Consider the following 72,089-nt stretch of genomic DNA (forward strand, 5'->3'; position numbering starts at 1 on the left):
CTTTTAGGGATTGAAGGTTCTTTGGAATAAAAAATTTATGGATTTACACCATCGATACACAATTTGAGATAGATTTGTTATTATTTTCATTATTCTTGTTTTTGTCAATGGTCAATAGTTAGTATTATTGAGACAAACCTATTTCTAAACTTTTTTTTATGTGTAAATGGGGCAATTCTAACCAAACAAAACTAGGAATTAGATCAGTGGTTATAAATGAATTTGTTCAAAGCCTGAAGCCGTAGGGTACCTTCATATACATTGGTGGAATTAATGACCTTCTCATTAGTTAGGTCAGTCATAATCGTGTATTTAATATTTCAATTGTACTTCAACCTATAAATGTATATATAATTATGTGAATGATTGTCTAGGTTGACAAAGAAATCTCAAGTTTTTTTTTATTTGTTTAGGTGATGATCTCATTAGACTTTAGTCATGACCGATAGAGAGGTTAAGTAAGACATATGCTCCTTCTAGGAAGAATGAAATCAATGGATATAATAGTGGTAATTGTATATTTTTTTTTTATATTACATGTAATGCTATTACTATCTATTTATAGGAGTGAAATATGTTGGGATGCCATTAGACAAATTTTGTTTATTGTTGTTTGGTAATTTTCTTTATATTCTCTTTACTTATAGTGATTAACTCTATGACCAAAACTTGTGCATTTATTTAAATAATGATAAAAATTTATTTCTATAAGCAAACTTCTTGTTAACCAAATGTTCTTATTTCCTTTCTACCACATCATAATACTTTTGGTGTTTTTTTTTTTTTGGTAATTAAGGTAAAAACATTTATGGAGTAATGATAGGTCATTTTCTATTTGTTGTAGAGTAATGCATAACTTTTGGATATTGGTATCTCATTTTGGCATTAACTTCTTAGTCTTTGGCCACTTATTACTCTTATACATTATCATTCTAATTTTGCTTAACTTCTCACACAAAAAGATTAAATAAAAATAACTTGTTCATTCTTAATATATTATCTTTGACAGTTTCTTTTGGGAGAAGAAAGGATAGTGAGAAGAAAAAATAACACATGAATAAATATAATAATTACTCTAGTTTTATAACTTGTGCACAAGCAAATGTTATAATCCTCCCTTAAGATTTTTCTATCATTTACAACACCTTATTAATTTGTTCATAAAATATCATTATGTTTTTTCAATTTTTATGTTATAATTATAGGTTAACTCTTATTTATATTTAATTTCTTAATAGTTTATTCTTATTATGTAACTTTACTATTGATAATGATTAAATGTTGCAATAGCTTAGGGAAAAACGAGAGAAAAAAAAAGTTTGAAAAGGAAAAACCTTATCAAAAGATTTTGAAATAATTTTAAAAGTATTTCATTTTTAAAAAAATAAAACATTTAACACGAGTGATAAATATAAAAAAGAAACTATAAAATAATTGTTATAAAAATGTGTTTATCTTTTTAAGATAGAAAAATAAAAGTTTGAATAGAAAAATATTTGTGAGAAAAAACAAAAAAAAATTATACAAGCATTATTTTTTAAACTATACTACCATCATAATGCTAGACATAAGATGCAAGTTGAACTATTATATACACATAAAATGTTATGATTCTATTGCACTCATGTTATTTTTTTAATGACTATAAATATTTTAACAAAATTGTTTTACAATGATCTCCTATTGATTTTTATTGTCAATATTATCTTTAACTATTATTACTTTAAAATCTTACATCTTAAACCTTTTTTTATTATTAGTGCACTTTTGTTGATGAATAAAAAAATCATATTTTTCTTACTTTATTTGGAATATAAGGAAGAACTTTAACTATCTTATTAAATACATTTCAATTATGTAATAATAAAAATGTATCTCAATTTAACTTTACATCATTTCAAAGAATTATTTATACAAAGTTTTATTAATAACATCAAATATAAGGGTTTAATGTTAATGTAAAATATTTTACATTATAAACCAATAAAAAAATTACTATTAGCAAGACTGTCAAATTAATTATCATAAAAAATAATATAAAACTTTTTTTTTTATATTATTTATGTATAATATTTTTTTCTTCAAATCCAATATAATCAACATATGTTTAATTATAATGAAATGTTTGTTTAAACATTTATGTAAAAGCATTAAAAAAAATTTAAAATTCAAACGAAATTTTCTAAGCTTTATTAACTTAATTCAAATCACATTTCAACAAGCTTGTTCATAGAGATCAATTAAATTCTTATGAAATATTTTGATAATGGTTTAAGTACGAGACATCATTTTTTTTTCTTAATAAACTAATTCATTTCAATAATGTTACTTTCATGAATCACAAATAAATAAACAAAATTCTTACATTGTTAAAAAACTTGTTTAATCTTTTTTTAATGAATAAAAAGGTAAAATTATTTTGAATATTGTGTACATACGCCATTAATTAAAATGAAAAAAATATTTTTCTATCTATTTTAATAATCTTCATTGATTTTTTTTTTTTAATTTGAGAAAAAATATTTTTCTATATGTTTTTAATAATTTTCGTTGAATGTTTTTATTTGACGAGAATGTGTACTCATATCCACTAAAATTTTCATTGATTTACTATTACTTTTAATTTAAAAAATTACTATATGTAATTTCAATTTGTCAACTAATTAAAAATTAGAAAAATGATAGGAATGCACTATTTGATATACTCTTTTGAATAAACACTTTTTAATTAGTAAAAATTTATTAAAAAGATAAAATTTAGTGATATTATATTTTATTTAATGACCCACTCTTCTGATTTTTGAGGTATTGAATAAATTCTAATCAACAAGAAAGTAAAGAGTATTAAGATAAAAAGTATGTTACTAGCATTATCTTTTTTTAAAAATAATTTCAATATAATTTTAAAAATATTTATTATCAAATTTAATAAAATTATGCATTATAAATCTTTTTAAATATTCTATATTATTTTTTCTCTTACAACTTAACTTATCTATACTAATATATAAGAAAGATATCTATTTAGTAATCATTTTGATCTTCACATTTAATAGGTTTTATATCCTCTTATCATTAAAAAATAATATTTTTATTGAATAAAGAGTTAAATACAATATTTTGAGATCAAAAGATAAATCACACCAGTTAAACTAACATATATTATTTAATCTCATTTTTATTTTAATTTTAATACTTAGTTTATAATAATATTATTAATCCAGACTTTTTTCCTAAGTGAATTATTATTTTTTAAATCAGAAATTATAAATAATAAAAGATATTGTAAAAAAGCCCTAACTCCCTCACCTAAACGGTGGATTCTGTTTACCCCTAACCCTCTCTTCATTCTTCCGCCGCTGCTCGGCGGTTCGACGAACGGCGTCACCGTTCTCCGCCGCGCCAGATCTGGCTAGAACTTCTCGAAAGCAAAATAGTACCACATTGTTTAGCATGACCCACCTTCATTAAAATCCTATGCAACTGCACCATCCTCGTGTTCACTTCTAACCGCATATTTCTTCCCTCACTCACTCATCAATCTCTCTCTCACTTTCTCTTCTCTTTCATCCAAATGGCCACGTTCGGAGCTGCAAATACCAACCCCAACAAATCCCACGAGGTAATGAAAGTGTTACCATTCTCATTCTGATTCTGATTATGTGACGTGCTTTCTTCTCAAGAGTTAATGTTTCAGGTTGCACAACCTCCTTCTGATTCCATTTCGAGTCTTTCGTTCAGTTCCAAGGCCAATTTCCTCGTTGCTACTTCATGGGACAACCAGGTTCTCCATCTCGCTTAAAAAAAACTTTTTTTTTTTAATTATTTGTTTGCTGAATATCTAGATACGAGAAAAACCCTAAGTTCAAAATCTTCATTTTCATGTGTTTGTTCTTTTTGTGACGATTTCTACGTTGTTAGGTTCGGTGTTGGGAGATAACAAGGAATGGGACTGTTGTCAACAGTACTCCCAAGGCTTCGATTTCTCATGACCAGCCGGTAATGAATTTGAATTGGAATTTGATTTACGATACTACTTATTAGGAAATAAGGGGTTGTTGTTATTGTTGTTGATATTCTCCTTTGAGAATGAAGTGGCATTGGGTGCATTTTTTTGAAACTGGTTTTGTTTTTGTTGTTGAAGGTTTTGTGCTCCGCTTGGAAGGATGATGGAACCACAGTTTTTTCTGGGGGATGTGACAAGCAGGTGAAGATGTGGCCGCTTACGTCTGGTGGGCAACCAATGACTGTTGCGATGCACGATGCTCCTGTGAAAGATATTGCTTGGATACCGGAGATGAATCTTTTAGCCACGGGAAGCTGGGACAAGACCTTGAAGTATGAATTTTGATTCTTTTATTTATTTATTTATGTTTACAGTGTTAAAGGGATTTAGTAATGTTGTGTTACTGGCAAAAGTGTGAGTTCAGAGTATGATTGCGTTTGGTGTTGTGTCTTTTTCTGAGTTTTAAGGCCTGGTAGAACATGTGGTTCTGATGTTGATGTGTAAAGGGATTTATTGAAGGAAGAGGATCGGAAACTAAAAGGGCTGGCAATGTTGAATATTTATACTAGAAGAATGGCATGTTTGGGAATAGATTAATTTTGAAAAAAAAAAATTGGACGCTCTCTGAAAGTTGGTGAAAAAACTGATTGTTTTTCCAAAATAAGTTGAGCTAAAAACGTAAGCGGGGCCCTGAATTGAGTTAACTGAGGTGGCATGTTGTTCATTTTTTGGACCAATGATTCATGTTAGCAGGGAGGGTGAGGTGTGTCACATTGTCGTGTTGCAGTGATTTGTGTGGTGTAACTAGGTAGAAGATGATGCGGTGCAGCGAATAGGGTTTTGTGAGTCAATTGTGTTTATGTGGTTAGGGTATGTGGCAATGGGCCTCGCTGATTTTTGTTAAATCTTCATATTTTTAGGAGAGGATAGTTTTGAACATTGTTTTGTAATGTTAAGTCTATAAATGGGCAAACGAATATTTTCCCCTGAGGACTGTAGGCTTTGTTGGTCTTTTCTTTATTACTATTAAAGTGAAGTTTTTTTATTAATTAAATTTCTACAAAAATCATGATTTGATTCTGGGTTCCTATGGGGCCATGAGGGTCCAATTCAGATGAACATTATTTTAGACGGTAGACAACACTTCTTAAAATGTAAAAGCACACACCACTATGTTATGTGTATAAAGTACACAAACAAAATGTTACACATTCTATGATCTTGTGAAATTTTCTGTTTGTGTTGGGTCACAGAAACTACATCTGTTTGGGCCACACCTGTCTGTTAAAATGTTGGTAAGGTGGCCATTTGTTGCATGCTCAATTATGATATATTGTAGTGTGCTTAAGTTCGTTGTTTAGTTAGGAAGCATACAAATAATAGTGCTTTATTATATCTAGAAAGAATATATCAGGCTGGGTGGATTCATTTGGAACTGTTTATTCTCACTATCTGTCATTGCCAAAGATTTGGTAGATGTAATAAAACTATTTAATGTGTCATTGCCAAATATTTGGATTTTGGCAGGAAGCTTTCATGAACTAGCTGTTATCCTTCTTTTGGTTTTTATCTTTAAGTTTATGATTGTCTATTTGTGCAACACTGTGACACTTGCAATGAAAACTTCTAATAATTTAGTAAAAAGATGGCATATTTTGCACTAATTCCTTTTCTCGGTATCTGTGTGGTTGATTATGTTGATGTTTAACTACTTAAGAAATTATTTTATGCTTTATTTTCTTTATTTTTAGGTATTGGGATACTAGGCAGTCAAATCCAGTGCATACTCAACAACTTCCTGAACGCTGCTATGCACTAACAGTGAAACATCCTCTGATGGTAGTGGGAACTGCGGATAGAAATCTGATTGTCTTCAACTTGCAAAATCCTCAGGTGACATTTCATTCTTCCTTCTAAAATAATTTTTTATGGAGATGAAATTTCTGCTAGAAATTCTATTATCAGTATCTAATTTGAATAAAAATGTGTAATTTTGTTACATCATATGAAATGTGCATTCTCTTTTTGGCTTTTTGCTCCTTGCAAGTGTAATCAGAATTTTATTTTCCTATAAAATATAAAAACTTGGATAACAAACTATGGTTTTGTTATAATTCATTTGCTCTTCTAAGGTGTATGATGCGATTTACAGGAAATGGATCCTGATCATCTGAACTTTACTCAGTAGTATCACACCTTGGAAAAACCCTAAGATTAGTTACTTTGTTCAGTACCAGGAATGCAATGTGTTAAATTTTACTTAGTCTTAACCATCTTGATGCCAACTCCATGGGAGATGCATTTTATCTCCTTAAGGAGTCAGGAAATAAGAGAAAATATAGAATTTACCACATAGGCCATAGCTGATTATTGAAGAAAATATAAAATGAATTCATGGAACATGCAACCCAAAGTAAATATGATTGCCTGAATGCCCATATTTAACCACTTACACCCGCCTCCCTTTTATGATATATATATATACACACACACACACACACATATATATATATATATATATACATATATATATAAAGTTTCACATGATTTGTTTGTATTTACCTGTTCTGCACTTTCTGGTTTTCCATGGTTTTGACAAGGAGAAATTAAGCACTGATTTCATATTAAAATTTGTGGAGTTATTAATTTCAACAAACATCAATTTAATATGTTTTTCTTCTAATTTATATTGAAACCCCAACAGACTGAATACAAGAGAATCGTATCTCCCCTGAAATATCAGACAAGGTGTGTTGCTGCTTTTCCAGATCAACAAGGTTTTTTGGTATGTATTCAGCTCCCAATTACATTCAAATACACTAGAAATCTCAATTGTTGTGTTCATATTATTTAATCTTATTACGGCTATGATTTTGGGCAATTCTGCACATGGTTTGGGGCTTACACATCTATGTTGTGAAGATCCTCTACAGCTTGAGGATGCCTAACCTTGGTTGCCCGGTATGGGTACTGGGTACGGAACTTTTCAAATGTCTAGGATGAGTATTTTAATATAAAATTTAGAAAATATACATATATAAAAAATATAACTTTATATAAACATGAGAAAATTGTATGAATGATAAAAAAATACAAATGGGCATAACTTATTACATAGAAGGAGATTAAAGTCTTCAATATTAAATAAATATGTATCATAATAAAGAATTATAATAAATAAATTGTTTAATGTTAACATTGTGAAATCTAAACATGACTATGATATCATATTTTTAACAGTTTCGATCTCATCATTTCCTTGTCCATGACCATGGTCATTGAAAAGATTGATTCCTGCATCTCTGTTCTTTGTGAAATGTAGCACAGCAAGGATGCATACTTGGTAAACGGGTTCTAGTCAGATATTGATAATATTAATTATAATAAACTAAAAGTTCAAATATGTAGTCATTGAGACATGACAAAGACACAGGTTTGGGAGAAAATTGGAATGAGTCCTACTCACAGAATTGGGGGAGGGTAAGAATAGAGATGTAGGAGTGGGCAAAACAAAAGCAAAGTTGCTTAAACACTGACTTGAGCCACCGTCACCATCACCATCACAGCCATACATGAACATGAACACAACAATGTGAATGGAAGCAAGTAGGGACAAAGGGAAAACTTATTTTATTTTATTTTTTAATGTTTTCTATTTATTGGACTCAGGATGTGGTATCATACCTATCAAATAGTAGCCATGTGTATCCACATTGAATATCCTCTTTTTTTATTTTTTATTTTTAATTTCTTGTGTTATGCCCCTGTACAGACCCATGTGTACCACACATGTACTGGGTACGAGAACATACCCAATTTGTGTACAAGTTGACTTTAGGGGTACCCTTGCGTCAGAGGATCTAATTGGTACATCCATTGTGAATTTAGACTAATGGCTATTAGGACTGTGTTTAGGAACCTGTTTGTGTCAATACAACTGGGAAATCCCACTTTCCCAAGCACAAAAACACAAAGCAATTCTTTGGAGTTTTTGTTTCAACGTTTGTTTGGGTGACTCGGAACGCCACCCTAAAGCACCATTTGCTGAAGGATTTTGAACTGGACCCATAAGATGACTATTTTGGAGCCATAATTATTGAGACGTAACCATGTAGAGACTTCAAATTGAATTCTATGTTATTAGAATATACAGTAAATTCATATACTGACCTGTATACTGTAGAGCATATGTAGGGAACCCAGTACTACATACTAGTACTGTGATGATTAATGTGCTGTTCTGGTAGCACGTGCATTGTCTGGTGAACTAACTGATCTCCTAACTTCTTGATTCTGTTTTTGATACAACCCTGTTATAGCAATCTGTTAGAACTGATCGATTCTTTTGTAACAGTTTCTCCTATATAGTTCCTATATATTCCGAGGTGGTACTCATTATACAGATCATGATTCTGTCCTGTATCTTAGAAATTAGAACACTTCAAGACCTCTCTAAATTTTGTCTCTACTTTCCTTTTTTCCCCCACTTTCCCTCAGTTTGGCTCGCTTGAACTTCAAGATGTACTTGTTTTCCTTTACCATATTTGACATGTAGTACATATACAAACTCAAACATCAATTCTGTCTATTTCAATATAATGAGTCTCCTGTGTCACGTGTATGCTCTCTGCTGTTCTTATCACCATTGGACAAATCCTTGCTATGTATTCACTTAATAACATTATTTTTGACTCCAAAATGAATTGTTGGCATTATGGAGTATTCACTGTGTGGTTCCTCTGTAGGTTGGCTCAATAGAAGGAAGGGTTGGAGTACATCATCTGGATGATGCACAACAAAGCAAGAATTTTACATTTAAATGCCACAGAGAGAACAATGAGATATATTCAGTCAATGCCATAAATTTCCATCCGGTAGTGCACCTATGATTTCAAATTTAGTTAAATTTATTTTCAAGCTGTGTTTTTAATAACCTTTTATGTAAGATCTTATTTTGTGTTGTTGCATTCAGATACATCACACTTTTGCAACTGCTGGATCTGATGGTGCTTTTAATTTCTGGGATAAGGACAGTAAACAGAGACTCAAGGTTCCTGCTTTCTCTAATGCACTCTTTTCACCTGTTCTTTCTGAAACTGATCTTTGGAATTTTCAAAACATACTTGTGTTGTTTTTTCTGCATAGATTAAAGTTTTTGCTCCTTTGTTTCATGCTAGGACCCATCTATATTTATTGATTGAACACCTGGTAACCTAGATATTTTTGTTATTACATTCCTTTTTGGCCATAAATTTTTTTTTAATGATGGGGTCAGGGGGACACCTAGTCTCTAATTTGCCTATTATCACTTATAGGAAAATGGAAGAATGATCCCTTTCAATATTGGATCTGGATGTTTGTGTTTCTTTTTGGGTTCTTAAAGCCTCAATTATTGTTTTGATCATTATGAAGATCTTGAAAGTAATATGTTGTCTTCAATCCTCTTGAAGTATTTGTTGTTATTGTCATTTGCTTATAAGACTTTAATATGTATTGCAGGTTATGCAAAGGTGTAGTCAGCCCATACCTTGCAGTACATTCAATAATGATGGTTCCATATTTGCTTATGCGGTATTTGTCCCTTTGTAAACCACACTGATTTACTTGTGCAGTTTCATATTTTTTTGCTTCTTTCTTATGACATTCATTAATAAATAAGGAAACCTGAATTTGTTTGTGTAAGATCTACATGTTTTGCTTCGACAATTGAAGTCTTACCCTTCTCTTGCTCACTCTTGCACTATGGCACCCACACCCATGTGGTGCATGTATGGCAAATATTATACAAATATGTACTGTGATGTCCAATTTTAAGCTATTTCTGATGCCAAATATTATGGTGCAGGGTGGGGGCATTTTAAATGCTTTTCAAAATATTGACAATAAACATAGGAAGTTACATATTTACATTATAAGCAAATAACCAAGTAAAGAAAAAAATGCAAGCAACACACTTTTTCAATACACTATTCATTATTTGGTGAACATCATGTTGGTCCCACTAAATAGGGTGTAGGTCCCACATGAATTTATGTGTGTTGGTTCCAGATGAATTTAGTAGGTTCCACATTCCTCTATAAAGAAATTGTTTACTATGGGCTATCGGTTTCTAGTTATATAAAAATGGATTCTCAAAATATTGATTTATATATATCAATGTGGCCCCATTTTGTGAAAACATCATACTTGTTATCTTCATTACTTGAATGGATTTTCAATCCTTGTCCCTCTACCTCTTGTTCTGTGCTTTTCCTAGTCATTTTCTTAAAAAATTAATTAGAAGGGGTTGTGAGTTAGATAATATTCTGATCCATAGAAGGCATAGTCAAATCTTGAGTTTAAATTCTTTGAATGGAAAAAATAGGCACTAGGAGAACCTAGCCTCTCCTTAAATGAGTCCACCTAGTGCAACTCAGAATTTATCAATTCCCAAAGGCCAAAGTGGCTTTTGGATGCTACGGGTTTAGGACCCAGATTATTTTTGCTTAATTAAGTCCTTGAATTTAAATTGTTAAATTGAACGTTCAATACTTATAATTAATTTAAAATTATTCCCCCCTTTAGCTAACAGATTATGTATGCTACTAAAATTGGTTTTGGCAGTCGAATTAGGCATTTACATGTATTGAAAAATTAAAAGGTTAAATTGATGAATTTAAGGACTTTGTTGAGAATGCGTACATCTTCCCGTCCCTATTATGGCAAATAGCATACAATGCATGTGCCTTTAAAACAGTATGAAATGAATTGCCTAAATCTCATCTACCACACAATTTTTGATGGTAAATTGTCAGTTTTGTGCATGTGACGCAGCTTGTGATTAACTCTGTTCAAGTTTCGTTCTTCAACTTTATGAACTTAAAAATATGTATGAAGTTAACTTATTTTTGTGCACATATTGACTTGACCCGTAACTTTAATTACCTCCCGTTATTTGATTTTGCAATCATGTGCGTATCTGTAGGTTTGTTATGATTGGAGCAAGGGTGCAGAAAATCACAATCCAGCTACAGCAAAGAGCTGCATATATTTGCACTTACCACAGGTACGCTTGTGCATATGTACACTACATTCATGTTTAAGTTGTATAATCTTCCCATGAACATATTTAACAACCCATTGGATGGATGAGGCTGAATGAATATATAATAGGCTAAATTATATTTTTGATTCTTTATCGTATTTTTTAGATTCATTTTGGTTCTTTATTTTTTAAAATATTCACTTTGATTCTTTATCACCTAAATTTGAATCGATTTAGTCTTTTTGAAACAATGATTATGTTTAATTGAGACATTATTTTGAATCATTTTTTGACTAAATCAAGATTTGAAACTTATCTTATTAGATTCACTTATATAAAAGCTATTGAATGCAATGAAGTTTAAAACAAAGTGTTATAAAACAAACATGGTGAAAATTGCATAAAAATAAATTTAAAAAGGAACTAAAATTTAGAATATCTAATTTCATAATATTTTTTAGTTACACATTGGGATATATTTTTCACACTATTTTCATTATGTTATAGCCCGTTTAGATTTGAACTTAATTGAATTTTATTGGGAAAAACCCAAGTCCCACATCGTCTAGAGATTAGGCAATTGAATAGTATATAAGTGGAAAGCAACCCTTACCTTACAAGCCGGTTTTGTAGGGTTGAGTTAGGTTCAATCCACTATTCTAACATGGTATCTAAACCATTTAGATCCACTTTAAAAATGGGTCACCCACCATTGATGCATGCCTCATAGGCATGAGGGGGTGTATTGGAAAAAACCTAAGTCCCGCCAATCCTAGATCATTAAAAAGGGTCACCCACCATTTATCCACGTACCAAACCCAATAGTGCTGGACGTGAGGGGGTGTATTGGGAAAAATCCAAGTCCCACATCGACTAGAGATTAGGCAATTGAATAGTATATAAGTGGAAAGCAACCCTCACCTTACAAGCCGGTTTTGTAGGGTTGAGTTAGGCTTAATCCACTATTCTAAGAAATTTCATATTTTTCATATAAGTAAATCTAATGTTACAAATTTCATGTCTTAAATCAGTTGAAAATTGATTCAAAATTGTTTTAAAATTGAAAATGATCATTGTTTCAAAAGAACCAAATCAATCCAAATTTAAGAGGTAAAAGATCAAAATGAACATTTAAAGATAAAGGACTAAATATATAATTTAGTCTATAAAGTATTGAAACAGAATGGGAACAATTGTTATTCTTTCATTTGGAAATATGATTGGAAATTTGGAATATTAAATAATGAAATAGAATGGGAGCAATTGTTAAGTTGTAGTCTTTTTATCTCTTGATCTACCTGCTTTTAATGAGGGTACCCCAAATAAGAAAACAAAGTTGAGGGATGCTTCATTCATGTCATGTTCATATTACAAGCGTTTATTCCAGTTTTTTCCATTCAACAAGCATGAGTTTAGGAGTAACCTTTTCTCATGTGAGCAGGAGTCTGAGGTTAAAGGTAAGCCAAGAGCTGGAGCAACGGGTAGAAAGTGAAGTTTGGTGCTCAAGTTCCATTGTCTTGGTGCACTCATAGGGTCATTGAAACTGGAATCACCAGATTATAATTCATACATTGTTTTTGTTAATCTAAAATTTTCTTAGCTCCCCCCATTTTTCTACCCCACCAATGTACTAAATCATGATTTTTAGGGTTAGGCCTATGCTCTTTTATCACATGGACAGATTCAGATGAAGCTGACATCTTTTACGGTTTATGTGGATGGGTCGTGATGGATTATTCTTTCTACAGTACATAGAAAAGTAATGTAGGAGGATCATTTCTTGATCCCAATCTCACCATCCTTAATGATAACATATCTCTTATTATGATCATGTTTCTGGTCCATCCTGATTGCTAGAGGTACCGAGTTGTGACTACTCTAGTTGTGACTACTCTAACGTGACATGTATATGTTCATTTATTGCAAACATTGAAACTATTTTTTTGTTTGGCCAAATGAGAATGTAAAGTCGTAGCTTAGCATATATGATTCATGTCACCATCCCATTATAACTTGTTTCAAAGGAAAATCTAGCTAAAAGGAACTCCACTAATTCAAAATAAGTATTGAATATGGCCCACTATAAAGGGAATAAACTATAAATTCATGTTAACAAAACAAAGTTAAAAGTAAAAAACTACATGTGTAACATCCACAAAGCTAGCACACTCAAAACAATATTTAAGAGTGCTTTTTATTCAACTCAAATACTCAATAGAAAAACTTTTATTAATAGAACGCTTCTAACAATGAAAGCAATGCTTCATCCATGAGTCGTTAAAATGACTTGTAATAGCAGGATTTACAACTTATTGTTGATTGCAATATAATCCTTGTGATAAAATAATTTTTAAAAATTAAAAATTATCATTAATTTTGTAATACCAAATTTATCCATATGAATTTTTTTTTATTTGGGGTTGTTGCTCTCCCTTCCGCTGTCACTGCTACCTCTGTCGCACTCCACCACCTCCAACCTCACGTCATCCCCTTTCCCTTCATGCTTTTACCCCTCCACCACCAGTCCAGGGACGGAGCCAGGATTTCAATACTGGGGGGCCGAGAATTGGAATGATCAAATGAGGCGCTACATTTTTTTAAAAAAAAAAAAATTCCAAAGTGATACCACATAGCAGGCCGTACCAGAAGTCCAAAAGTTGAATAAAAAAATAAATTTGGGTTATTCATTTAATTATACATATGAGTTTATATTAAAAATAGGGGGTGCCATATAGTAATATATATGTATATAAAAAAAAATTAAAATTGTTGGGGGGGCCGTGGCACCCGTAGGTCCCCCCTTGGCTCCGTCCTTGACCACCACCGACCTCCACCTTCCTCCTTTGTTGCTGTCGCCACCCCTGTCGCACTCCACCACCTCTAACTTCATGTCATCCTTTTTTCCTTCATGCTTTTGCCCCTCCACCACCATCGACCTTTACCCTTCCCCCCGCTGCTGTCGCCACCCCTGTTGCACTCCACCACCTCCAACCTCACGTCATCCCCTTTCTTTTCATGCTTCTGCTCCTCCACCACCACCGACCTCCACCCTCCCCCTCTATTGCTGCTGCCACCCCCGTCGCACTCCACCACCTCTAACCTTACGTCATCCCCTTTCCCTTCATGCTTCTGCCCCTCCACTACCACCGACCTCCACCCTCCCCCTCCGCTGCCACCGCCACCCCCCGTCCCACTCCAAGTAAAAGAAAATCAATTTATTCATATGACAATAATAACCCTTACTAATCAAATTATATTTTTTAAGAAAGGGACTATTCTCCAAAATAAAAAAATAATTACCATAACAGAAGGGATTAATCTGCAAAATTCAAAAATTTCTATTTACAAGTTACAGGTAACAAATCTGAACCGTTAATTATTTTATTATTAAATTTAATGGTTAAAAATGGTGCTTCATCAATGTACCATTTTTTATACCTCTTCATGTTAGAATTTTCGTTATTAATAAGCCCAATATAAAAGTCGTGGACATGAGGATATGAAAAAGTAATCACAACATGCCCAAAATTAAGCAACAAAACAAAACCTTTATATGCTCACTCATTTCATATCAACATGAAAAAGTTGTAAGCTGGTATGCGCGTGTGTCATTTTGCTTCACTCTTATGCCTCAATCGGAATGTGAGGAGCTAAATGTTGGGTTTCCGTCTAAATGTTGATCAAGTGTCATCTCTCCATTGGCATATATGTCATTTGCAACATCAATATCATATCATCAAGTAAATGTCATGATAGTTGTAGGTTGGTAATTGGGAAACCTAACTATTTGTTAAAGTACTTGAATCAATTCCATTGCAATGCCAATCAGTTAGCCAAGAATGACATTGGAAGCCAAAGTGATGAAAAATTGATGGGTATGGGTTCATATTGGATTCATTATGCTATAAGTTGTCTTCACATGCTAGGGCTTCCTTCACCACTTTCAAGCTTCTCCTTGGCTCTCCATCTTCCATGAATCACCTTATTTTATTTTTTTGTGACAATGAGAAACTAATTTCATCCTTATTGGGATCAGATGTAACCAACCAATGTTAGTATTGTGTTTCTACTTTTAATGCTTGTTGTGGAGAGATCAACCAAAGCTTGATATTTGATTCATTAGATATTAAAAAATATCTTTTCTAATCTTGAACTAGAACAAAATACTTAGTGTAGCTTGTATCTAAGAATAGAACTAGCTTGACCCATTAGTTGCTTAAACCTTTTTATTAATGCAAGTTTGTTTATTAAGTATTTAAGGGATTGATGCTTAATAGTGGAACTTAGGCTCTTTCTTCTAAGTAATTAGAATTTGAATAATATAGTGGGTTAGCATTAACATTAAATGCAAAAAAAGATTTGAGTATTTTAAATGCATGATAGTGAAGTTTGGTGAAGTCTAATCCTAACATTAACATACCATATCATTTCTTATCTAAATTCTCTTCTATGTGTTTGAGAAAATACCAAAAAGAACTTTATCTTTCTTTTACATGAATTTTATTTCTTTTACCGATCAATATCAATTAATGAAATATTTTTAGTTTAAATTAGTTATTAAATTTATTTGTTGCCATGTATTACACAAGTCCTTTGGGAGACAATATTTACTTATCATTGACTACTTGTGCGATTGATACACTTGTCAAAATCATGTAATATTCATCATTTAACTCATGCATTAGTCTCAATGTATAATTGTGATCCTAGTAAACAATAATACTTGACTACATATACTTTAAGATTAATATTATTTGTTCACTAGAATTTCAAATGAAATCATACTTGATATATCTTTGAACAAACAAACCATTCTAATGGCATTATTATGTTTTGCAATAAAACCATAATATTTGAAATGCCTTTATAAAAATGATCAAATGTCAATACATCAAAATTATGATACAAATAAAAGATTGGCTAATCGAGATACACTTAATACCCATCAACCTCATGTGAGCAAGAAACTTCATTAGCAGGCCAAACATATTCTCTAATGTTGACACTTTACAAATCTTAACATCTCTTCTATAGATGATCTCTCAAATGAGATAGAAGTATATTAGTATGTGTTTGGATCACTGGTGAGGTCTAGGTTCCTTGACTTGAGCAATTACTTCATTGTTGTCACAATATAGGTTAATCATGTTCACAATGCTAAGAACAAAGCCAAGTTCAGTAATTAACTTCTTGATCCAAATAAACTTCTAAGTTACATTTTATTCAACTATATACTCAACTTTATAATATAATTGGTCATTGTCATTTGCTTTGGACTTTCCTAGCTCACAATGCCATTATTCACACTAAACACAAATCTTTAATGCAATAAGAAATTATCCCTATAAATTTGGAAGCTAATATTAGTGTAACCCTTTACAACGAGATCTTCTTTACCTCTATACACTAAGAAAACATCTTAAGACCTTCACAAGTACTTAAGAATATTCTTGATGACAACCTAGTGACCTTGATCGGGATCAAATTGGTATATGCTTGTCGTGCTTAAAGCATATGACACATATGGTCAATAACACATTACAATATACATGGTAAATCTAACTATAGATACATGGAATCTTACTCATGCTTTCCCTCTCATTTGATTAGGTGGGAGATTGTCCCTTGGACAAATATATGTCATGTGGCATAGGAAAGAAATCCTTCTTAGAATAATGCATATTAAAACGCTTGATTACTTTGTCAATATTTGTACTTTGACTAAGGTTGAATAACTTCAAAAATCTATCTCTATAGATCCCGATTTCTAATACATACCTCACCCAAGTTCTTTAGGGAAAAACAACTTTCCAACCATGTTTTCACATGTTGAAATGTTGGGATATTGTTACCAATGAGTAATATGTCATCCACATACAAAACTAGAAATGCAATTGTGGTCTCACTAACCTTTTTGTATACACAAGATTCATCTTCATTCTTGATGAATCCAAATTATCTAATCAGAACAAAGATTCTAGCTTCTAAGAGCTTACTTTAATCCATAAATGGATCTTTGCAATTTGCATACCTTTCTAGCTTATTTTAAATAATTCACAAAACCTTCAAGTTATATCATGTGCACATCCTTGATAAGATTCCTATTAATAAATGTTGTTATGTCCTCTATCCACTAGATTTCATAATCCTGGTATGCTTTTATAATAAGTTTTATTTAGAAAAATTTAACCATCGCAATTGGAGAAAAAATCTCATCATAATCTATACCATGAATTTGCTTGAAACCTTTTGCAACAAATTATGCCTTAAAGGTGTTTACTTTACCATCCATGTTAGTATTCTTTTTGAAGACCTACTTATCCCTTATATGTTTTTACCCATTCAAGTATATGGATCAATAAAGGTCCACACCTAGTTAGTGTACATGGATTCCATCTTAGATCTTATAGACTCAAGCCACTTCTTAGATTCAAGTCAAATAATGGTCTCCTAGTAAGTCACATGCATGCTTATCTTAATCCATGGGCATCACATCACCTTCCGTAATTAGGGGGAGTGCATATCTCTTAGGTTGATGATATGGACTATTAAACCTACAAAGTTCTTTTGTTACTTGAACTCGAGGTTGTGTGAATGTATTGTAAAGAGACGTTATCAAACTGACTCTAGGTTGCTAACTCTAGTTGTTGAGATGCCTTGAATTCATATTTTGTTTGTTACTATTTCATCCGTTATTTGGGTTGTAATGAGGTATTAAGGGGTTGTTATATTTTATCTTTGTTATAAGGCTAAAAGACATCTGTATCAGATATCTTTGCTAATTCAGAAATAAAAAACTCTTGAACTGCTTGTGGACATAGGTCACATTGACTAAACCACGTAATTTGTGTGTCGTCTTCTTTCTCTTGATCTCTTTCTTTTGCATATTGTCATAACAAGTGGTATTAGAGCCAGTAGTCTGATCAAGTGATCGGCTCGACAAGTATGATGGTTGGTAGGTAGATCCAAGTTTGCGATCCCTTGTGTCAAAAATCTTCTTTACGATGGGTCCATGTGGAAGAGACTCTTCCTGATAACATGGAGGGTTAGGAGGCGTGTCCCTTTGACGATGGAATGACAGTGCAAGTACTTAGAGCGTGACTGAGCTTTATGGGCTATCATCAAATATATACTTGTGAACTGATGGCTTTCGCTGGAAAAAGGGTAAAACCATGGTCCTTTGTTTGAGGGGAGGATTTTTGAGATGCAAGTAAGGTCCCACATCATTCAAACAAAAGGATGGACATGAGTTTATATACACATAATTGTCTCCATTGATAGAGAGGCCTTTTGGGTGGTATCCAAAAGCAAAATCGTGAAGGCTAGGTCCAAAGCAGACAATATCTTACCAATGTGGAGACATGTATATGTGTGTGGTAATCCCCAGACCACAACACTAGTTTACTAAACTGACTAAGGTTTAATTAGTTAGTGAGTACTCAACTTGTACTATATATATAGTGTTCTACTTATTATTAAAACAGAATACACACAATACAAATTCTGTTACATAATTTTTTATTTTCTCTTCTTCCCTTTTCTCTTACATGGTATTAAGAGCTTGACGATCAACAATGGCTAAAACGTGTTCATTGTAACCTTCATTTGCACTGATTAAGTTTGTGCACACAATTTCGTCGAAGTTAGATGAGATGAACTTTCTCATATGGCATCAACAACTTTCTCATATGGTATCAAGAACTTTCTCATATGGTGTCTTCTCTTTTGTAATGCTTGTTGTATGGGAAAAACACATTGTTTGCCTTCTAATTTGTCTGTTTCAGTGTATAGAAATCCCTTAGAATTAGTGTACAGTGACTTGTGGGGACCAACCCCTATACAATCTTCGAATACTTACAAATATTACTTAAGCTTTGTTGATGCTTATTCACGTTTACATGGATCTACCTACTGCAAAACAAATATGATACATTCACTGTGTTTAAACAATTCAAAATGATGGTTGAGTTACAATTTAATACTTCTCTTAAAAATCTTCAAATTGATTGGGGTGGTGAATTCAAACCTTTGTCTAAGTACTTAAAAGACCTAGGTGTTAATCATAGAGTCATATGCCCTTACACTCATCATCAAAATGGAGTAATTGAGAGAAAGCATAGACATATAGTAGAACTTGGCTTAACTTTTCTTAGCATTCATCTCTTCCTTTAAAATTTTGGGATTCAACTTTTTATACTACTATTTATCTTATCAATAGATTGCCAACTGCTTCACTCAAATATGTTGTTCCATATACTATTTTGTTTAAATAGTCTCCTGACTATACCCTTCTTAAAACCTTTGGATGTGCATGTTTTCCTCTTCTAAGATCATACACTAATCACAAGTTAGATTTCAGATCTCATGGGTATGTATTTTTAGGGTACTCTACTTCTCATAAAGGATATAAATGTTTTTCTCCTACAGGAAAAATCTTTGTCTCCAAAGATGTTGTGTTCAATGAGTATCAGTTCCCTTATCATGAGTTATTTCCCTCATCTATAACTCAATCATCACACACGTTATTGTCGCAACCCAAAAATTTCTGATCTCGCGACCTATGGTTTAGACATCCTTTTAAAAGTCTCATTAATTAAGGAATGCCTGAACACCAGACTAATTCTTAATTAATGGTTTTGAAAATAGGTTCATGGAGTCGCCACCAATATTTTACTCAAAATATTAGAAAAAGAAATTTTTTTTAAAGATCCAACAATGGCCTTGATAACTAGAATTGGGTTCGGGGGTCGGTTACGTGTAGGGAAGGTATTAAGCACCCCTACAGCGCCCTCAATCGGTACCCTATGATGAAGTTAACATGATAAGAATTAATAAATTAAATATTGAATTCCCTTTATTAATATTTATTTACATATTTAAAATTTAAATTATATGACTAACCCTAAAATATCTACATAATTGCGTTTGTTATAAATAAAAGATAGAGATAAAAATGAGAAATAAAAGATACAGAAGAAGATTAATTGAAATACCTCTTGAACAAGCTCTATTGAATCATCAAATATGGATAAGGTACTTTGTGGCGACCTTTCACACTATAGTATGCCTCACAAATCTCAAGAAATACAATAGGAGGGAGAGAGAAGATAGAGATGCGACACAAATCTCAAGAAATACAATAGAAGAGAGAGAGAAATTTTCGTGCTCAAAGGAGTCTTATTCAAAATTTCTCTGGCCGCCCTAAGCACTGTGCCCGAGGTGACATACTCAAAGATCCAAGAGGAGTTGGCTAGACATGAAGGTTTGGGCCTGTCAGGGCCCATCGGGCCCATTGGGCCTAGGAAGGCCCAAGTTGAACTTTTCATGGGCCATATTTTGTTATAGCTATTTTCATATGTTTTGTATACATCATGTTAGTATAGGTATCATATATTTTGGTCTTGTATTTTGGACCACATAGAGTAGCATTTTAGGTTTTAGGCTTGTTGGGCCTAGTTTTGGGCTTCATGGGCCTTTGGGCTTTTGGTACCCAATATTGGGCTCATTTTCATTCTTGTAATTTTTCCTTTCCATTGTATTTGTTTGACCATTGTATTTAGGTCATTAGATTAGGAAAATACAAGAAATACTAAAGTAGGTTAACTAGGTTAAATTAGGTTTAATTTGGAAGCCATTTAAGTTACATTTGAGTCACATGTTTTGCACCAATTGGTGGCTGAACATGTGACACTCAAATTAACCCTAAATGACTCTCAAATCAGACCTAGATGCACATTAGATACCTAAACTCACGGCCACACCCATGTGCACCAAAATTTGAATTCAAATTTCCAATTTGAATTCAAATTTTAGGCGCCAACTTGTGTAGTTTAGTCTAGGTGCCAAAACCGTCCCTACTTAAAGTGTTTCTCCTACACATTGTAATCACTTTTGAATATATGAATTTTCTGAACTTGTATTCAGCCAAATTCCCTCAAGAGTCACCGAAACCATCCAAGAGAGAAAACCTTAAGAGAGTGCCTTCAATCCCCTTAGGAAACCTAGCTTCCTACTCTTTGAAGTGTGCAATCCCTTGAGAAATGTGCTTGGATGCTTCCGTCAATGGATTAGAGCTTCTAATCCTCACGAATTCCTCTTCTAAAGGTGTTCAAGTTCTCGGTCCTAACTCCTTGATTGAAGATCCGTGCATAAGGAGAGCTAAGGAGAAGCTACATCTTCCACTTCTCCTAATCTCTTCCATCATTTGTCGTATACTGGATTGAGATGCGAGTACAGTCTCTCGAGACCTTTTCCTCACGACTTTGTCGTATACCGGATTGGGATGCGAGTACAGTCTCTCCAGACCTTTCCCTCACGGCTTTGTCGTATACTGGATTGAGATGCAAGTACAGTCTCTCCAGACCTTTCCCTTACGGTTTTGTCGTATACTGGATTGGGATTTGAGTACAATCTCTCCAGACCTTTCCCTCACGGCTTTGTCGTATACCAGATTGGAATGCGAGTACAGTCTCTCCAGACCTTTCCCTCACGGATTTGTCATATACCGAATTGGGATTTGAGTACAGTCTCTCCAGACCTTTCCCTCACGACTTTGTCGTATACCGGATTGGGATGCGAGTACAGTCTTTCCAGACCTTTCCTTCACGACTTTGTCGTATACCGAATTAGGAGGTGAGTACAGTCTCTCTAGACCTTTCCCTCACGGCTTTATCGTATACTGGATTGGGATGTGAGTATAGTCTCTCCAGACCTTTGTTGTATTTTGAGGAAACTGTCGATGCCCTCATTGGTTTGCTTGACTTATGGTAGATATTGCCCCAAGGATGTTGGGCAGGAGGTGTGTCATGATGCCTTTAATTTCCTTTTTGGCTTTTCTTGTTGGTGTTGTGGGATGAAAGACTGCCCCTAGGTAGATGGGCAGGAGATGTTTGATGTGCCCCTGTGTTGGTGGGCAAAGAAGTGGATGGCTAGCAGCCCCTGCCACATGAGCATTGTGATGCCTCTCAAGGCGCTTGTTGCGGAGTCCTTTTGATTCATTGATGATTGATTGTTTGATTGTTGATGGATGGTTGTGGATGCCCCATGGTGAGTATGGATGCACATGAAAATGCAAGACAGGAATGGATTGGATTTTTTTTTTATTATATTTATTTTATTATTTTTTTTATAAAGTGAAGTTATACCCTTTTGTGCACACTTGTGCCCTATGCATGCTATGCAATGCTGCATCTATGCTAATGCTTAAATGCAGATTGATTTTACTTTCAAGAAATTAATCTATGCGCATGGATCAATGTCATGGATTGTTAGCCTTTTAGTCGTGTCGAATTTAGTGTTGCATTTTTGAACCTGAGGTTTGTGTAGTTCGGCCCTCTCGCTTGTAGCGAATATGATATGTTAGCCTTTAGATCAGGTGTACCTAGACTCTGTTCTAGGACACCTCAATCTTTTTCTTGTGAGTGTTCACTGTGCATATTCCGTGTATCTCTCAAATTTATCTTAATGCCATGTAGGTCAAGAGGAATGAGAGAAATGGGATATATACATATATTTTTTGTAAAAGTTTTGTTAGAAAGGATTTTTTTCAAAAATGGTTTATAGAAGAATGGCTGGCCGAGGTAGGCTAGTGGTTTAGGCTGATGAACAAGCACATTCAAAGTGAGGAAATCATTTTCCGTGTTAGCTTATTATTTCCTTCAAAGTTAAGCAATGACTTGGGATTGCATATTGATTAAATGATCTTCTCGAGCCGCCTTTCAGTTTTCAGCTCGGGATGCTGCTTTGTCCTAACTTCTGCCTAGGTTACTTGAGATGTGTTCCCTAGCGGACATTTTCTTTTTTCTTTGATCCTCACTTTTACCTAGGCTACCCTTTTTGTTTGTGGGTCTCCTAGCGGACCTTGCCCTAATTTTTGCGCAGCCCCTTTAGTGGGTTTCCTGCCAGGCTTTTGTCTTTGCAGCATTTGTGATCATCTTTCATTCCTTCATTAAAGGGGGATGCCCCTTGCACTGATTCTATTTGGACTTTTATCCACAAGTCATGCCCAATTTGATTGATCTTTATGTGTTTTTTATTGCGTATTAAGCCATCGTTTCTAATGACGTCCTTATTTCAAATGTACTTGTTCATTTAAGGTTTGTTGACGAGGCTTAGAGTAGATAAAAGGGAGAAGAGAAATGAAGTAAAAAAATGTATGGCATTAAAATAGAATTTTTAATTTACACGTGCCCATTTAATGTAGCTTGAGGGCCCGGGCATGCCCCAAGTTCGTGATTCATACACAAAGAAAAAGAAAGAGGTTTCCCCTTAGAGAGGCCTAAGTCATCTAACCGTATAGCTAGTCCTCCACTTGCATGGATGTGGCGCTTCAGAAGATCTCGTGTAGAGGGAGGGCGCTTTAGAAGATCTCGTGTAGAGGAAGGTCATTTGGCTTCTTCTCTCGTAAAGGTATTTTCAACCCATATCCTGAGCTTTTCATAAGAAGTAGGAATGGGTAGAAGCGATAATAGAGCTTTCTATGGAGTCTTGCTTCTCAAGAGGAACATTCAAGCGGTCTCTTGATTTTCAGCTTGAACAAATATTGCTTCTCGATTTTTTTTTTGCCTAGAATGCCTTTTGCGAGTTTTCATTCTAGCATCTTCTTAACAAGCAATGCTTCTCTCTTGTTAAAATCATCTTTCAAGAAAGCTCTATTCATTTTGGCTCAGTGTTTGAGGGATTCGTCTCCTCAAGTTCTATTCCGCTTGGATTTCACGGTTGTACGACATGGCTTTATCCTTTTAGGGCAAGAGTTAGCATCTTGATGATTGTGAATTTCTTTGTCCTAAACTCTTTATACATGGCTCACTTTCCATTACTTCCGACTAACTTACATAGGTTGATTTCTTTTTTTATTCTCATTTACTCTTTTTTTCAAGAAGGATATGTTCTAAATGAATGCAATGTAGAATGAAGAGAAAGTTGAGAATAATAAATATCAGTCTCATTGATTTGTTTATTTGTGAATGCTCAAATATATTTTGATAGTATTAACATATCAAAGCAAAGGCCCAACCATAGTTTTTTTTTATAAAATCGATTTGGACTTTGTCGTATATTAGAGCATTCACTTTTCTTAACTTTCTCTATATGTTGCTAATACCTAATTTTAACCTAGAATGCATGCCATTTTTGTTTTTGCCTAAACTTTATTATGTTTTAATTAACTATGAGATATGATGCATGATATGAATATACATATATTTTTTTAAAGGTATTATACATATATTTTTTTTTGTAAAGGAAACTACTTATATGATGCTATGATATGATGACCTAAGAATGTACAAAAGGGGTATAAATTTCTCTATTTTTTATATTTTTATTATTAGTTTGCTTGTTTTAAAAAATTAATCCACTCTTATTAGAACAAATAATGCAAACAAATGCACACATACATGCTCAATCAAGATACACCCGCGAACAGTCACGTTTAAATCCTTGGTCTGTGGTCCCTGCAAGAAAAGTGCATTATATAGGACAGTTCTAATCTCACTGGTCTTAAGGCCCCCAAGGTGCCCCCATTATAGGGACCCAGTATCTCTGTCGCCGTCACCTAGCAAACTCTAAGGTCTTTCGCAGTATTTCGGGCTAGAGTAACCGGTTATCACCTTCAGTGTGATTTTCGACAAGGCTCGAAGGCTCCAAGGCCAAACTTGGGCCGGTCGTACGTCAACCACTCCCTATGTTTAATACCCTCATGCCCCAGGGTGTAGGGGGAACTGTTGTGTGCAAAGGATTGTGTACAGTTTTATTCAAACAGATGCAGAATTTAAACAAATAAACAAATATTAAAGCCAAACAAATAAAGCAAACAAAGTAAAGCGAATAAATATTTAAATTATTATTTTTATTTTATTAACTTCATTAATTAAATGGGCCTGGCCTTCTTAAAACTTTTCCAATGGAGTCGCCATCTGTCGCAACCCGAAAATTTCTGATCTCGCGACCTATGGTTTAGACATCCTTTTAAAAGTCTCATTAATTAAGGAATGCCCGAACACCAGACTAATTCTTAATTAATGGTTTTGAAAATAGGTTCACGGAGTCGCCACCAATATTTTACTCAAAACATTGGAAAAAGAAAAGGTTTTTAAAGATCCAACAATGGCCTTGATAACCAGAATTGGGTTCAGGGGTTGGTTATGTGTAGGGAATGTATTAAGCACTCTTACAGCACCCTCAATCGGTACCCTATGATGAAGTTAACATGATAAGAATTAATAAATTAAATATTGAATCCCCTCTATTAATATTTATTTACATATTTAAAATTTAAATTATACGAGTGACCCTAAAATATCTACATGATTGCGTTTGTTATAAATAAAAGATAGAGATAAAAATGAGAAACAAAAGATATAGAAGAAGATTAATTGAAATACCTCTTGAACAAGCTCTATTGAATCATCAAATATGGAGAAGGTACTTTGTGGTGACCTTTCACACTACAATATGCCTCACAAATCTCAAGAAATACAATAAGAGGGAGAGCGAAGATAGAGATGCGACACAAATCTCAAGAAATACAATAGAAGAGAGAGAGATAGAAAATTTTCGTGCTCAAAGGAGTCTTATTCAAAATTTCTTTGGCTGCCCTGAGAACTATGCCCGAGGCTTCTATTTATAGGAATCAGAAGGGGGCCAGAACGGTCTGTTCTAGATTTGGAATGGCCCGTTCTGGGTCAGTCGTTATGTGCAAATTACGCACCTTGGAATGGCCCGTTCTGAAAACGGAATGGCCCGTTCCAGAGTAGCAATTAACACAAAGTTGCCCTTTCCAGAACGGCCCGTTCTGTTATTAGAACGACCTGTTCTAGCCAAGACTCTTTAGGTGTTTTAGCCACGTTGGAACGACCCGTTCTGATATTGGAATGGCCCGTTCCGGGGTTCGGAACGGCCCGTTCCGATTTTGGAACAGCCTGTTCCAGGCTACTAAAACCACCTTATTTGGCCTTTAGGCCTTCTGATGTCCTATCTTGTTGTTTGCCTGCTTCGGAAGCTCCTTCCCTTCATAACGGAGGTCTATTTCCTTGTTTGTGTGCCCCCGGACGAAATTGGGTGTCTACAGTTATCTAGCTCTCAAACTGAGGTATCCACTTCCATTCCAATCATTCAACCTTTATCTCCACAAATCATTGTAAACAATTCTACTCCCTTCACTGGTCCTATCAATTCTACACCTAGCTTTGTGTCTACTAACTCAACTTCATCTTTGTCCATAACTAATACATAGTCTCTTTCCCCTGTCCAGTCATAACATGTTCACCTTATCCAAACTAGATCTAAATCTGGCATTCATAAGCCCAAATTGTATCCCTTTGTTCTTCTTGCTTAATTAGTCTGAACTAAAGAATGTTTAGCAAGCCTTAAAGGATCCTAAATGGCTTAAAGCCATGAAACAAGAATATTTTGCTTTTCTTAAAAACAATACGTGGACTCTTGTTCAGTTACCTCCTAACAGAAATGCCATTGGCTGTAAGTGGGTTTTTAGAATTAAAGAAAATCCTGATGGGTCTATAAATAGATATAAAGCCAGATTAGTGGCTAAGGGTTTTCTTCAGCAACCAGGTTTTGATTTTAATGAGACTTTTTCACCAGTCATCAAACCTGTTACAATCAGATTGATCCTCACTCTATCTATCTCAATCATTGGGTATTCATCAATTAGATGTAAACAATGTTTTTTTAAATGGCTCACTAAATGAAACTGTTTATATGAAATAGCCCCCTAGATTTGAAGATCATGATTCTACCCTTGTTTGCAAACTAAACAAGGCACTATATGGTCTAAAACAGGCTCCATGTAAATGGTTTGAGCGACTAAAATATACTTTACTACAATCTGGATTTAAGGCCAGCAAGTGTGATCCTTCTCTATTTACCTATCACATGCAATCTAATATTGTCTATCTTCTTGTATATGTTGATGACATTATAATTAATTACAGGGAATTCCTTTCAGTTTACTCAACAACTTATAAATCAGCTTAATTCTATTTTTTCCTTCAAACAACTTGGCAAGCTAGACTACCTCTTGGGAATAGAAGTCAGACACTTACAGAATGGATCTGTTCTCCTCACACAAAGCAAATACATTAGAGATCTGCTTCAAAGAACTAATATGCTTGAAGCTAACATGGTGTCATCTTGCAAGTTATCTAAACATGGTTCAGACATTCTAGTTGATTCTACATTCTACAGATCAGTTGTTGGAGCACTTCAATATGCAACCATAACCAGACCTGAACTTAGTTTTGCTGTAAATAACATTTGTCAGTTTATGGCTCATTCTCTTGAAAGCCACTAGAATGCAGTCAAGAGAATTTTAAGGTATGTTAAGGGTACAATGTCCTATGGTCTACATCTTCAACTAGGTCGTGTTCATCAACCTCTTTCCCTTTATGCATATTGTGATGCTGATTGGGCAGTTGACCCTGATGACAAAAGATCAAAATCTGGTGCAGCTATTTTTCTAGGTCCCAATTTGATTTCATGGTGTTCTAGGAAACAACCTGTCGTGGCTAGATCAAGTACAAAGGCTGAGTACAGAAGCTTGGCTCAAGCTACTTCTAAAGTTCTATGGATTGAAACTCTACTTCATGTATTAAGGGTTCCCTTTTCCACTCCTACATTAATTTATTGTGATAACCAAATCACAATTTCACTTGCTCACAAACCTGTTCTACATTCAAGATTAAAGCATATAAAGATTAATCTTTTCCTTGTTAAAGAAAAAGTTCTTGCAAATCAACTCACTGTCATCCCTACTCAAGATCAATGAGCTAATGCTCTCACCAAGCCTCTCTCCTTTACCAGATTTTTATTTTTGAGAGACAAACTTAAAGTTGTTGAGCTTCCTTTTGCTTCTCAACCAACTTAAGTTTGGGGGGTGTGAATGTATTGTAAAGAGAAGTTATCAAACTAACTCTAGGTTGCTAACTCTAGTTTACTAAACTGACTAAGGTTTAGTTAGTTAGTGAGTACTTAGCTTGTACTATATATATAGTGTTCTACTTATACACAACAGAATACACACAATACAAATTTAGCTATAGAATCTGTTATTTTCTCTTCTTCCTTCTTCTTGCTTCTCTCTCTTCTCTTACAAAGGTTGACTTACAATACTTTGTGATATCAATTCACAATATTTCTTTGTGTCTCTCAATACAATATTCACTACTAGAAAAATACTATTCTACGTCACCATATTTACATCGGTTCCTTATAAAACGATGTAAAAACAATGTGCGGTGGCAATTTCGTAAATAACTTGAATAAATAAGAATATTTACATCGGTTATTCTAAAAACCATGTAAATATAAACAATTCTACATCGGTTATATGAGTGACCGATGTAGAAATGAAAATAGTGATCTATTCTACATCAGGTTTTGTGTTCACCGATGTAGAAGAGGTGACTAAATTCTTCCCCTCCCCGCGACAACGATGCGCGCTCACTCCCAAACCTAAAACACTCTCAAAGCTAAAGCGCTCTTCTCCAAGCTCTCCTGCCGCGGCCGCCTCCTGGAGTCCCTTGCGCGCTGCTACTTCGTGCAGCTCATCTCCGCGCTTCGCTTCTGCCGTCGAGACGAAGGTGAAGGAGGTTGGCTTGAATTTGGAGTTTAGGGTTGAGGTTGGGAAGCTTCTCCAGACTCCCCTTCCGCGTTTCGCCTTTAGGGTTTTTCACGCGATCGCTCTCATCCGCGCCGGGGAAGAGGTTCGTCGCGCTGGAGGGTCCCGAAGAAGAGGACTTAATCATAAGCGAAAAGGAAGAGGCAAAAACGCCAAACAGCTCACATGGGTTCTCCTCCTCAAACCCTTTCAACACTCTCAAACCTAAAACGCCTACAGTCCAGGCTCGTTGATCTTCAACGACTCTCCAAGGAACCATTGAAGCCCTATGCGGGTGCTAATGTTTTAGGGTTTGGAGGCACTCTTGGAGGAAACCGCCACCTTACCATGCCTGAGCTGCGGCCCCGACCACGCAGAAACTGCCTCTTAAATAACGCAAATCCTAATTCGATCACTGAACCACACTCGCCGCCGCCCGCCAGAGCCCGTCAGAGGAGGACAGCCATTGTTGCTCCAACAAGGAGGCCAATACTGTGCGTGGAGCAAGAGGTAGGAGGTTGAAAGGCGAACAGGGAGCGGAGAGGGAGAAGGAGCATTCACTGGTTAGGGTTTTGGAAGAGGAAGACATGGATGAGTACGATAGTGGTGGCCGCAGTGCCGATAAGGCTCCGGGAGCTGCTGACGAAGGCACGACAGGTCCTATTCTGTACAGGTCATGGATATGCTTGGTCCTAGTTTGTGGGATGTTTGGAATAACAACTCACACATGTAGGTATCTCTGTGAAATTTATTGAAATGTAATGCATCTTATTTTTGTCAGCAATCTAGTAAATATTGAATAACTAACCTTTACTTCTTCCTTTTGGGTTTCAGGATGTCAACTGAAATGGTTGCATGTATTGCAATTGAGGCCATCTCCATATTAAAGAAGATGCATTCTAGAGGGTGATGCTCATTTCCTGATCATATTTATGATTTATTTATGGATTTTATTTTCTTTGACTGATTGGTTACAATTCAGAATGATTCTTGACTGTTGTCACAATATGTCATTGTTAATTTGTTTGGGTGTTCTCTGTTTATCACAAGACTGAAACATGGTCAATCATTTGTTATTGTCTTTCGGTAACATGATGAAGAAGAAACATATCTTATTTCTTTGCTTGAGCAACATTTTTTTTATTAAATTTTTTTATAAATGATTTGCGAACTATTAAATTTGAAGTCTGTTCTTGGTTTTGATTTATCATTCTGGATTATATTTTACCCATAATCAAGAAGATCCATGACAAGGATGACTGGGGTCACTGCACCCTCATAATTAATTCCTTTTATCTTAGCTAGACCTCCCCAAAAAATCCATGTTAGTTCTGACTACAAGTAGAGTAAGGAATAAATCCAAATTCCACTTATTATGGCCTATGGGACAAACCTGTGGGATTCCATCTATAATGTGCACACACACTTTTTTTGAAGTTGATTGATAATTGATTCAATGTTTTATATATATCTTCATGTTTTGTCCCTGCCCATAATTATTAATTGTTAAATAGTAAATACTTATTTGGTTCCACAGTTAATGTGCTAATAGCCATTGATTCAAAAATTAACTGTGAAGACTGTAACTAATTTCAGAGTTTGTTATACATGTGCTTATTTTTATCACAATCCTCAATTGTACATTAAAAACAATTGTTGTAACTGCACTTTAATCTATAAAGTGATCCCCGTCACTTTACTTAGAGGTGCTGAATCTATAGCAATTATTGCTCTATCATATTGTGCCAAGTTAGAATGCCTAATTTCATGGAATCTGGCTACTCACCTCATTCCCAATTTATCTACTCAGCAACTCGGTGGCATGATAGTTCGACTGGCCTTCATGTTGACTATGACCAATGACCAAATGTTTTTAGGTAAATTATTTGTTAAATATCTATAAACCTTAGCTAACGTCCAAGTTTTAAATTATTTTGTAACGTATATTCTTGCCACAGGGGCACAGTTCGTTATGCTAGTGTGCATGCTCATCTTGGTAGAACAGGTAGCAGGAGAGATGATTTGGAATCTCTTGCTTACACTCTTGTCTTCCTTATTCGTGGTCGGCTACCTTGGCAAGGATATCAGGTTATAATTTTTTTAATAGTCATTTTAGTACTAATGGTAAATGAAGATATGATTCTTATGAAAAAAAATTTTATAGGGAGAAAATAAAGGATTTATTGTCTGCATGAAAAAGATGGCCACTTCTCCAGAAACATTATGTTGCTTTTGTTCTCAAGCATTCCGGCATTTTGTTGAATATGTAGTGAATTTGAAGTTTCACGAAGAGCTAAACTATGCAAAATATATATCCCTTTTTGATGGAATTGTGGGCCCAAATCCAGACATCAGGCCAATAAACACTGACTAAAGGTATGTCAATTAACTATTAGTACATAAACTTCATTTTTAATTAGTGGTTTAACAATGGATTATAATTATTCTCTACATTTTTTGGGTCCTGACTATTTCGGTCAAGCAGGGAGAACCCACTCAGTGGTACATAAACTTCCATTATCTTCTGTTGCCAGACATAATGGAAGGTCTCATCAACTTACTTTTTCTTCCCAAACTTCAAATACGTATGAGGTATATATTTTGCATCATAGTTCCCTTGTGTATTTGATAATTCATTATAAATGCTGAAAAATGAAAATGAATAATTTTTAATCAAAGTTCTGAGCATGTGTGGTTTTCTTCTTTCACACTACAATTATTATGACTACTTTCGAGTTTCAATATGCATGCTATAATGCTATATCATCAACTTATACAATTATTAATTTCATGTGTCCAGGATGAAGTGGCAGATAAGTCTGACTTGGGTGAAGAACACTAGTATGAAATTACTGAAAGTATGCGTTTGGAGATGGAATATGATGCTGAAATAAGCATAATTTTTTTTATAAAAAAAAATGCAATCTACATCGGTTCTAAAGATAACCGATGTAGATTTAAGCATAAATCTACATCGGTTCTCTGGACAACCGATGTAGATTTATTCTTAAATCTACATCGGTTGTCCAGAGAACCGATGTAGATTTATGCTTAAATCTGCATCGGTTTTTCAGAACCGATGTAAAAATGTATATATTTTTTACATCGCTCTATTCTACATCGGTTTTAGAATCGATGTAGATGCCTTTAAAGAACCGATGTAAAATATGCATTTTGTAGTAGTGATTTAGAAGATTTTTAATGAGTCCTCTTGATACATCTCTTCTTAACTTCTTTATTTCTTTGTGAGTTATTGGGCTGTTCTCATAAAAAAAAAAACATATTAGTTTTATTACCCCAATCACTATTTAAAAAAATATTATATTTTAAGAAAGCTACCTATTACATATATAAGTTCTTGATGACAATACCATCGCACGCCTAAGACTAAAATGTTTGTAATTATAAATTAGAGATTAATGATGAACAACAAGTACACCGTTGATAAAAAAATCTAATCTAATTACTCCCACTATGTAGATTCATTATACATGGTTACCAGTTTCAATTCATAAAATTATGAGTAAATTACACAGACACCTCCTGATCCTTGATTTTAGCGTATACAGTAACATCCCTTACAGTGTAATACTTTTCAAACAATTAAGAGAGGACAATGTAATGCCAAAGGGAGTGTCGGTGTAATGTTTTTCATACAATTAGGGGGGATAGAATAGAGGTAGAAAAACTAGGAGTCTGGGTACAATTTTACGAAACTTAGTAGAAAAAGATTTCTCACAGCTTTCCATCAATACTAACCTCTTTCTCCATAGAAACTTCTGCATCTGCAGAATCATCTCCCTCTATATTTCTGCAAGAGATAGCATTTTTTGTTCAAATAAAAAAAAACTATTAACAATTACAGAGCTAAAAGTAAATGACACTTAAGCACAATTCATTAAAAAAAAAATCAACCAGTAAATACATCCTAGAACTAATAAACATTCCATTTCTTAAAGTGGACAAAATCTATCCTCAAAAGTACCACCACTAAATTGGCATGTAATCACTGCATGTATAATACAAATCCATTGTGTAACACTTCTTGAGTTAGAAAACTCAATCCTAAAAGAATTAAAATATTGGTATCAGGTAACATGAGACAAAACTGATTCATTTTTCAGTGGCGATTTTCGTAAAGAAATCTTTGACCCATGGTTTCTTCCACTTGGAAAAAGAAAAATACATTTTGGTTAGTCCTTCATTTCTTTCACTGGATTCCAGAAACTAGCGTTTAGGTTACACTGTATAGTGCACATCTTTGTTTTTTTTTCTTCTTCTCCTTTTGGTAAGCAACATATATATGCTACACGTTCTCTCACTTCTCTAAATAAAAAAAGAGTTAATCACCTCCCGTGTAAAGTTTTTTTACACTGCCAATCAATTATATCTTTTAATTATATTATATTACTGTTAAAAGTAAATGTATTTACAGTAACATGACATAATTAAAAGATATAATTAGTTGCCCATGTAAAAAAACTTTACACTGACAATATATATAAGTGATTAACTCATAAAAAAAACTTAGTTTTTTCTCAACTTATTGCAACACATTTTGGCAGAGGTACTTTATTAAAAACTAATTTAAAATATGTACAAGAAGGGCTAATCGCATAAACTCCAAATAAAACAAAATTATTTAAAATTAAACGTGACTTTACAGATTTAATTATGTAAATGTAAATTATTGTAATCATATATAAAGATAAGCTACTAAAATTATGTAGAATGGCTTTACATCTTTCCTGGGAGATACCTGAACAACAAAATAAAATCTGTATATAATAGAGTGAAGAAAATGTAAGATAGGTAGAACAATATATCTTTTTAAGAACAAGTTAGCATGTTTGTTAACTTTGAAGTTATCGGGTGTACTTTTTATTTTAATTACTGCACCTATATAACCATTACTAGCTCTTAAGTTTAATTGAATCAAGGAACGTAGGATTATAATTTTTGGTGAAGGCAAAGTAGGATCATAATAAGAGTAATTAATATCCTTTCTCTCAACTTACATTAATTCAAATAAAATTTCCTGTTTTTATTTTATTTAAATAAAATTAAAGTAACAACCAAACATGATCCATTTTAAACACAAGTGACGCGAAATACTTTTACTTTTTTAAGAATTTGACGTTAAAAATTTTAATTTTTTTATATTTAATTTATCATTTAAAAGAATCATATTTCTAAAAAACACGATTTTTTGATAAAATTTTTTATATAGATTTTTCATTAAATTATTCTCATAAAGTAAATAAAAATCTAACATTTTAAGTTATAAAGAATATTTTACTGCAATTACCTTAACTTAATTATTTATTGTAGTGAAAAATATTTAATTTTTAAGTAACATTATAAATATTTATAAAAATATTTATGATTAATCAAACATATTTAATCATTTGTAAAAATCATAATTTTTAAAATTTATGATCGTGAGCTACTATATTTTGGGGCATAACTTTTTTTTTTTTTTTTTTTTTCCTTTTACCAAAGGCTCTGGAGGTCATTCCTAGATATAGGTAGCCAAAGGACTTTACTGTGCAGACTTCTCTTATGTTAGAATTTAATTATTGTAATTTAAACCATATATTCACAGATTCCATGGATTACTCAAATTCATAGAAAACTATTTGATAGTGACAGGGTGGCCATGGCGGCAAGCAACAAGGGTAAACGTTTTATTTTATCTATCTAAAACGAAATCACACAGATCATTGACCAAATTTTATCTAAAACGAAAAACTACGTACTACATGTAAATCTTATCTGTATTATCGACATCCTCGATCATAAGCTGTTATTGTTGTGAGACTTTAATAATTTACAAATTATTTGGCTTCAATTATAAAGTTTCTGATGCATTAAATAATTTTTAATTATTGATTTTTGTGTTCAATATTTAACCATGATTGAAATAGTTTGAAATTGAACAACTATTTTTTAAAAATTAATTATATCTTAATGTTATTTCATAGACACCAAATTACTTTACCAAATAATTTAAATAGTATTATATATTACAAATTTGTTGAAAATGTTAACTAGGAAACCACAATTCGGACTATAAACAGGTCAAATCACCGTTTTAGTTTTTTTAAAAAATATTTTCATTTACTAATGATACTTTTTAAATATATATATATATATATATATATATATATATATATATATATATATATATATATATATGGAGAGAGATATATAGAGAGTGTTATATACTGGTATAACTTTTATCAAGTATATCTTTATATTAAATGTGAATTTTATAAATCCAACCGTTAAACTGAAAGTTCATATCATTTTATATGTTTATATCAAATTTTGTTAAAATTGAGCAACAACTTGAAGGTAATCAAAGTGTTCAAATTTTAGTATATTTTGAAATGAATATATTACGTCAATTTTATTTTATAAGAATGAAGCATCAAATCATCTTGAATTAATATAAAAAATTTGTATATATGATCTAAGAGTAAAAAACTTTCAATCTGACGATTGAATTTACAAAATTCACATTTAATGTAAAATTATTGAGTGATAATATTTGGTAAAAGTTACATCGGTATTATTAATTATAACTCTCATCATATATATATATATATATGAGTTAATCACCTATACACTACCAATGTAGAGGTTTTTTACACTGGCAACCAATTATATCTCTTAATTGTACCATGTCACTGTTAAAAGTAAATGTGTTTACAGTGACATGACACAATTAAGAGATATAATTGATTGCCAGTGTAAAAAAAACTTTACACTAGCAGTGTATAGGTGATTAATATATATATATATATATATATATATATATATATATATATATATATATATATATATATATATATATATATATATATAGAGAGAGAGAGAGAGAGAGAGAGAGAGAGAGAGAGAGAGAGAGAGAGAGAGAGAGAGAGAGAATGGTTCAAACGACACCGGTGTAACTTTTACTAAGTATTATACTACCTAATAACTTTATATTAAATGTGGATTTTGTAAATCCAACCATTGAATTATAACATCATATCATTTTATATGTTTATATTAAATTTTGTTAAAATTAAACAACAACTTGAAGGTAATCAAAATTTTCATATTTTATTATATTTTGAAATGTATAGATTACGTCAATTTTGTTTTATAAAAATGAAATATCAAATCATCTTGGATTAATATGACAAAAAAATACGTATTATATTTATTATATTTTATTTCATCATTGTTATGTAAGTAAATTAATTTTAAATTCTTTTAAACAAAATTTCAAAAAATATTTCATTGTTGTCATTTCATCATATTCTTCACACACATCCTATTAGGGCTATAGAACATGGTGTTTTAGTTGTTGTTGGTGATAATGCTTTTTAAATTTTTGACTAAAACATATTAAAGTTAATTTATCTATGTGAAAATAATAAATTAAAATATAATAAATATAATATGTATTTCGATACTCACATATGATTTTTTTTTTAACAATTTGTCAATAAAATTTATTTTTAAAACATTATACAATGTTAAAGATAAAATAACAATAAAAAAATTTATAAAGACTAAAATTTAAAAATAGATAAAATTATATGAGCGAAAATTATATTTAAACCAAGTATCAATTATGTGTAAATATTGTTGTTGATCAACATGATTCTTTTCATTTTTTTTATCTGTCTCATTTAATTTGTTCATTTTCTCCACTGATTAATGTTATAACATGGTTCTTTCCATTCTCAATCATTGTCAATATTCTCTCTTTTCTTATCTGTCCCACCACAATCCCTTCACTTATTTAATTTGTTTAACTTAGCCATCATATAATGTGGTCCATTTGGCCATTTGGTCTCCTCAAGGACGTCTAATATCTTGTCTCGACATTGTATATTGAATATTAAGTATGTATGCTTTTATTGACCAAACTATATAACTAATTTTTTCAAAAGCGAAAGTGTATCGATCAGAATCAGTGGTAGCCCAACTTATAAAACACAGGATAAAATTTAACTCCTTATGTGTTGGAATATTTCATAATTCTTATCCCCTTTAATCTTCTATAAAATGTTGAGTCTAGAGTATTGGGGTTTTTAATTTTTTTTATTTTATTTTAAGAAGTGTATAGTAATAGCATTACACTTTGTCTCACACACGCACACACACTTTTATACACTTATATGAATCCTACACAAGATACTTAGATACATTGATACCAATGTAAAAGAGACAAGCTCCTAATTACAGATACAAATAAATATATGTTCAAGTTCTATCTTTAGAAAATTAAAATAAAATGTTATTTTATAAAAAATGTATTCATGAAATTTGTTTTAAACTTATAAATTAGACCGCGACTAACCATAATACATAATATAAAATAAAACGAAAACATTGTATCCGGAGGAAAATTGCATGATAGCCATGTAAATTAATAAACAACAAAAGTGTCGGATTAGGTTCTTTGTCATCTATTTCAAAAAACTTACAATTTAGCCATTCTTGTTGCCTTGAAAAATGACAAGCATGTCCCATTTGACTTTCAACTTATTATAGTGTTATTCGAGTAATTTTCTATCACTAACAATATTTACGCAGAAAAGTTGACAATTGTTTTCTCACAAAAGTACAAAACCAAATTTATTTTTATACTTGAGTCTTGTTACCTTAACATTTTTTTCCCTTCATGTTTAACGTGCTACTCGACTGTTTTTTGTTTCTTTCTTGATCAACTGTCCTTAATTTGCATCACTTCTTTATCTCAATTATAATGTTTCAATAATATTATTTTATTTTGTCAAAAAATATTATTTTATTATATTATTTGTTATAACGTACCACACGAATAAGATCAATTGTCCTGTTAACACAAATACATTAGGCAACGACTTTGATTAGTAAGATTGGGTGTGATTAGTATAAGAAAAGTTATGTCAATCTCTTGTAAGAAAAGAATAGTATAATCCACCTGCTCAATAGAAAACACATCATTATAGCCTTTGTTTCCATTGGTTGAAGCCATGTTGCACATATTACTTAGTAAGTACGTACTATATTTCTTAATCATTCGAGTAAAAGTCAATTGCCTCAACCTGCTAATTTTTTTGTCTTTTACGATAAAAATTAATTATACCTTGACAATTATAGCACCTTTTAGGTAAAAAAGAAACCCCGAGTGATGCTTTATTTTCAGGGTTCAAAGTGTTTTCAAGTTTCAATCCAAATACAACGTTAAAATAAAACACTAAAATAATACTATGTTAATTTAAATATACTTAAGAGGGTAAATTGTTAATTTGATCAGCTCGAATAACTTTTTATAACGTGAGTTACACCATCCAAGCAACTTTGACGTTGGTGTAGTTGGAAATCCTAACTACTGGGTCCCTCTCCCATTATTGGAATCCTCTTCCGTCACTTACAAAATTTATCTGATATAATTTGTTTAGATAAATTTCTTTGGATATACTTTTGAGAGAGAAAAATAAAAAGTAAACATAAAATAACTTTTTTTAAAAAAATTAAAGTTAGTTAATTTGTATATTTTTTTTATTAATTTTTTAAAATTTGTATTTTTAAGTCATATATAAGATAATTTTGAATTTTTTAAAAAAATATTTTAATTTATTTTCTATTTTTCTTTTTCTTTTTAAAAAGTGTTTCTGGGGAAACTTTATTATCCAAACAAACACATATACTACCCAGTCCACAACTATCAAAGTTAGGTTGGAAACAGAAAAAAAGATGATATATATATATAACAAAGAAAAAACTGAGTTTTGTAATAATTTCTTCTTGCTGTTATTTAACTGTAGCCTAAAATGATTGAAAATTTTATAACTTTAGTAGGTGGGACTATAGATTTAAATCGTGATGAAAAGATATGCATGAGAAACCATGCAAATTAATTAGTGTACAAATAGATTGGCGCACTTAATTTTTGAAGGTCCTTAATAATTTCATTTTTCATCATTTTTGTTTCTGCATCGCATGAAGTGAGCACTTCGTTCCTTCTCTTTAAGACTCATTGAAACGATAGTTACGATACCATAAAGGCAAAGCCACCAAAGCCATTTCATGCATTCATGAAAAACAAATACAGTTTTTTTTTAAGAGTATCATGCATCTGCTCATAACAATGAACATTGTATACAATTACAAACAAACACATAACATAGGAATTAATAAACATTGTAAGATTATAGGACTAGCTAGTATATAACTAAAATACATGTCACGTTACACAAATTAATCTCAAACTAGGAAATCATTTTGAACAAAGGGTCCTCTAGCATGAGTTCAGGCCAAACAGTGCAATTATCTTCCATGTTAGTCAATGAAGCCTCCATCACAGGTGGAACCACATGGGAAGGAGAAGAAGGGGTAGTACTTGAACATGAAAGAAGCCATGGAGAATTGGGATTATAACTTTCTCCTTGATAAAATTGAGCCATGCCCTTGCTTAATGGTGCTTCATAGGAACAAGAAGGTGGTGTTGTCAACTTAGGCATGTGAGAGAAAGGGATGGAATCATTAACAAATTGAACACTGCCAATTCCATCACATGACACAATAATGTTCTCAAACTGATCATCATATGAAACACCATTTGAAACATTGATGGTGCCGTTGTTCATGAAGGTACTGTTTATACTATTAACTGTGTTAGGACCTGCCTCAGTTGAAGCTTGTGGATGCATGAGGTGTTGTTGCTGCAAGTGTTGGAGCCTGGCCAATTGGATTGTCTCTTCTTGTAGCCTTGCAAGGTTTTGAAATTCCCATGGTTGGTGATTGTGAAGATCTAAGAGTTCTTTCATGTTAGCTAGAGCTATGAGATGAGAAAAGCATGAGAGGATATCATCAGTTCGAGGCTGGTGAGTCATTGGATCATAACCCATTTGAATTAGCTTTTTCTTGAGATGGGTGTTCCAAAAATTCTTGATTTCATTATCTGTCCTACCCGGTAAGTGACTTGCTATTGCGGACCATCTAGCAAAAAGGAGAATTTTTTTTTTGAGTATATAAACCTCAGAATGATCAAATTAATGCGATTCATTTGTATACATATGGAATAAATCCATTCCAGCGCATAATACATAAAATGGTTCTTTCCAAGAAAAAAAACTATAAAAAAGCTCAAGGATTAATCTTCCCACTATATCTCCTAGCCCATTACTTCAAAGAAGAAATTATTAAGTATATTCATGATCATATTATGATCTCAACCAATTATATATAATATATATTTAAGTTTTTCAATCTATAAAAAATCTTGATAACACTTGATTAATTACATGTTATATAGGGGTTAAATAAGGATCATGTAGTTCAAAACAACTTGATAGTTTTTTAAATTAAAGATTAATTATCTCATTCGCAAAACTATGACTATTGGTTCGAAGGTTTATTTTTTTTATTTTTGTACATTCAACCCATATATAAATGAATATTACAAAAAAAAAAATTATTGATGAGCAACTCTCTAACAAAAAACTCATGAAAAATGGTACTAATGTTGAATATTTACTTGTTTCCAAGGATGGCATGGAGATCCAGAATTGTTTTTTCTTCTTCTTGAGAAAACTTGCCTCTTTTAATGTCAGGCCTCAAGTAGTTCGTCCACCTTAATCTGCAACTTTTGCCACACCTGTTGAGTCCTGTTACCAAATACAAATGATGATCACCCCTATTATATATAGCTGAGACCTAGAGAAGAAACTAATTAATTACGAGTTTTGTTTTCTGACACTATAATAAATATCCATGAAGTAGTACATACCTGCAAGTTTTGGAAGAGCCCTCCAGCTTGCATGACCATATTTTTTAACGTGGTTAATAAGCTTTTGATCTTCTTCAGGTGTCCAAGGTCCTTTCTTCAAACCAATTTCATCACAACATGGAGATCTCCCCATTTCTATTATTTTATGGTATCCTAGTTATTGTGTTTAATTTCTTTGAAGAAGAAAGCTGAGTCACTTCCTTCAATTTCAAATGTGGGATGAGGATATGGATGCTTCCTACACAAAAAGCCTAAAAGGGTAGCTATCTATTTATAAGGTGAGAATATATGTGTACGTGGCCCACAACAAGGTTCATTTAGTAGAAGTTGAAACTCATCACGTGTTACGACTAAAACAAGCGTACACATTTTTTTCTTATGGCAAATGACATAAAACTTTTGTCAACCCTTATTAGTGGTTGGTTACTGTAGAAGTAAACTTTGATTTTTAAACCAACTTGTGATATAATGTTATGAATTGTATTCCGAGGTTTTCAATACAGAATATTTTACTTGAGGAAATTATCAATCCACCTGCATGATCCGTATATTTAAATCGTATGAAGAGATTAAAGGGAAGAGAGAAGGTAGGTATGGTAGAAGATACGATGTAATGAAAGAGAAAAGATAGAAAATATGACAAGTGTCATAATATATAAAAGTGTTCAGATATAAGCACTCTTTATTTAATCACTATTTCAACTTTTTATTTATCTATGAGAATCAAACATGAGTACCAAGAAAATTTACAATACTTATATGCTATAATCAAGCAATTAAGCGATCTCCTTGATCACTACTTTGATTCTTTTAACTGTCTTTCGACAGGATTGTAAGTGTACCACAACCTACCAATTTTTTTTTTAATTTTAATTGTGGTCATCAACTACATTTATATATGATTTTTAAGGAGAGAAATACTAAAAACACTCTCTATAATACATTCATGTGAACATAACTCTTACCTAATGGTTGGATTTTTTTATTGAAATCATAATCATTGAAAGTTTCACATCTTATTCAATGAACCTTCGATACGAATTTATAATTTTTTAATAAATTTTAATTAATGAAAAGTCATAATATAGATTAAACTTGTGCCAAAGTCGAATAGATAGCAGGTATATAGAAATTACATAGATTTTTTTTTTCATCAACCATAGGTGTCCTATCCTTCACTTGAAGCAATTCTACTTGAGTAAGATGAAACTATACTTTGAGTGACAAAACTCCCCATTTGAGTATACTTAAGATTGAATTCAAACCATTAATATCAAGAGTAAAGAGAGATGACAAAATTTCTTATCATGATCTTTTCACTAGCTTATGCATGTGAAATTTCCAACACACTTTTATTACATCGATAATTAAACATATTAAGTGTGAAGTTTAGGCTGAACAAGCACAAATGGTCCGATAGTGACCCAATAGTGGGTGACCTGATAAATCTATTATCAATTAAAAATTTCTAAAATAGACTCTAATATCATGTTAAGAATAAAGAGAAATGAACAAAATATTTTATCACGTCTTATCATTAGTTAGTATGGAATCTATGATAATTAGTTAATTTTGAAATAATTTCATGTGAGTTGAATGCACTTTGTAATATTACATACACTACAAAAAAAATTATCTTGTAGTGACACACATTTTATGTGACAAAATGTTTGTTACTAAAATGTACCTTAACTTTATATTATCATAATATATGTTGTTGAATCTTATTTAAAATTAACATTAAAATTGTGTATGAGTATATGCCAAATGAATTTATACATACATACACATATACATACACATATACATACATACATATATCGTGTATAATAACACTTTTTGTATGTAAGTGACATTGCTAGTAGGGATAGATATATTATTATTAGGTTTAAATATATTTTTAGTCCCTCAAATTTAAGGTAATTTTTTTTAGTTTATCAATTTTAAAATTAGTCCTTTTAATTTCTATAATTTTAAAAAATCTTGTTTTAGTCCTTATATTCAAATTTGGTTAATACTATCACATAAAATTTACCTACTGATGTCCTTGTTAGTAAAAACATCACATTAAACTCAATTGATACAGTATAACTGTCTCAATTTACCACTTTTAAATATGTTATTGGTGACTTGATGTATTAAAATAAATTTTTAAAAATTATACAAACTAAAAATAATAATTTTGAATTTAAGAAATAAAAAATAATTTACCCTAATTAAATTTAAAAGATTAAAAATATATTTAAGTATTATTATCATGATTATTATTACTCCCCCTCCCTCACCGGTTTCATTTTCAACGAATATAGATGTTGATCATGAAAATCATATAGTAACAACAAACGTACGAAAATCTTGACGATTGTGGCATAAGAAAAGAAAAAGAAGGATTATAACCATCGTGGAGCTAGTTAGACGAGAAGTTGGTGCGGCAAGCTCTCTAAATTTCTAACCCTCTCTAAAACTCACTTTCCTTTCATATACGGAGGAAGCCATTAATGGGTTCTTTAATGCATGCCTTCGTCGTTTTTTCTTTGTATTTGTCTTCTATTCATATGAGCAAGAGCTGACTTATTCGTTCATTCCTATGATCATGAATGATAGCGCGTTTCTTGCAAGAATATGCATCTTAATTACCATCATAGTTTACAAATGACTCCACCTCAATAACATTTTGTAAATAAACTTTATGGTGCCAAAAAAGTGGGATGACGACACTGCTTCTTTAATTAGCATGTGTAATGTTTTTTTAAATCTGTTAAATTATTGGGTCTATTTGTTTAAATTTTAAAAAAAAAAGTGTTTATGCGAAACTACGATTTAAAAAGTAATATATTCTTTAATAAATAGATAAGGGTTACTTCTTAAAGAAAATAGAAAACTTTTTATTTATTAAAAAAACTACATAAACACATTTAAAAAAGTAGAAAACTGTTTGTTTATTAAATTTTTTTAAAGGAAAAATTTAAATAAACAGACTCATTGTATTTATAATCTATACTTAAATATGTTTAAATATCTTTAGTTAAAAAAATAATATTTTTTTGAAATTTCGTTATATTTAAACTTTAAGAATATTGTTTAGAAAATGATAAAAAAAAAATTATACTTATCATCTAGATTTAAGATATCATTAGTTTGACTTTAATACTAAGACAACATTAGTATTTAATTTTTGTATTCTACTTTTGCTTTACATAAAGTTCATATGAATAAAAGTATAACAAATTTTTCTTAAAAATATTTCTCAACAAAATAAAAAAGGATCAAGTTGGCCTTACAAAATTAAAAGTTATTTTAATGGTTTTCCGGTGCGTAATGTATATTGAAAAGTGTTATTATACAACCTTTGTTATAATGTAATTATTTTGTCCAAAACTAAAAGCTCTTCTTCGTAATAACAAAAAATGAAGAGGTTAATTTTAATGTATTGCTAATTAATGTAAAAAAAAGGTTATACGTTGGTATGTATCTTGATATATTATTTGACCATATAATCAAGTTATACATGTATTAATGTATGGAAAGTTCATTTCGAATTTCTTGTAAAAAAATTGAACGGGTTGGATGAAAAAGGCAGCTAGTGTTGGATTAAATCCTTAAGAGGTGAAGCCAAAAAAGGAGTTATAATTGCTTCTTCGTCAGAAGCATGATTGAGATGGATAAAGGAAGGTGATGCCAATACAACTTCCTTTCATTCTTGTGTTCTAGCGGTAGACAAAAATCAGATTTCAACCCTTTTGATTGCAAATGGTTGGATAGTGGGACTGAACTTACAATTAAATGAGATAAATTATTATTAGCTAGTTTTCTAAGATTCAGTGAATTTTTGACCCAAGATAATTATCTAAAGCTCATAAGTACTTCTTCACTTCTCCCATTATAATATGAGAGAAATATTACGTAATTAAGTTAATTGTTTATAGTTGTGATTAGGGATGTCAATAAATTAGGGCAAACTTTAAATATATAAATTATGTCTGTTTTGGAATATGACATTTTTAAAAGTTAGATATGACCTATTAGTTCATTTTACATTTTTTTGTTATAAGAGAAAACAAACTAAAATAAAAAGATCACTACAAGAAAAATGTAAATTTCCGACGGATATGAATCTGTCGGAAATTTTCGTCGAAAATTTCCGACGGAAAAATAAATTTGTCGAAAATTTTTGACAAAATATTTCCGACAGAATATTCTGTCAGAAATTTCCGACAGATTTATATTTCCGTCAGAAATTTTCGACGGAAATATAAATCCGTCAGAAATTTTTTATTTTTAATTATTATTTTTAAATCTTATTTTTAATTTTTTATTTTAATTTTTTATTTTTAATTTTTAATTTTTAATTTTTTATATATATTTGTAGTATTAAAAATTTTATATATCTTTTAAAGGTATAAATATATATTATAATTATTTATTACAAGTTTTTTATATCTACGATTAGTATTAAAGATGAAAATAAATTAGGTCACACTATATTTTATTATAATTTAGTTAGTTTGAACCTAACTTTTTTTAAAAATATATATTTTAAGTATAACTTATCTATCTATCATAGACATTTTTTAAATATTTGGATAGAACTACAATCATAAAGACTTATTTTATAATAATTTAACACTATTAAAAATATAAAAATAAATATGTTAAATTTTATAAAAATAAAGTTTAATTTATTTATGATATAATATGTTTTTAATATCTAATATATATTTTGAGATGATAATTTATTTTAAAATATATCTTATAATAATATTTCTAAATGGAACATAAATCTTCTGATTTTTCTTATTTTGATTTTTTTAATCAATGTATACAATTTTACTATTTTGATTTTTTTAATCAACGTATACAATAAATAAAAATCACAAAAGATAAACATGCATACTACAAATTTTATTTTATCAAAAAATTATTTATTTTAATATATTACATTATATATGTGAATATTAAGACATATATATGTATTATATATATATATATATATATACATATATATTATAGTTAAAAATTTTTAAAAAATTAATTCATTATTAAGAATTTTTTTTTATCACATGAGAATTAATTTCCTTCAAAAATTTGACAAATATCAAATAAATAAACATTTTTTATGAATCTATATATTTATGTTATTAGAATATAATTTTTATTTTTTAAAATATATTATTTTTTTAGATAAAAAATTATGTATATGTCAAATAGTAGTGGGGGCAAGTGCCCCACTATTCCAAACGTGCATCCGTCCCTGTATATATATGTATATATATATATAATATATATATATATAATATAGGGGGTTATAATTATACTGGTGTAACTTTTACTAAGTATTATGTCGCTCAATAACTTTATATTAAATGTGAATTTTGTAAATTCAACCGTTAAATTGAATGCTCATATCACTTTATACGTGTATATCAAATTTTGTTATAATTGAACAACAACTGGAAGGTAATCAAAAGTGTTCATATTTTAGTTTATTTTGAAATGAATATATTACATCAATTTTGTTTTATAAAAATGAAGTATCAAATCATCTTGTATTAATATAAAGTTTTGTATATACAATCTATAAGAGATATGAACTTTCAATCTAACAGTTAGATTTACCAAATTTACATTTAATATAAAGTTATTGAGCAGTGTAATACTTAATAAAAGTTACATTTAATATATATATATATATATATGAGGGGGTTATATTTTTGTATAACTAATATCTGGTTTTAAATTTGATATGAGAATATTATATATAATTAGATAAGATTTTAAGTTAGTATTTTATTAATAGTTGATAATTAGAAAAAAAAAAAAAAGGATAAATATATTTTTTGAATTTTATATGTTTGATTTAAGGTAAATAAATATATTAAATTAATTAATAATTTATTTAAAGTATTAAAATTTAATTTATAAGTATGTAATAAATAAATATTTATAATTTTATAAATTATATTATCATTATAAATTATAAAATTAAATAATTTAAATTATAATTTTAAATAAAAATAAGTAGATGTTAATTATAAAAGTAAATACATATAAATAAAGAATAATTAAATATATTATTATTATTATTTGTAATATAAAATTATTATATATTATTATTATAGTACAAATATGAAATTGTATATTTGAAGATGACTTAAATGAATTAATTTGTATAAGTTATACTGACAACATACATATACATTTCGGTAGCTTACTCATCAGAACTTCAGAGTTAAGCGTGCTTGACCTGGAGTAGTACTGGGATGGGTGACCTTCACGCTAAACAGTGAAATATTGTGAAATAGAACTCTTGAGAGACCAAATATGAAGGTTGTTATATTAATAAATTTATTAAAATTAAAAAAAAATTATAATTTCAGACGGGAATTTCTGATGGATTTTTTCGTCGAAAATTTTTGACAGATTTTTCCGTCAAAAATTTCCGACGGAATTTTTTGACGGATATTTCCGTCAGAAATTTCTGACAGAAAAATCTGTCGAAAATTTCCGTCGAAAAAATTATTTCTGATGGATTTTTTTTTCGACGCCACTTTTTTCGACGGATTGAAATCCTTCGGAAAAAGAAAAATCCGTAAAAAATTTAGCTGTTTCCGTTGGAAATTTTTGTCGGAAATCAGCATTTTTCTTGTAGTGGATTACAAACACAAGAAACTAGTTTATGTAGCATCAACTAGGAGAATAAATCTAAGCTGCTCTGATGATGATGCACTAGTTGAAGGAGTTACCTAAAGTCAGGGCCAAGCTTTGCAAAATGATCACATTGGTTGCCTTTCCTTAACAAATGACGAAACTCAACATGATAAGGCCACTACTTCATTTCCCAAATGGAAGCCACGATGCTACCTTCCTTGAGGAAATGACTCTCTTCCTGATCCGAGATGAGAGATAGAACATATGACGAGTTTGAAATACACAACACCTCCTTGTACTCATGGTCCCAACCTATTCGCAGTCCATTCCAAATGACCAATAATTCTACTTTAAGGTTATCACCCAACCCAATATTATCAAAGAAATCCAATAACCACCTACCATGTTCATCATGTAACACTCCACCAAAACCAACCATGAAAGCGAGCCTAACTCACTATAATCAACATGGACAAAAGCTTGATTATTTTGGACCAAAATGCAAGTGACCCAACGCTCTTCACACTTTGCATGTTGAGAGGGGAAAGCCTTCATATCATAAACAAAATTAACAAGATGAATCAGGGAATGAATCCTATGAAGAATGATAGTGACATTGGGCCTAACATTTTGAAATAACTCCTCATTTCGAGCCCTTCACAAGAACCATAACCCAATGAAAGTAATCAAACCATAAGTATGGAAAGCCACTAGGAAAGCTAATTGCCAATCTTCAGTATCTCGTAATGAATTGCCCTAGCTAATACCTTGTGTTTGCCAAGTAATCCTAGTGGAGCGAGATTAATTGAAGATATACATCATGTCTTCTAGTTCCTCCCTACACCAATTACACATAATGTATCTTGCACCACATGGCGAGAGTGTAGAAACGTTTGTGTTGGAAAAGCACATAAAAAACTTGTTAAACGAAATGCCTGATGTTCTCTAGGATAGCAATCTTCCACACCTAGCTCTCGGTCATGTTCTCCTCCGAAAAAGACATATCAAAAAGCCATTTGTAGCCCTTCCTGGCCATGTATTTTCTTATTATACTTCTGGACCACACTAACACGTCCAAGAGAGAAGTGTGAAGGCAAACATGTGAAGCTTCCACCTTTAAACACTCTTCCTCCTAAATCCATTGATATGCCTTTTAAAGGAAAAAACTTTGATGACTCAATGAGTGCTAAAACAGACAATAATCTAGACACATTAACCTTGATGATGTCAAGGACTTATGGTCGGAACATTGGCGTTAAAAGGAGGGAGGGCCCAGGCCATTCTTGCCCCTTAGTCTCAACTGGGGGTTTGTTTCAATATTTCTTAAAAGTCCTACATTGCTTAGGAGTCGAGGTTAAGAGTAGTTTATAAATGCCCTCATTCCTTAACCTATCAAGGTATCTTTTTTGATTTACATGATAAAAAATAGTTTATTGTATTATATATAAAATTTAGAATTTAAAATAAAAATAAAACTAAAGTAAGAGGGATAACTCATGTCATGTACGTTAATGTACACTTATGCACAAGCTGTGATTAAAGAAGATAGTTTTATCCAAAAAATCTAAATATTTCCTATATCTCATTCAAAATATTCTAAATAACCAATCTCGATGAAGGAAAACAATAGGCAAATATGCAGTTGTTAGAGTTTTTATTTTTGATTTCTTGATTTTATATGGTCAAAGAATTAAAATGTTTAAGTGTAATAGAAATGTAAAAAGTATTGATAATTTTTTTTTGTATTACAAATTTATTTATTAGATTATATTATTAATAATGTAATATACATGTGTTATTTTTCATTATATCATATAGATAAATAAGTTGACCTACTAAGCCTAACAAATTGTTTTTATAAGCCTCAGTTAAATCTTTTTAAATAAATATTTTTTTTAAAAAGTATAAATATAGTTTTGTTATTAAATATGTTAGGTCAGATTTTAAACAAGTCAAAATACATACCCCTATTTAAGGCATAAATATTCCTATTCCTAGTTGTGATGGAGTAAAAAGCTCAGTAAATGGCTTTCAATTTCTTTAAGAATGGTTGGGATTTAAGTTAAAGTTATGTGATGCAATCATGAGTCTTTTGATGGTCCTAAATTATCAAAGGGATTCTTCTTCTTTCTTTTTTATATTTTGGCCAAAAAAGAAATATATATATTTACTAGGGGTATTCCAATCCTCATTCATAGTATACAAAAATGAATCCTAGATGTATCCTTTTTTATGACTAGAAAATAAAATATCTAACTTCATAGCTAGAATTCACTTCAATATATAATTATAGCCACTTTAAACACATAATGGGTTTTATCATCCACCCATAAACTGAGAAGGAAAAACCATTCATCCTATTAGACAACTATTATGACCAAGATCTAAATGTAATCAAATCAAATACATGTTCAACATTAGAATGCACATTATTGAAAATAAAATTATTCCTATGTAGCCACAAAGGCCAAATAGTTATGCAAACCAAACAAAGTATCATGCCTTTTTATAGTTTCTTTTAATAAAATCCACAAGAATGTCGTAAGAAATGACTCTTGGTCTCCATAGGTAGCACTATTTGTACCCCAAACCACTTATAGCATTGCCTCAAAAAAAATATGAGAATGTGAAGGTGTGGAGAATATAACATGAACAATAGTTTCTTCCCCCAAATTGCAAAATAGGCATAAGTAGTGATGGTTTTGTAGCATGATGTTTCTCCTTAAGTTAGCTTTGACTTATATCATATCAAAAATTCATCCCACATGAAGGATGTGACATAGAGAGAGTTGTTTAGTTGGTCCATCTTTTGTTTATTTTAAGATCTTTTATTTCTTTTCGGGATTGATGTTTAATGAAGACTTGGAAGAGTGAGGGTTTCAACTTTCCATGAAGAGATGAGACCAAATCTGATGGAATCATACTTTGGAATGCAAGAGGTGACACACTCAAAGATCCAAGAGGAGTGGGTTAGACATGGAAGATTGGTTTGAACATTCTTATTATATTTTGTTAGAATAGTTTGAATATATTTTGGTCTTGTATTTTGGACCACATAGAGTAGCAATTTAGGTTTTAGGCTTGTTGGGCCTAGTTTTGGGCTTCATGGGCCTTTGGGCTTTTGGTACCCAATATTGGGCTCATTTTCATTCTTGTAATTTTTCCTTTCCATTGTATTTGTTTGACCATTGTATTTAGGTCATTAGATTAGGATTATACAAGAATTACTTAAATAGGTAAATTAGGTTAAACTAGGTTTAATTTGGAAGTCATTTAAGTTACATTTGAGTCACATGTTTAGCACCATGGGTGGCTGAACATGTGCCACTCAAATTAACCCTAAATAACTCTCAAATCAAACCTAAATGCATCTAGGCACCTAAATTTTCGGACTAGCACATGGGAGCCAAAATTTGAATTCAAATTTCAAGTTTGAATTCAAATTTTGGGCTTCACATGTAGCCTTGAATTTAGGCGCCGAAAGTTGCACATTTGGAACCCTACTTAAGTGATTCTTCTACTCATTGTATACACTTTTGAGATTAATAAAATTGGAGAGCTTATTCAGCCCAATTTTCCTTGAAAGTCACCGTGAGAGAGAGCTACACTTTTAGGAATCCATTAGGTTTTCCTCCTCTTTGAAGTGAGCTTTCCCTTGAACCTTAAGCTTGGATGCTTCCATCCAAGGCTTAAGCCTTCTTCCAATCCGTGAATCATCCTCCATCTAGTGTTCATCATTGTGGTTTCCATCTCCTTGAAGAAGATCCGAGCAAAGGTGAAGCTAAGGAGAAGCACTACTTCCACTTCTCCTACCTTCTCCATCAATTTTATCCTTCTCATTAGGAACTCTCCAAAAGAACCAGAAAAAACATTCTTGCCACTAGGATAATATGATTCTTGTATTACAGTATAGGGAAATATAATTTTATAGGTTGTTATATAATCACACTTCCATGTCCACATATTTTTTGATTACTGTTTTGATTAATTCATATTTATGACTTGCAAAAAGTCTTTCCCCAAAAGTTTTTCTCATTCAAACCACCCCTTTCTCCAACTAACCCATGATATTTTACTCTCTTCTTTTAGTCCATGCCATAAAAATTTCTCTAAATATTTTTTAGTGTTTTAGCAACACATAGGCTTTTTGAAAAATGACATAAAAAATAAAGGTAAAAAAGATAAGATATATTTAATGAGACAAACATGTCCACTAAAAGATAACTATTTTTAATCACATAGCCACAATTTTCTACTAATTTTTTGTACCATTGATTTCCAAGTTACTTCCTTTCTAGGATTTGCTCCAAATGGGACCTCTAAGTACACAAATTGAATAAACATTGTTCTATTGTTCAACAATGATGCATATCCTTCTATAATCCTATCATCCATATTTATATTGATTAACTTACTTTAATAGAAGTATATCTTTAGTCTAGACGTTAACTCAAAGCACCTCAACATGTTCTTAATAGAAACCACATTTTACACTAAAGGCTCTAAAAAATATTGTGTCATCTATAATTATAATAGAGAGATATGCATTTGCTTCATATCCATTTTAAGTCCAATAAGTAGATTGTATCTTACAACTTGCTTCATTCATTCAACTAAGCCTTCTACCACAATAACAAATAGGAAAGGGGAAATAAGGTCGCGCTTTCTCAATCCTTTTAGGATCTTAAACTCCATTATTGGATTCCAATCTACTAGCATAAACACTATTCGTGATTGAATGCACTCTTTTATCCAAACAATTCATTTCTTGCAAAAGCCCAATTGACTCATATAATACGAAAATTCCCAACACATCAAGTCATATGTCTTTTCAAAATCAATATTAAAGATAAGTCATGGCTTGTTCTTACTTTTAGTCTTATCCACCACTACCTTATTGGCTATGAGTACTCCATCCAACAAATTCCTCCCCCAAATAAACACACATTGTCTCTCATCAACTACTTTCTCTAACACTTTTCTTAATCTTTTAGACAACACTTTAGCAATCCAATTAGAGATATTTGATGAAACTCTCTTAATTCTTGTGGATTCCCAATTTTAGAAATTAATGTGCTAAATGACAAATCACCTCATTTAGGTAATACCTTCATTAACATGAAATTCATGCATAACTTTCAAAATGTCGTCTTTTAATATATGCCAAAAAGATTTGATGAACCTAAAATTATACCAATTTGGTTTAGAACTCTTGTACCATCACACTCCCAAATTGCTTTTATTATTTCCTACTCATCAATTCTTGTAATCAATATTGTACTTTCCTCTTCCCCAATTATTATAAGAGGTATAGTATGTATCAATAACCTTTTCCATGGATTTTTATCGAATCTATTTTCAAAAAATTATTTTACTCCCTCTTTAACTTTTTATGAGTCCTCCTCCCATTTACCCTTCGTCGACAATCCCCTTAATGCATTAGTTCTTATTCTTCAATTTACAATTGAGTTGAAAAAATTCATGTTAGAATCGCCTTCCTGGATCCACATGTTCCTTGAGTTTTGATGCATCAAGGATTCATATTTTGTGGACATCTAGCCAAATTTAGCCATCAAGCCTTTCCTCTATGCATCTTCTCTAAAATTAACCCTAATTCCTCATCCTTATTATTTAACTTGTTGATCTTGTCTATCAATCATTTTCTTTATTCCATTTTCATGCCAACCTTTTAGTATCTTAATATTTTCTTTGAATGAATATGTTTCCCACCCATGCACCTCAATATGTTCTTCCATTTTTTCCTCACTAATTTTTAAAAACATATCCAAAAACCTACAATTTAGCACTCTAAATGGATTTGTCCCCAATTAAACTTTGAATCTTTTTGTAAGAAGGAAAAATGGTTAGAGACATCCTTATTCAACACATATTGAGTATAACTTGGTGACAACTTTATCCATGTCATAGGTACTAGAATTTTATCTAATGATCTAAGGTTGAGCAAAATTAACAGACTTGATCGCAGCCCGCCCAAATTGGTCAAAATGAATGTAATTCAAGTGGGTATGTTTTGAGCTCAGGTTGAAAAAAGAATTTTGATTTAATATGGGTAAATTCTAGCAAGTGCAAGTTTGAAATAACAATTCTTGTTAATACTTGCACCCGATCGAACAAGAAAAAAGATTTGAAGGATGAATGAAAAAATCTCATACGACTGCCTTACTTTTCTTTCCTTGTAGAAACTTACATTAGTAAACCTAATATAATTACAAAAAATTAAAATTAATGCTTTGAGTAGTGGGCCCATGTCATAGTTATACCACTTTCTTTTCTCATGTATAGAGGGGGTTAGGGGTAGGAATTGCTTTTTGCGAAAAAAAAAAGTCTATTGTGATCTACTTCTACATGGTGGTTGGAAGTGGAATATATATTTTGTGAATAGGTAAAGAAACATTAAGGTCTTATTTTCCACCATTGTTGATCATAGTCTTAACCTAGCTTTTCGTCATCACACCTTAGCCTTTCAAGTGGTAGTTAGTGTTGTTCTTCACCACGGACATGGATAACATGAGTAGTGATTGTTGTTGACCAAAATGTTTGGTCTAATAATTGGTTTTCATCGCATCATTTGAACGATTCTTCTTACGAATGTCATTGTTTGCAATGTATCATCCATGTCACATGGTAATGTATCTATGTGTAAATGTCATTAACCCATTTGTACCCACTTGTATAACCGTGAATTTGTTGAATCCGATACCTTCCAAAATCGAAAGTTCCTATGATTGGATTCGATAAAAGTATTGTTCCGATTGGGTTGATTTGGATTAGCATTTTTTGGCCAGAAGCCACTCGAACCCACCTGATATTCCTTTATCTAATCTACTCTTGGCATGTCCATTTGAAATGTATTGTGTATACCATCTACCTATCATTGATATGTTTTCTACTTTCGTATTATTTACAAATTGAGTGAAGTCAACAATTGCTCTACCTATTGGATATACTTTAGCTGCTTCAACCATTCTCTCCATTTTCCTAATAGAGTTAATGTCACTAGCTAAGCACCAAGCTTTTTTATCACTATTATTTTTTTATTACCTGTAATTCTTGTCACATATATTTCTTCTCCTCAAGAGAGAATGACCCTTATGTATATATGCATGTATAAACAATTACACATGACTTATTTCACTTTTTCCACACTTCTTTTAACCCAAAAACCTAATGATAGTGAAAGAAATAGTTAAAAGAACACTCCCTTCCCCCCACAAACAAAGCAATCCCATGTGACATTTGTAGCAAAAACGACCTCCCATTCCACTTCATTGATACCCTATATTGGTTGACAATTTTTCCTATCCACATTTTGTAATTTAGTTTCTTGGCTGCATACCAAATCTACATGTTTTGAGACAACCAAGTTACGAATTTTCGTCCACTTTATCTCCCCCAATCCTTTTATATTGTAGCTTCTTCATATATTGTGAAACCAACTCCCTCTTATTTTTGGTTGGTTTCCCCTATTAATTTTATCATTGTTTCTCTTTTCCATCTCCACTAAATTTTCTATTATCATTTCATTATTTTGAAAAATGAAAACCCAAATTCTTTCCTATTACCCACAAGTTTTAGCCTCTAACGTGTTATCCCAAACAATTTATTGCAATTCAAATTATTTTCATTAGACAAAGTTACTAAGGGAATGACACAAGCTTATAATATTTTTAAATATGTTTTGCATCCCCTATTTCTTTCTTAATCATGAATGATCTCCCAAATTTCCCTTTATAGTTTTGCTTGAAGTTCCTAAGAGATATCACCCTCTTTCTATGCTTGATTATAGACCTATCTCTTTTATTGGGAGCACTTATAATATTAACTCAAAGGTGTTGACAATAGGATTACAAAGGTACTTGGCTTTGTTATTTTTCCTCACTAGATGACTTTTCTTTCCAATAAACATACATAGGCCCTAATTGTTAAAAAGGTGATAGATTTAATTAAAATATTCCCATTCTAAGATAAGTATTGTGTTAGAAAAACAAAATTGTCACAAAATAAGTATTTCTTTAGCATTTAAATGTATATATATATATATATATATATATATATATATATATATATTTCAATTTATCCTTAATATTATTTCTAAATAGTTGTTGTATTACATGTTTTGAAGAACTGAACTAGTCATTAAATCGATCTAAACACTTGTTTAAGATTTAATGGTTGAACCATGATCAAATCCTTATTAATAAAATAATAATAATAATAATAATAATAATAATAATAATTATCAATACACAAATAATATTAAATAAATATAATATTTTAATTTTACAACACTACATATTAAAATAAAATACTATTTATAGATTTTTAACATTTAAGATACACATAAAGTTCTAAATTATATATAATATAATATTATTAAGTTTTGATTTTAATAAAATATAACAATGTTCACTAATAATAACAAGTTTATATTGAGAATAAAAAGTATTAAATTAATATAATATAAACCATACAAATAAAGATATTAAAAACTATAAATTAACATAAATTATTAAATTATATTTATGAGATAAGTATTAAAAATAAGTTATTCTAATTTATAATTTTTTTTAATTAAATATGATTTTTTATAAAAATATTTTAAATTAAATTTGAAAAAAATAAAAAAATAGTATTTCTTAATTATACTACTTAAACTAGTTTGAACGGTTTTCTAACGATTTTGACGAATTCTAGGCCAATTCTACATACTAATTTTTGATTGGTTTGATACAAAATAGTTTATTGGCTTAACCAAACTAGTTGAGGACTAGTTCTTGGTCGAATCGTTCTGATCGATCATGGTTCGATTCGATATTCACAACAATGATCAAAACAATATTTACTTGTGTTTCAAAACAATATTTAATAAAAGTTTTGGCAAAAAATGTTTCCAAAAATTTTAATTCAAAATTCAATTAATGTTTTGGCAAAAAATGTTGATTTTAATTTTAGCGCCTAGCGTTTAATTTTGGCACAAAACATCACCACTACAAAATAAACATATAACAACATACATTAGATATCACTATTAAGATAGAAATGCTATTATGGTTTGGGCTATATTTAACAACATTTCAATAAAGAAGTGGGTGTTATAAAATAGGTCTTTAATAGCACTTTTAAAAATAAGTGTTGTCCACTTTTTTTTAAAATAATAATAGACAACACCTTAAATAAAAAGTGGTGTTATAGAATGAGTCTTTGATAGCACTTTTTAAAATAAGTGTTGTCCACTTTTTTAAAATAATAATAGATAGCACCTTCAATAAAAAAATGTGTTATAGAATGAGTCTTTGATGTCATGTTTAAAAGCAAGTGATGTCCACTTTTTAAAAATAATAATAGACAACACCTTCAATAAAAAGTAGTATCATAAAAATAATATTTGATAATACTTTTAATAACAAGTTGTCCACCTTTTTTTAAAAAAAATAATAAACATCAATAAAAAAGTGATGATATAGTATGAGTCTTTTATATTATTTTTAATAATAAGTAGTGTCCAGTTCTCAAAAAGGTTTAATTACATTTTTGTTTCCTTAAATATTGCAATTATTCGATTCTAATGATCAAAGTTTTAATTAATTGAGCAATTTTAGTTCTTCAAATATTGTAGTTGTTTGATTTGGATTCCCTAAATTTTAATAAAAAATTTTAATCCATCAAATATTGCAATGTAAGATTTAAGTCTCCAGCTCCCATTAAAATTCTAATAATTTAAAAATTATATATATATATATATATATATATATATATATAATATATATATATACACATATATAATGTTTTGAAATTATTCAATTGTTGACATATTTATATTACATATATTATAATTTTCATTCATGTCAAATGATATATAATTTTCATTACTAAATAAATAAAATTTATACATATTATTGTTATTGGCATATGTTATCCATAAATTAATATATCAATATTATTATTAATATATTTATAGATAAATTAAATATTTCATAAATATAATTAGTTATATATTAATATATTTTTACAAATACAACTAATAGGTAGTCCTTTTTTTAGAGCTGTCAAAATGAGTTGTGGTCCATGGGCCAACTTGGCCCACCTTGAAAACGGGTTAGACCGAGTCAAAATAAATGAAAATTTGATAGTAAGTGTGCATATCTAAACCTGACCCACTTTCAACCCATCCACTCGGACTAAACCCGTAGTGGGTCGGGAAACCCACCAGCCCACCCATTTTTTTTCTTTTGCAATGGAAATTTGATTATGGTTTGTAGTTGATTTTGTATGATGGGATATTGAAATGGTTTATTTTAGACTTTTATCATGGTTTGTATTTTATTTTGTATGATGGGTTATAACTTATGGCTATTAATGATGCTAATTTTATAACTATTATGTTAATTTATAATTAATTTGAAAATTTGAATTTTGTTGGTAATTTTTTGGTGGGTTGGTGGACTGACTTGTATGACCCACCAACTTGTGCTGGGCCGGGCTGGGCCAGACAAATTCTGAGAAAATAAAAAGTGGGTCAGGTTGGGTTAGCCTGTTTTTAAAGTGGGTCAAGGTGGGTTGGTCCACATGGGCTGGGTTGATCCGTTTTGACAACTTTACTTTTTTTAGCCCACCTCTTAACGAAAGCATCAATTGTTAGAATTTAAGCACATAAGTAGAGTTCAACATAACATATTAGTCTATTAGGTGACAGAGCCTCAAGGTTTAAGTAGTATAATATTGAATTTCATTTTCTACTTAATGTGAAACTCTTAACAGTGTCACCTCTTTAAGGGCAAACATCTACGACAACTTTTACACTAGTACACAATACACATTTTACGTTGGCTATTTTAGGGGTTTTTACGTCAGAAAAACTTCCGACGTAGAAGCGGGAGACGTAAATTTACGTCAGGGCGGGAAAACCGACGTAAATTTACGTCGGACATGCCATGGTTCGACGTAAAAAAGTCATAAAAATTAAATAAAGAAATAGAAAAACGAGTGCAAGCAGAACGACTCGTTCTGCTTGATAACCCCAGGAGCAGGTTCTCCAAATCCGGACTTCGTCACTTCCTTCTCCAGCTTCAAAAACTCGAAATGCAACACAAACATTATTACGAAAAAAACATCCCAGAAAACACATACTTGATAGAAGATGCTACCTCATAGAAAAACAGATGGACGTATGGAACCAACGCGAAGAAGAAACCAACGCGAAGAAGAAACCTTTGAAGAAGAAAAACAGAAGAAGAAACTTGAGGAGGCTTCAGAGGGATGAGGTGCAGAAGAAGGTGCACAACGCGCGGGAGAAAGAAATTTTTGAAATCTAGCCATGCGCGCATAGCTTCTTTTAAGCAGGCAGTGGGTTATTTACGTCGGCCCTAATTGGGTCCGACGTAAATTTTAACATCTACGTCGGACACAATGTATAGCCGACGTAGATGTTAAAATTTACGTCGGCCCTTAAAGGTCCGACGTAAAAAATTCATAAAAATTACGAAACATGCCACCGCTTTTTTATTACGTTGGGTGTTTGTATTTTCGACGTAAAATGAGTGACGTAATATCCTAATTTTCCACTAGTGTTACTATCAACATTAATCTAGTGGTAGTCCTTTTCTCTTGGATGACTTCACTTACCTATTAGTATTCAATATAGCACTTTAATCCACCTTATAAGTAACCTTTTCGTAGTCTATCACTCAACAAAAACACCTATTGTGAGGAGTTAAGCACATCAGGAGAACCTGGCCCAACCCCAAAAAGTAGTTTATCAGGTGGGAGAGTCTCAAGAGTTAAGTATCACATTGAATTTCTACTAAATGTGAAACTCCTAACAGATTGACTCACTACAAGAAATGTTATATTTAGTGACATACAAAAAGTGTCACTATAGGTACAATATATGTAGATATATATCTATTTGACATATAACTACATACAATTTTAGTGTTGATTTTGAACAAAATTTAATAACTTATTTTGTGTGTCACTATATCCTATACCTGCACTTTTTAATAATATACCAATATATATATATATATATATATATATATATATATTATATTTATTGTGTGGGTAAAAATAATTTTTAGTAACACATATCGTGTCATTATAAAGTATGTGTCACTATATGATATTTTTCTGGTAATGACTCTATCCTTGCATGGGGTGAGGTCTTGCCTTGCCAAATTGAAACTTTTCTTTAAAAAAAAAAAATACAGCCTAAAATATTAAATGGTATGTTAACACATCACTGACAGATTTTGTAATTTTCTTTTTACATTTGAAACAAATTACATTATAAAGACAGTATAAACTCGTAAAATAAATAATTACTTATGAAATAATGATGAGTTAGTTTGTAACTTTGTATAGTTTATTTTGCATAAGTCGACAAGTCGCATATGAATTGCTATTGCAATTTGCGTTCAAAGGAGGAGATGAATTGCTTGTTCAACTCAATTTCGCTGTCGGGTAGACCAGTTTCTAAGTCTCTATTTTCGACCATATATATAAAAAAAAGGAAGTAGGTTAACCTATGGCCTATAGATTTAACGTTATTGATGATGTCACCAATTGACAGTGCAAGGGTGATTTTCCTCATTAGAAGTAATGAATCTTGTAATGTCACCTAAACAACTGATTTGCTTGCTTTCTTAAGTTTCTACCCGTTACATCTAAACTAGGACTTTGCATGCTTCTCCTTGCCACGTATTACGTATACATAGCTTTGTTCTTTTCCTTTTTCATGGAGACAAGAATGAAAATAAAACAAGTTGACCATGAGGTGTGAAAATGAAATCTTATATATCCTATTTTTCTATCTCCTTAATTAATCCAACCATCGTTAATCAAGTATCAACATTCAACAACTTTTTGTTTTTGAGGACAACATTCATCAACTTAGGCAAACCAAAAAGGAGAAAAGAATATCTCCAAAATAACTGTTTACATTTTATTATTAATGTGGGGCCTAATTCGTTCTAATTATAAATTTAAGTTTTAAGATAAATACTTATTTTTACATAACTAAAATTTATATAATAAATGAATATTGTTGAATATATAAATTTTATTATAATTTTAAAAGTTTCATTTTTTTTGTATTTTATTTTCATCCATTTCAAATTAATGAATATTCTTAGTGGTAGTCAATATATATTATGTACGAACAACTCTTCCGGTGACTTTATTTTATTTTATTTTATTTACAATTTTTAGTATGTTTATAACTAATTTTTTATATTCTATTATTTATTTAGAACTGTATAGGATGAAATAAAATTGAAAACATCCATATTATTGACTTTATAATTTTATAATTAAAAAAAAATTTCATCTTCTAAAGTTTCTAAAACTAATAAAGATTTAAAAGAAAATGATTTCGATATACTAAGAATTGCAGAGTAAAAGCTATTTAAAAAAAACCCATTTACAATAAAAATAAACCAAAATCTAACACATAATATATCTTTTAAAATAAAAAATATGCAATCTAATTTAAAATTAAATTTAAATTGAAAAGAATTCTTAACGTACGTAACAGTTATATTGCTGCGGTGTGTATATGGGGTGACCATTTTGAGCCATGGAATAACCTAACAAGTTATAGCAGCATGTGGTCCTTTAATCTTTATTGCAATTTGAATATTTATTAAATGAGGATATTAATACTATTATACTTTAGGTAGTACATTATCGTACACCGGATACTTTATTTTAGGGTTTCTTGCCGAAAGTGACTTTGAGAAGAAATATATGAATCCGGACCCAAATAAACTGATGAAGTTTTAACTCTTGAAATTATTGAGCCACAAGTCTGAGTTGTTTAGATAACACTTGGCATAAGTGTTATTATTATATTTATTACTATTATTATTACTATTATTTTTACAATGGTGAGAGCATTTTCTTGTATTGCACCACTCAAAATGTGCCATATAATTAGTTAAGTAGGCATGCATCAGTGTCTAATTTCAACCATCTCATGCTTAATTGTTTATATATTGCTAATCATGTTTAAGCTCGAACATAATAAACCTGCCTAAGATGTAGGCTAAAGGTTAAACTAGTGAGCTTTAATATAAATCAAGTCAAAGATACACACAATCTTGTTAGATTTGTAGGCATATGCACTCGAGTCAATCAAAATATGAGTTGATAGGGGGAAAAAGGATAAAAACAAAAGTCACTGTGATGTAAGAGTTTAAAAAGAAATGCAGCCATAATTTAATTAAGGATCATCGACCATCCTTACACGGTTACACCTGCTTTGCCAATTCTTTTCTGTTTTTTTACGGGCCCAACATAGTGCAATAACATGGATTTTTTTTATTTTTTATTTTAAATTTAGGAGCATTGTTTTTAGTTTCTAAATTTTGATTCTTCAAAACATCGTGTTATTTGAAGTTTTCAAATATAATGAATTACATATTTTATTAATAAGAAAGATATCGAAGATATATGAATTAATAATAATAATAATAATAATAATAATAATGAGTCAATTAAAATTTAATCGTTAACAAATCTTAAATTGATAATATATAAAATTAATAGTCCATATTTTAAAAATTAGGTGAACTAAATACTTGTATTTTAAAATGAGATAAACAAAATACATGAGAGAGAAAAAAAAAGAGGATAATTTAGTCTACTATATTTAACTAAAAGAGAAACTAAGGGAGGGTATAATTAATGCTTAAACAGATGAATGAGGATCAACGGGTAGATCTCATTAAACTTTCTTACAAAGATGAGTTAAGGAATGCAGTATGGGAGTTTGAAGAGTCTCGATCATGATGGTGTGTGTGATACCCTTTACCCCAACATTAATACACAATAAATGTAAACAATAATTTTTTTTTATTTTGAGTAAATAAAATCTTTCATAGTTTGATAACATCTTTCATGGATAAAACAATTGTCTCAAATATCATAAGGTAGAAGATTCACATTCGTAACTCATAAATCATAAAAAGTCAACATGTAAGTATCAAAACTCAAGAAATCATATAAAGGAAAATAATATGACAAAGATGCACATTTTGGTCTTTTATCAAGAACGTTCAAAATTACAAAAGAAAAGAAAACTAAGACTTTTAAAACAATAACATCCTAAACTCAGCCTAACTATGCCCGATGTCACATCCTATCAGAGCATGCCCAACTGAAGTCTTAAGCCTCATCACCAACATCCTCATGATGATGATCACCTACAACATAATTTAAACATATACAAGAACAACAAGGGAGTGAGAAACATCTCACTCAGTTTCAAGTGCAGAAATAAAGGTTAGATAGCACACACAACAATCATAAGTCATAAACACTAATCACATATAAACAATACCCATACATGATCAGTATCACATGTACACTCATTTTTCATGCTATGATGTCATGGACTCGACTCATAAATGCATGCATGTGGCGCCATAAGGAAGTTTCACATTTCATCACTGGTGACCCTAAGGTACACCTGGTTACATCACTGGTGACCTTAAGGTACACCTTGTTATCTTGTTACATCACTGGTGACCCTAAGGTACACCTGGTTACATCACTAGTGACCCTAAGGTACACCTTGTTAGTTTGTTACATCACTGGTGACCCTAATGTACACCTTGTTAGCTTGTCACATCACTAGTGACCCTAAGGTACACCTGGTTACATCACTGGTATGCGACCTCAGCGGCACACCTGGAGTTATATATGTATATAATGCATGTCATACATTCATTATTTCATTGACTCAACATTTGACTTATTACAGAATTTCATTTAGTACATCATGTCATCATTTTTCATATTCTCATAATCATAACTTGTCTCAATAGTCCATTCTTATGTCTCATGTCATTTGTGCATATTTCACATAGTCATGTCATAATTATTCCTCATAAGGTCCGCACAGGAATCCACAAAGAGCATTCTTGTTCATATTAAAACTTATTTATTTTTAACATTAATTACATATTCATTTATTACTTCCAACAAGGAACAAAGTAGAGCAAACAGAAAGTAAAATAGAACACATTTATACTTTGCATGTTCATAGAAGCATGCAACAGGTAAGGGATTGGGGGCCAATCCGACAATCAGACTATCCAACAATTATTCTCACACCCCCGAGCGAGGTTTCTCACTCGCCCCTTACCTGGATAAGCAGGAGCTGAAACTAGAGCTGAAACTAGAGCAGAACCTTGCTAATCTCCTTCTCTGGATTTCCTCTTTTTTTTCTCTCTCTTTCTTTCTCTTTCTTTCTCTCTCTCTTTCTCTCTCTAAGATTTCACCTTCTCAGTTATAATTTTTTTTTTCACAGCCCATGCCTCCTACTTATAGGCATTCAGGGGTACCCAGAACGACCGTTCTGAATCCGGAACGGTCCGTTCTGGAGTCATTTATTATATGCAAAATTTACAACTGGAACGACCCGTTCTCAAATAACCAAAATTGGCTTATCTACTAATTTGGAACGGACCGTTCCACTTTTGGAACGACCCGTTCTGCTACTTCAAAAATAGTTTACTTTGATCGTTTGGAACGGTCCGTTCCACTTTTTGGAACAGCCCGTTCTGGCCTAAAAAAAATAGAATTTTATATAAAAATTTTCATAAATAATTTAAATTATTACAAACCTTTACAATATTCTATAAAAACCCTTTTAATTAACTAAAATAACTATAAAAAATAATCTTCATAAATATAAAAATAAATAATAATTAATATTGTATTAGTAGAAAATTTGGGGTGTTACAATTCTCCCCTCCTTTTAGAAATTTCGTCCCCGAAATTTACCTGAAAACAGAGATGGATAAGCTTCTCGCATCTTGCTTTCTAATTCCCATGTAGCACTTTCTTCAAAATTTCCTCCCAAAACGACCTTAACTAAAGGGATTTCCTTTCCTCTCAGTTGTTTCACCCTCGTGTCATCAATCCCTAAAGGAACCGTTTCATAGGTGAGATTATCCTTCAACTGAATGTTGTTAGACTCAATGATATGGGAAGGATCATGGACATACTTTCTGAGTTGGGAAACATGAAAGACACTATGGAGATTTGAAAGAGATGGAGGCAAGGCAATTTGATAGGGGAATACATGATCACCTTCTTTAAACTCAAGGTCTTTTCTCCTCTTGTCATTATAACTCTTTTGCCTACTCTAGGTTGCGCTCATCCTCTCTTGGATCATCTTAACTTGTTCAGTAGTTTGTTGAACTATCTCAGGTCCTAACATGGCATTCTCTCCAGGTTCTGGCCAACATAAAGGTGTTCTACATCTCCTACCATACAAAGCCTCATAAGGTGCCATCCCAATACTGGAATGGTAGCTATTATTGTAGGTAAACTCTATCAAAGGTAGGAAACTATCCCAACTACCCCCATGTTCTAAGATGCAAGCTCTCAACAAGTCTTCCAAAGACTGTATGGTTCTCTCAGTTTGGCCATCTGTTTGGGGATGGTAGGCTGAATTCAATCTAAGCTTAGTGTCTAAAGCCTTATGCAAACTTTCCCAAAATCTAGAGGTGAACCTAGGATCTCTATCAGACACTATACTAGTAGGAACTCCATGCAACCTCACGATCTCACTTATGTACAACTTGGTTAACCTCTCCAAAGGGTACCTAATATTAATGGGAATAAAATGGGCAGACTTAGTCAATCTATCCACGATGACCCATATAGCATCTAAGTTCTTCACATTCTTAGGTAACCCAACTACAAAATCCATAGAGATGTTATCCCATTTTCACACAGGCACATCTAAAGGTTACATCAGACCTGAAGGTTTTTGGTGTTCTACCTTAGCTTTCTGACATACTTAGCAAGCATACACAAATTCCTCCACTTCCCTCTTCATCTTAGGCCACCAAAACATCTTCTTAAGGTCTTGGTACATCTTAGTGGCTCCTGGATGGATACTAAGGCTACTCTTATGACCTTCTTCTAGGATTGCTCTCTTAAGCTCTGCACACTAGGAATGCACAACCTATCCTTAAATCTCAACACTCCATCCACTCCAAATCTAAACTCACTCTCCACACCTTGATTCAACTTCTCTACTTGACTCAATAAGAAAGAATCTACCTTCTGACCTTTTTTAATCTTATCTATCAAACTATTAGTCACTCTCAAAGCTCCCAACTTAATACTCTTAGAGGTCAACTCATACCCTAAGCTCATATCCCTAAACTCCTCAATCATATGCAATTCCCTAATCATCAAAGAAGACACTCTCAAAGATTTTCTACTCAAAGCGTCAGCTACAACATTAGCCTTACTGGCGTGATAATTCAATTGAAAGTCATAATCCTTAAGGAACTCTAACCATCTCCTCTGCCTCATATTCAATTCCTTTTGGTCAAACAAGTACTTAAGGCTTTTATGGTCACTAAAAACCTCAAATCTAGACCCAAACAAGTAATGTCTCCACAACTTAAGTACAAATACTATTGCAGCTAACTCAAGGTCATGGGTAGGATAGTTTTGTTCATGAATTTTAAGTTGTCTAGAAGCATAGGCTACTACCTTACCCTCCTGCATAAGCACTCCTCCTAAACCCAATTTAGAAGCATCACAAAATACCTCAAAAGTCTTACTAGGGTCAGGTAACACTAACACAGGGGCACTAGTTAATCTCCTCTTAAGCTCTTGAAAGCTTTCCTCACACCTAGAATCCCACACAAAAGGTTGGTCCTTCTTCGTCAGCTTAGTCAAAGGAAGAGCTAGCCTAGAGAAATTCTCTATGAACCTTCTGTAATAACCGGCTAGTCCTAGGAAATTCCTAATCTCAAATACTGATTTAGGTGTACTCCACTCTAACATAGCTTCTACCTTAGCAGGATCTACAGTTATCCCACCCTTGGATATCACATGTCCTAGAAAGTTCACACTATCCAACCAAAATTCACATTTTGACAATTTAGCATACAACTGTTTCTCCTTAAGGGTTTAAAGAATGATCCTAAGGTGCTCAACATGCTCCTCCCTAGTCTTGGAATACACTAGGATATCATCTATGAAGACCACTACAAATCTATCCAAGTAAGGGTGAAAGATCTTATTCATGTAGTCCATAAAAACACCAAGTGCATTAGTCACACCAAAAGGCATAACTAAATACTCATAGTGCCCATAGCGGGTCCTAAAGGCAGTCTTAGGAACATCCTTAGCTCTCACTCTAATCTGATGGTATCCTGACCTTAAATCTATCTTATTGAACACACAAGCCCCAACTAGTTGATCCATAAGGTCATCTATCCTAGGCAAGGGATACTTATTCTTAATGGTCACTTTATTCAGTTGCTTATAGTCTACGCACAACCTCATGCTCCCATCTTTCTTCTTAACCAATAAAACAAGCGTTCCCCAAGGCGAGACACTAGGCCTAATGAATTGTTTCCCTTGTAGTTCCTCTATTTGTTTCTTAAGCTCAACTAACTCTTTAGGGGACATCCTATAGGGTGCTATAGATATGGGTGAAGTACCTGGTACTAAGTCTATGTAAACTCAATCTCTCTCTCAGGTGGTAAACTAGACACATCCTTAGGGAATACTTCCAGAAATTCTCTCACTAAGGGAATCTCATGTAGCTTACTATCAGTCTCAAGTTTTAAGGAAGCGAAGATCATGTACACTCTTTCATTTCCTTTTAAACAAGTTTTAATGTCGGCAACACTAAGAAATTCCGTACTCTTACATTCACCAAAGAAAATAGATTTATCAAAGCAGTTTAAAAGGACATGGTGGGAAGATAACCAATCCATACCAAGAATTACATCTAATTGACTAATAGGCAAACAAATTAAGTCAACTAGAAATTGCTTATCAGAAACTGTCAAAGGACATTTCAAACACACTAGGGATGTAGTCACAGGACCATTAGTAGGGGTTTCAACAACTAAATCAAAATCTAACAAAGACACAGGAAAATTCAATTTTTGGACACAAGAGACAAAAATAAAGGAATGAGTTGCACCAGAATCAAATAGTACAACAAAATGAGTCTCAGCTATGAAACAAGTACCTTGTATCAAATTTTCCGACCGAACAGCTTCAACACCACTAACACCAAATACTCTCCCTACAGTCTTTGGACGCTCAATTTGCGAACCCGATCCAATAACACGTGTTCTTGGTGGTTCAGGACATTGGGTGCTGATGTGACCTTTATCATTGCAATTGAAGCAGGTAATCTCCTTGTCACGACACTCAGACTGATTTTGACCAACACGTCCACACTTCCTACATCTTCCTGAAGGAGTGGACACAGACCCTCCAACACTTCTAGTATCACTAACAATGGATCCTGTAGTATATGACTTGCTTTTATTAACAGTAGCTTTACTCCCTTGAAATCTAGTAGGAGCGTTGTAAGGCTTACTCTTACCCGAAGTACTAGAACTCACAACACGGATAGGACCTCTAACTCCTTTATAGAAAGCAGCACGAGCACGGTTGTCACGATCATAAATGCTGCACTTATTGACTAGAGTGGGAAAGTGATATATCTCCTGATAGTTAATTGCAGTTTTCACTTCAGGACGCAGACCATTTACAAATTTTATGCATTTAGCTCTTTCACCACCCTCACCATGGTAGTGTGTAGAATAACGAACCAAAGCATCAAATTTGGCAGCATACTCTGCCACTATGTCGTTCCCTTGATTCAGTTCAAGGAATTCCATTTCTTTCCGACTCCTCACATCATCCGGGAAATACTTCTCAAGAAAGACCTTCTTGAAGTTGTCCCAATTCAAGTGCACCCCTCCATCAATCACCCTTCGAAGTGATCCTTCCTACCAAAAGTGAGCATCAGCAGTCAACATGAAGGTGGCCAACTTCACCTTCTAAGCGAGGGGACAATCCATAACGTTGAAGATCTTCTCGATCTCTGTTAGCCAATTCATAGCAGCATCTAGGTCAATCCTCTTTTAAAGATAGGTGGGTGATTTTGCTGAAATTGCTCCAACCAGTTAGGAGCGACTCCAACTCTATTGTTATTATTCATAGCTTGTGCTAATGCTTGAAGAGCATCAGCAATCACACGATCATTTCTACCAGCCATAGTCTAAGAAAATAATACAATTAATAAACATAATCAATCATCACACTAGCATACCAACAAGTTCCATAATCAATTCAATCCATCATTCATCTACCAAATAAGCATATAAACTCATAACTCACGGTTGATTGGATCAACCTGCTCTAATACCACTAAATGTGACACCCTCTACCCCAACATTAATACACAATAAATGTAAATAATATTTTTTTTCTTTTTGAGTAAATAAAATCTTTCATAGTTTGATAACATCTTTCATGGATAAAACAATTGTCTCAAATATCATAAGGTAGAAGATTCACATTCGTAACTCATAAATAATAAAAAGTCAACATGTAAGTATCAAAACTCAAGAAATCATATAAAGGAAAATATAGATTAATTCCAACAAAGGTGGCAGTGCCTCCTAGTTAGGAATTAATTTATAACTTCCAAATCCTGTAATAAAAATAATATGACAAAGATGCACATTTTGGTATTTTATCAAGAACGTTCAAAATTACAAAAGAAAAGAAAACTAAGACTTTTAAAACAATAACATCCTAAACTAAGCCTAGCTATGCCCGATGTCACATCCTATCAGAGCATGCCCAACTGAAGCCTTAAGCCTCATAACCAACATCCTCATGACGATGATCCCCTGCAACATAGTTTAAACATATACAATAACAACAAGGGAGTGAGAAACATCTCACTCAGTTTCAGGTGCAGAAATAAAGGTTAGATAGCACACACAACAATCATAAGTCATAAACACTAATCAGATATAAACAATACCCATACATGATCAGTATCACATGTACACTCATTTATCATGCTATGATGTCATGGACTCGACTCATAAATGCATGCATGTGGCGCCATACGGAAGTTTCACATTTCAGCACTGGTGACCCTAATAAAGTATACCTGGTTACATCACTAGTGACCCTAAGGTACACCTGGTTACATCACTGGTGACCCTAAGGTACACCTTGTTAGCTTGTTACATCACTGGTGATCCTGAAGTACACCTGGTTACATCACTGGTATGCGGTCTCAGCGGAACACCTGGAGTTATATATGTATATGATGCATGTCATACATTCATTATTTCATTGACTCAACATTTGACTTATTACAGAATTTCATTTAGTACATCATGTCATCATTTTTCATATTCTCATAATCATAACGTGTCTCAATAGTCCATTCTTATGTCTCATGTCATTTGTGCATATTTCACATAGTCATGTCATAATTATTCCTCATAAGGTCCGCACAGGAATCCACAAAGAGCATTATGTTCATATTAAAACTTATTTATTTTTAACATTAATTACATATTCATTTATTACTTCCAACAAGGAACAAAGTAGAGCAAACAGAAAGTAAAACAAAACACATTCATACTTTGCATGTTCATAGAAGCATGCAACAGGCAAGGGATTGGGGGCTAATCCGACAATCAGACTATCCAACAATTATTCACACACCCCCGAGCGAGGTTTCTCACTCCCCCCTTACCTGGATAAGCAAGAGCTGAATATAGAGCAGAACCTTGCTAATCTCCTTCTCTAGATTCCCTCTTTTCTCTCTCTCTTTCTTTTTCTCTCTCTCTTTCTTTCTCTCTTTCTCTCTTTCTCTCTCTAAGATTTCACCTTCTCAGTTATAATTTTTTTTAACAGCCCATGCCTCCTATTTATAGGCATTCAGGGGTACCCGGATTGGCCCTTTCTGAATCCGAAACAACCCCTTCTCTAGCCATTTGTTATATGCAAAATTTACAACTGGAACGACCCGTTCTAAAATCAGAACGACCCGTTTTCAAAAATCAGAACAGTCCGTTCTCAAATAACCAAAATTGGCTTATTTACTAATTTGGAACGACCTGTTCTGCTACTTCAAAAATAGTTTGCTTTCATCGTTTGGAACGGCCCGTTCCACTTTTTGGAACAACCCGTTCTGGCCTAAAAAAAATAGAATTTTATATAAAACTTTTCATAAATAATTTAAATTATTACAAACTTTTACAATATTCTATAAAAAAAAACCCCTTTAATTAACTAAAATAACTATAAAAAATAATCCTCATAAATATAAAAATAATTAATAATTAATATTGTATTAGTAAAAAATTCAGGGTGTTACAGTGTGAATTTTAGTTTAATTTAAGAATTTTGGAAAGTTGTCAAAATAGATATTGTGTTGAAGCTTGTCTTTTACAGTTTCATGAAAATGGATGTGGTTTGTTAGTGATGAGAAGGATGTAAGGAGAGTGCAAAATAATGATGAGGTGGAGACCGTTATAGACAAGCCAATACAAATGGGACACGTGGATGAAGGGGTGGAAATCATGACAAAGAATAAAAGTGCACGATCCAGGAGGGAAAGTGGGTGGCTGAAGGATTACGTGAGGAAATAGTGGAATATAAAGAGAAGGATTTTAGGGGGTGAGGGGGAGGAATTTTGGTTGGCAGAACCTTTCTCTTTCTCTGATGGTTCAGTTCTTGCAATTCGATTTGTTATTGTGCTCTGTAATTACTGCTATGCTGTTAGCAGTATTCTCTTTCTTGTAAGAAACCCATACTGAGTAAATAATACAATTACAGAGTTTATTTCAGTATACACGTTACTCTTTAATTCTTGCGGTTACTGGTGCCACTGTTACATTGGTGCTTTCATTTTCTATCATGGCGGAGAATACTTGAATGAAGGAGATACAAGCGGATATTGCTCGTCTGAAGGAATCTGTAGTCGACGTCAAGCAATTGGCCACTGCAGTGGCTGCTACGGATCGTGATTTGAAGCGTTTGATTGCGGCTCTTAATGAACGACAACGTGTTGATTCTACTCGATTCGAGACGTTGGAGACTTCGATGGATTCGGTGTTGAAATCGATCAAGGCTTTGGAAACAGGTTCGCGTCCTGTTTCTCCATCTACGTCATTTCAAGTTCGTAATGTTAAATTAGATTTTCCTAAGTTTGATGGATCTGAGGTGTTGCAATGGATTTTCAAGGCGGAACAGTTTTTTGATTATTATAAAACCCCGGATGACGAACGATTGCTCATTACTTCTGTTCATCTGGAAAAGGAAGTGGTTCCATGGTTCCAAATGCAGGCTCGAACTAACGCATTTCATAGTTGGATTGCGTTCACTCGTGCTTTGGAGTTGGAATTCGGCCCTTCACCTTATGAATGTCCTCGATCAGATTTGTTTAAACTTACACAAGAAGGTTCAGTGCATGAATATTATGTTAAGTTTATAGCTCTAGCCAATCGTGTGCAAGGTGTAACCACAGAGGCCTTATTGGATTGTTTTGTGGGTGGTTTGAGACATGACATTCGTCGTGATGTGCTGGTTCAGGGCCCTACTACATTGATGAGATGTGTGTCATTGGCCAAATTGTTTGAAGAAAAGTATGCTATCAAACATAAATCTTCTTGGTCCAATATCCATACAAAAAATCAATCTCCGCCTACCACTTCACAATCACTAAAGTCCATTGCATTACCTCCATTATTGGCCAAATCAAACCAGACTCCTCTAGACAGAAGTACGACAGTGAAGAAGATGTCTCCTGTAGAGATTCAGTTGTGGAGAGAGAAGGGATTATGCTTCACATGTGATGACAAATACTCGCCCTCTCACAGGTGTCCTAATAAGCAATATCTCTGGCTCCACTTAGATGAAGATGAAGTTTCTGATGAACCTGTTATGGATGCTAGTGTTGTTACGGACAATATAGAGCCTCAGCTTCAGAGTGAACCTCACTTGTCTTTCAATGCTCTTAATGGCTCGGCTGGAATTGGTACCATGCGATTTAAAGGAGTTATTAATGGTTTACCTGTGCAGATCCTTTTGGATAGTGGCAGTTCGGATAATTTCTTGCAACCAAGGATTGCTGCTTGTCTTAAACTACCAGTAGAACCAATTCAGAATTTTAATGTGATGGTGGGTAATG

The 72,089-nt window shown here is 32.1% G+C and overlaps 2 protein-coding genes and 1 long non-coding RNA gene across 4 annotated transcripts; 2 read left to right on the plus strand and 1 right to left on the minus strand.

The window, feature by feature from the left end:
- Nucleotides 1-3,290: 3,290 nt before the first annotated feature.
- LOC109816539 (protein RAE1) lies at nucleotides 3,291-12,861 on the plus strand. Its single transcript, XM_020381586.3, has 11 exons — nucleotides 3,291-3,622; nucleotides 3,698-3,784; nucleotides 3,922-3,999; nucleotides 4,145-4,338; nucleotides 5,758-5,899; nucleotides 6,711-6,791; nucleotides 8,752-8,880; nucleotides 8,979-9,056; nucleotides 9,506-9,577; nucleotides 10,971-11,051; nucleotides 12,472-12,861. Exons 1-11 carry the CDS (start codon nucleotides 3,575-3,577, stop codon nucleotides 12,520-12,522), a joined length of 1,041 nt encoding a protein of 346 aa, XP_020237175.1. The 5' UTR covers nucleotides 3,291-3,574; the 3' UTR covers nucleotides 12,523-12,861.
- Nucleotides 12,862-29,375: 16,514 nt separating this feature from the next.
- Nucleotides 29,376-31,932, plus strand: LOC145953249 (uncharacterized). 2 transcript variants are annotated; one of them, XR_014430796.1, is made up of 6 exons: nucleotides 29,376-29,550; nucleotides 30,455-30,521; nucleotides 30,603-30,732; nucleotides 30,809-31,020; nucleotides 31,130-31,236; nucleotides 31,445-31,932. It is a non-coding gene; the product is annotated as an uncharacterized LOC145953249 (long non-coding RNA). The 2 variants fall into 2 exon arrangements; XR_014430795.1 differs by lacking the exon at nucleotides 29,376-29,550 and having other exon boundaries at nucleotides 29,558-30,521.
- Nucleotides 31,933-38,727: 6,795 nt separating this feature from the next.
- LOC109816534 (transcription factor MYB53) lies at nucleotides 38,728-40,975 on the minus strand. Its single transcript, XM_020381581.3, has 3 exons — nucleotides 40,421-40,975; nucleotides 40,169-40,298; nucleotides 38,728-39,630 (listed from the first exon to the last, which is right to left on the minus strand). Exons 1-3 carry the CDS (start codon nucleotides 40,551-40,553, stop codon nucleotides 38,901-38,903), a joined length of 993 nt encoding a protein of 330 aa, XP_020237170.1. The 5' UTR covers nucleotides 40,554-40,975; the 3' UTR covers nucleotides 38,728-38,900.
- Nucleotides 40,976-72,089: the final 31,114 nt, after the last annotated feature.

Source organism: Cajanus cajan, chromosome 11, assembly GCF_000230855.2.
Source record: "Cajanus cajan strain Asha chromosome 11, NIPB_CcT2T_4, whole genome shotgun sequence".
Lineage (NCBI taxonomy): Eukaryota > Viridiplantae > Streptophyta > Magnoliopsida > Fabales > Fabaceae > Cajanus > Cajanus cajan.

Bases quoted from the DNA above. Each gene is read 5' to 3' on its own strand.
- LOC109816539 (XM_020381586.3), top strand. From the start codon at position 3,575: ATGGCCACGTTCGGAGCTGCAAATACCAACCCCAACAAATCCCACGAG. The intron at 3,623-3,697 runs GTAATGAAAGTG...TTAATGTTTCAG, and splicing joins ACCCCAACAAATCCCACGAG to GTTGCACAACCTCCTTCTGA. The intron at 9,578-10,970 runs GTATTTGTCCCT...GCGTATCTGTAG, and splicing joins GTTCCATATTTGCTTATGCG to GTTTGTTATGATTGGAGCAA.
- LOC109816534 (XM_020381581.3), bottom strand. From the start codon at position 40,553: ATGGGGAGATCTCCATGTTGTGATGAAATTGGTTTGAAGAAAGGACCT. The intron at 40,299-40,420 runs GTATGTACTACT...ATTTGGTAACAG, and splicing joins GGCTCTTCCAAAACTTGCAG to GACTCAACAGGTGTGGCAAA. The intron at 39,631-40,168 runs GTAAATATTCAA...CCTTTTTGCTAG, and splicing joins CATGCCATCCTTGGAAACAA to ATGGTCCGCAATAGCAAGTC.